The following is a 72,089-nucleotide window of genomic DNA, read 5'->3' as shown; positions in this document are numbered from 1 at the left end:
GGTTGTGCATTTCTAAGATTCAGGGTAACTCCATGCAAAAGAAAAAGTATGCAACTCATTACTCCATCATTACTTCAAAAGTCCTACACTACACTACTTGTGAACCATAGTTTTTATAATTCAAATATACTAAAAAAGGGCGACAGGTGCATAAAGTATCCTGCATTCACGCATGGTTCGAGAAGGATCGCATATGACGCAAACAGTCTACTCTAATGTAAGCATTATTGGCTGTTTTCATGATTCGAACTCGTGACTTATAGGTCACACGGAGACAACTTTAATTTACCGTTGTTTCAATGCGTCACTTCTAATTCAAATACACTAACATTGTAAAAACAAATCTGCACTTATATATCTAAGTATTTTTACAGGTTGTTTCAGGTAGTAACAGATTCAGAAAATATATCGAGGATATACAAAAAAAAAATATAGAAACTGTCACACTCAAGGGAGGATCTATGTATATGATTCGGGGTGGTACGCCACCCGTAAGTTTCAGCGAAAACTCTATGTATATATGTAAATATGCATAAGAAATAGTATATATATTTAAAGTACCAGAACAAAAGTCGCCAAGGTGCCAGTGGCAAAGGTCCATCTTTTCCTTCTGCTTGGCACCCGGAACCCCCAAATTATGGGATTTGTCTCTGATCACACTCTATTCCCCGAAGCAACTATTGAACTACCTTTACCATTAGATTAAAAGCTTCTCCAACCCGATCCAATAATATATATATATATATATATATATATATATATATATATATATATATATATATATATTAGCATAATCCAAGTACAACTAATGGGATTCAATTGAACCCACGCTATTACATATAGCTCCACTACTGGTTGCAGTTAATTACAGGTTACTTATCTAATTTTTCTATAAACTATTACCTATAATAATCTTTTAAGTATTTTAAAAGTTTAAAAGTTTTCTTGAAGTGTCAGTATATAAAAGTTAAACGCGTCAAACGTTAAGCCCCATTTAAATAACATATATAGGACGTTCACTAAAGTTTTAAGTAGTGTTATATATGAGGCCTATACCTTGAGGAATTACTCCAAAGAGTAGGATTTGCAGTAGAAGGGTAATCGGATTCGGGTTGTACTGATCCATCGGATGCTCCTCTCTGATCCGTAAACCGGCATAAACCAGTCCGGTCACCGGTGCCGGTGCTTCCTATTGTTGTGAGATCATCTTCTCCTGACCCATCTGATTGCCCTAAAAGATAATAACAAATAAAAAATATCAAAAATAAAAAACTTATATATATAGTTTAACTTTTATGCGCTCAGAGTTTTAAAAAAAAATTAAATACTATCATATTAGATAACTATAAGTAATTGTTTTTAAAATGTATGATTAGTAACAAACAAAAAAATAAATGTAGGTTACCTACTATAGTAGGTTAAAGTACACGTGTAAAAATTATTTACATTAATGAAACATGTTACTTTCCTGCGTCTCATTTCATTTCTTGACAAAGAACACATTAACTCCCATGGAACGAGCTCATATGCTATACATAGTCATTTCAATTAGCTATCTATTTTGGTACAACAGAAAAAATATGTATAACTATGGTCAGTATAGGGAGATCATCAGAGGCGAATCTATGTGTAATATTGAGTGGTTATCGGACCCCGTTAATTTTGACAAAAATCATATATATGTATATCTTTATACCGAAAAAATTGTTGATTAAAATCATTTAGCACCAGAAACACTAAAAGTTTTTAGGAACATGCATTGGTTGAGCAGAAAAGTGTGCCCATCGCGTTAAATGGTGGATCCGTCTTTGTGTAACATTAGTCAAGACTTTACGCCTATCGTCGTATAAAAATTGTTAAATGCTAGTGTATAATGCATGTACTCGAAATAGAAAAAATTACCAATTTGTTAATGCCATTTTATGCTGTAAAATGTGTTTAATAACACTGATTATTAGGAAGAAAATAAAAAGGAAGAAAGTAAGTAAGCAGAAGACTTAAAGCAAGACAACTTACCAGAGGAAGCTGCAGGTTTGTCAGTGGTTTTAACAGTGCGATACATCTGCATTGGGAAAGGAATTTTTTTTCAAATGTTAAGACAACAAACAATATTTCAAGAAATTCAAAAAAAATAAGTACTACTACTACACATTACACTTACCTCTCGTGAAATGACGTTGAAACAAAGAGAAAAACAAAACAAAACACAAAAAATAAAGTGGTAGAGTTTCTAGGGAGGGAAATATTTTCAGAGTCAAATGCTTCTTTCTTGGAATTGATTCACTAATCACGAGGTGAATTATTGAATAATGATGACTTACTTTTGTCTGTAACAGAACCCCAGTACCCACCCACCCCCAACCCTATTATTCTTACCATAGTAGGACTAGTATATTTACCTAAGTATATTTTTCTCTCTTTGTTTTTCTTCTTTCTCTCTGATACTATCAGAAAGATCAGACTTGTTTCTTTAATTCATTCACTCAGTCATTCACTGTATTTTTATCGGCTAATGTGCCGGAGGAATTCATCCTGAGCTAGGGACCTTTGACAGAGAGAAAAAGAGAAGAAGAAAAAAAAAAGTATTTAAAAACAAAACAGATTCTCCTTGTTCTATTTAATATTCTAAATTTTTTTCTAAGTACCTGTAAATGGCTTTTGACATGAGCTAGAGTAAGATCTTTCACATCCATTAGCTCCAATACTGACTTTGGTGTTGCCCCTAAAAATCAAGAACACAAAAACAAAAATAGAAGATTAGACCTTTTACATCATTTCCCACCTCAAAAATATGAAATTATAACATACAGAGGACAGATGCAGCAGGTTCAACTGAACTACTTAATGTTTTAGAACGAAAAATTTCATACGTGTACGCAGACCTTACCCCTACCACAAAGGGATAGAGAGGTTCTTTTCAAGATACCCTCACGTCAGGAATACGAAAATAGACAATAGAATCCGTGACAATCACAAAAATCAATATTTTAGAACGAAACATCGATAGTAATTTTGAACTGATGTACAATGTGTTCAAGCTAAGAATATCAAAGGTTTGAAACCAACCAGAATAAATTCTGGATCCGTCTCTGATAATATAAAATAAGCAAAGAAATCATACTTTCATGGCCACCAAGAAGCTCCACAGCATGAACAAACCGGGCATGAAGAGTACTAGTCCATCTCATTCTAGGTGCTCTCATACTTCTTTTAGCTGGAAGTTTTGGTAGAAATCTTGATCTCATCAAACTATGATGAGAAGTTGCAGTTTCATGAGAAGAATGCCCTAATCCTACACCATATTGACTATGATGTAAGTGATGATGTGGCACTTGATAAGAAGATGATATCCCATTAAACCTAGTATTAATATAAGGAGATGAAGATGTAGGAGAAAAAAGTGGTGAAGATGATGAAGCCATTGGGTAAAAACACATCTTTGGATCTTTCTCTTTGTCTAAATTAGCCAAGAAAGGAAATGAACGGTTGTGATTATACACTGGAATACCTTTGATAGGTCTTAAACCGTCCGAGACATCTAAAGAAGAAACCCCATGATTTATTTGATTCATTGGTTGCACCATATGGTTATAATTTTGACTATGGTGGTTGTTGTAATAAGGGTTTCTTGGTAAGTCTAAAAAACCCCTTCTTGTTTCGTCATTGACGGCGCCGGTGGTGGTGGTGGTGGTAGTGGTGGTTGGGTGAGCTAACGAGAGCTCAGTAAGGCAATTTCCTGCCTTACTAAACTTTAATCTCCTATGATTTTCACCCACTTCATTAGCACAACGATTCGAGAGATCGAAACTAGAAGTTGCTAGCAATTCATTGATGTTGTTACAAGATGGAGAAGAGGAACTATTTGGAGGGCTAATGTTGAGAGAAAGATCAGGGATTGGCTTTGAATTAGTTGATTGAGGTTCAATGAAAACCCCTTCTAAGGGCATCTTTATGGATTATAACTACTAAAGAAAATCTAACAAAAAACAAGAATTCAAGAATGTTTCTTTAATTTTCTAATAGTGGCTTTTTTTGCTTTAGGAGGACTTTAGCTTTTCCTTTTTCTGTTAGCTCCAAAAACCCAAAATTTATGATAATATGCCCTGGAGAATAGAGTAAAAGTTGCACAAAAACACAAACAAGACACACACAAAGAGATGTAGAAAAAGGGAAAAAGGAAAAGATGGACAAACTTCAAGTTTGATTTTGCTAATAGATTTAGAAAGAAAAGTGAGAAAAGAGAGTTTATTCTTTATGTAAAGCTAATAGAGGAACTCAAAAGAAACTCTTTTATCTTCTTTTAATAGTAAACATATATGCAGAAGGAGAGAACAAGAAGAAGAAGAAGATATGAAGTGATGTGAAGAAATTAAAGAAAAATGAAAAGAAAGAAAAGGCAAAGGAATGGAAAGATAGAGAAGAAGGGGGGATTTTGGATTTGGGAGTGGTGTTAATTCCTCGAGAGTATATCTTGGAAAATGACACTAGAACAAGGAGAGGCTATTTTCTTCTCTCTCTGTCTCTCTCTAGTCAAAACAAGCAAAGCATCAAAAGAAAAAACAAAAGTACATAAATTTCAGAAATACAAACAAAAGAAACAAGACACTTATTTAATTTTTTTTTTTTAAATATAGGATTATATAAAGAGAAAAAAAAAGAAAAAAAAATGAGTGTAAACAATATAAACTGATAGAGTATTATAAAGACCTTATTATCTAATAAAAGATTAGCATAGGTTGCTAATTAATTATCTTCTTCATCAGATTATGAATGAAGTTTACCATAGTCAATTACATGTAATTAACTTGTACAATTTTTTTACCATCACATAAAATTGACATACAACAATAGTTAATATTTCGTGTTAAAAACTTGCAAAATAGAGGGATAGCTTGTTATATGCAGTTAAACGCAGTGTAAACTTTGTCTCTGTGTGATTTATAGATCACGAGTTCGAGCCGTAAAAGCAGAAACAGATGATTGTATCAGGGTAGACTCTCTGCATCACTTCTCTTAGGGTGCGCCCTTTCCCGAAACCCTACGTGAATGCGGGATGCTTCGTGCACCGAACTACTTTCTTAAATACAGTGTAAAATTTCTTTTACCTACAAAACTTAAATCTAGAAAGAAATATGATACTGTAAACATTTGCATATAGTTGATTTTTAAGGAAATAATGTAAAATTTATTTAATTAATATAAAGCTTAATTGTTTTTTTGAACCCAAAAAAGATAAATAGTCACTTTTTGATCAATTTTCTTTCCCGCAGATAACTCTACTCTGTGATTCTTTTTCCCCCACTCTCTCCGCTTCTACTTCTTGTCTTTTCTGTTTTCATTCTCTCTCTCAGATTTCTCTGTTTCTTATTAGTATCTTTTTCTCCTTTTTTCTATATATATATATATATTTAATATCACTTTTCTAAATTAATTAGAAATACCAATCGATACCAACATGGACAGAAACGTATTCAAGATAATTTCATCTACAGCTTCTACGTAGATTTTTGTAGTATTCTTTAACACACCCCAACCCCAACACTGGATTCTTGAAACTAGGTGTGGGTGGGGGTGGGGGTGGTGGGGTTGTGATCACATATGTACTTATTTATACGCTGATTATAAGGTAGATCAAGTCGCTAATAATTACAGATAATCTATATAATAAGCATCAACAGATAATTCGGTAAAGATGATAACTATCCTACCACATCAAATTACAATAAAAATATAAAGAATAATTATACTATCAATATATATATATAAAGTTAAATACTTATAATATACGTACACGAATACATATGTATTATCATAAAAGTACAAGAGAGGCATTGACTTGAGAGAGAGAGAGAGAGAGAGCCACACAAAAGGGGTATTTGTTTGTTAGTAGGCATAAATGGTTAACATGTGCATAAACCTAAATAAAAACACACACATTACCTTCTAATTCCCTTTCATACTCCCAAATATTCTCTTCTAATCTTTCAACAACTTTGTCTGGCATCTTGGATTTTATTATGTCTTCCTTCACATGACATGGTCCATCAAAATATGAATAGTATCCATCTCCCATCTCCCTCTCATTCCCGTCCCCATAAAAATTTATTCAAACATATCAAATCAATAAATATAAAATATTTGTATTCAAACACACATTTATCGTTTAATGGGTTATTAATATGTAATTTTACTTTAATTTTTAACTGTTAAAATTTATTACTTAATTTGATATAAATGCGTGATGCGGATAAATATTTATTCTTGCTCATGTAGGTTACATGAAAAGTTTTCCAAAACCAAGGCTAAATCAAAGGGTTTAGTACTGTTCTTAGTATTTATTTATTGATGATATTAATTGTCTTGAAAGCATATTGGGAAGTAGTAACTTCTCCAGCGCTTTTAATGCTTTTACTGGAGATTAACAAAACTAGGCCTAGAAGTTGCAAATATCTTTGTATCATATTTTATAAATTGATTTATTTTATAATTTTAATGACACCCTCTCCAATGGCACACTAAATGACACAAGTCCATAGGTGGTGTTTGGCTGGAGCATTAAATGCTATGGATATGGTTTTGCTCTCTATGCTTTGTATTGTTGTACATTTTTAGGTTTCCTATTTTTTATGACAGCTTTGGGCAAAAATTACTCTATTGAAATTGTTGAAGACAAACTCTCATAAGTTTTAAAAGTTTTAGGTCAGTATAGCTACATAAACCAATATACAATGACGTAAATTTGAACGAATCGTACATTAAGCATTAGAGGTAGATTTAGAATGGATTACGTGTTCAACTAAATTTATTACTTTCGACCTCATATTTTATATATATATATATATATATATATATATATATATATATATTATAAAATACTATCTATTCTGAACCGACTAACTCTAGATCCTGTCAAACATATATATAGTTAGGCTTTTTTCCTTTTTAAAAAAAAATGAAAGCTCAAAAGAGATAAAAAAATTTCACGCATTTGCAAATGAGCTAAGATTATTTATCAGGTTACACTGTAAAGTTAATTATTATTAATAATAATAATAATAATAATAATAATAATAATAATAATAATAATAATAATAATAATAATAATAATAATAATAATAATAATAATAATTTCTTTATCATTCTAGTTTTTTTGACAATTTCCTTCAACTTTTTAAAATTGCCAAAAGGAAACGAGAAAAAATAATACTTATAACTTATAGTCGTTAAATTAATATTGAGAGGAAAGATTTTGCCACGTGCATTCAATTAAATGGGGTTGAGTTTGAACAGAATGTAACATAGAGGATATGGAATACATTTGGTACTTTCATAGTTTTAATATTTCGTTATAATAATTCTATATACCATTCAAAATATGCTCATTCCCAATCAATCAGAACCATTAGATAATTAAATGGGTCCCATGTAATTAAAACTTTAGGAATGAAAGAAAAAAAGAAAGACCAATAATCTCTTATCAATAATAATTTCATGGGGCAAGAAGAAACGGAGTTGAAGAAAATTATATTCATTACTCATGAGTGTGGAGTAAATTATATTCATTACTCACTCATGTTAAATGATAATTATTTAATATAAATATAGATTTTTAATAAGTATTCAATTATATAATTTAATAATTCGAGTTGAAAATGGTTGGTTCATTTACACCCGTTGCTAACTAGTTATATTTGTACCAACAAGGATTGTGGTGGAGTGACAACTACTCATTAATTTTTAACTAAATATCTCGTGTTCGAGCCTTGGGTATGAAGAGGTAGCGGTTTACCCCAATATTCACTGAATTTTTTATGATAAATACAGGGTTCGAACCAAAGTTACTAAGTTGGGCCAAACCTGCTCTCATCACTATAGCTCCGCCCCTAAATATAGGACTTTTCAACTCCATAATTGATTGTTATAATTTCTTTTTCTTATTATTCTTTCTTGTATGCCAATGGCTTTATATTATTTTCTCCCGACAAGAGCAGGGAATGGTAGGAACATTTTTAACGAAAAAAGAAAAGCTATTTAATGACTAAGATTATACTACCATGAGGCTGGATATTGCTGTGCTATTTATTCTACATGTCGGTCCATAAGAAATATTTTTTTTTCTTTTTATTAATTATGTATTTTTCATGTGTCTAGATCAAAGAGAAGCTGGTAATCTAATTATTGGGTTCATTATTGAGATGTGTTTTTCGCAGGATTAGGTGAAATTTGAGATATTGGCAGATTAACGACTTACCTAAGCTCAATTAGAATTTACCAGTCGAAAAAGGCTGTCATTTTTTATTACTAGTAGTCAATAAATACAGGGGGGAAAAAGACTCTAATTGTGTTAGGTTGGTTTTATTATTGAGCTAATATGACACGACTTAATTAGTGGATCGAGACCGAATCAAGCGGCGAAATTAAGAATTTTGTTAAAAATGTTTAAAATTTAATATGTAGGTATAAAAAGTAATATTTGTCTGTCATATATTCAACCATAGACACATATTGTCCGCTTTGGTCTAACAGACTTTATGGATTTATTTTTTTGCTACGCCATCATCGAGCCCAAAAAATACGTATACCATGTGAAATTGTTCTTTTATGTTATATAACACTTCACTTTTCTCTCTCTTTCCAATATGAGATTTGTCTGAGGTGTCAATGATTTCTTCTTCGGAAGCTTGCCAGCTCAGAAATCTATTAATCCTTCTCTTTTACCCGTCCTCCGTCAAACTCAAAGGCATCACATACACCCTTTTAGTGATTCAACATCCTCGTCGAGGCTTGCCCCATTATTGTACTGCAGGAATCAAGCTCTAATACTATATTTATCACATGCCACGTGCATGACACGTATTGTCCGTTTTGACCCAACATGCATCACGGATTTGTCTCTAGACTACACTATTATCGAACCCAAAAGTGTGAATACCATGTGCATGTGCTATGTCTTGTATATTTCAATGTTAGATTTGGCCTAGAGATCATATATGTACCCTTTCTTTGGAAGCTTACTAAACTTAAAACATGCCGTCCCTTCTCTTTGACCCGCTATCGTCAACTTGCCTAATGTCAAGTGCGACACATTGACCTATATATGTATAAATGGTATGGTCGTTTTGATTGTATTAGCCTTGATCCCCTGTTTACTACTTTTCCATACCTTTTTCTGCTTATGTGACTTCGCGGGAGGTTGTTGTGGTAGTTTCAGAGTGAATTGGGACACTTAGTTCCTAAAACGAAAGCTTATGTCTTAGGATTTTGACCGTAGTTAGAACTGTATGAAGACGACTCTGGAATGGAGTTTCGTTCCGTTAGCTCCGTTGGGTGATTTTGGACTTAGGAGCGTATCCGGAATATGAATTGGAGGTATGTAGCTAAATTACGCTTGAAATGACGAAAGTTGAATTTTTTGGAAGTTTGTCCGGTAGTGGACTTTTTGATATCAGGGTCAGATTCCGATTTCGGAAGTTGGAGTAGGTCTGTAATGTCGAATATGACTTATGTGCAAAATTTGAGGTCAATCGGACGTAGATTGATAGGTTTCGACATTGGTTGTGGAAGTTTGAAACTTTGAAGTTCATTTGTCTTGAATCAAAGTGTAATTTGTATTTTTAGCGTTGTCTGATGTGATTTAAAGGCTCGACTAAGTTCATATGGTGTTTTAGGACTTATTGGTATGTATGATTGAGGTCTCGGGGGCCTCGGATGAGTTTCGGATGCTTAACGGAACCAAATTTGGACTTGTGTAATTGCTGAAGCTTTCAAGCTTCTAGTGTAATCGCGCCTGCGATGGGGTGGCCACAGGTGCGGACACGCATGTGCAAGAGGCCAAGCGCAGAAGCGAGATTGAGGAGATGGCCAGGGGTCGTAGGTGCAAGGGAATTTTTGCATCTGCGAGCCCGCAGATGCGCTCGAAGTTCCGCAGATGCGGAGAGTGAGCTGGAAGGGGAGACCGCAGTAGTGGACCACCATCCGCAGGTGCGACCACCTGATCGCAGAAGAGGTCCCAGTCATCTTGAGCCATTTCCACGCCTGCCATGAAAATTCAGCAGGTTCGGCGTCGCAGGTGCGACTGGTGGTCCGCATGTGCGAGATCATGGGCAGAAAAAAGGAAATTTTGAGGGTTTGATCTCATTTCCAATTTTGGGACTTTGAGAGCTCGGATTGGGCGATTATTTGAGGAATTTTCAGAGAAAGTTGTTGGGTAACGATTCTTAACTCTTTTATGGTTATACTCCATTAATCTATGGGTGATTTCATCATTTAATTTCGGATTTGGGTTTTAATTATGGGGAAAATGGGAAGAAGTTCTTCAACTAAGATTTTGGGTTTTGATTGAGATTTTGACATCGGATTTGGATAATTTTGGTACGAGTGAACTCATGAGGGAATGGGTGTTCATATTTTGTGACTTTTACCCAATTCCGAGACATGGACCCGGGAAGACCTTTTAGGGCAATTTTTCTAATTTCTTGCTCTAGCTTTGATTTCATTAATTAGATTAAATTCTTATAGTTATATATATGGTATGTAATTGATTTTTGGTTAGATTTGGGCCATTCGGAGTCGAATATTCATGGAAAAGTCATTATTACTGATTGATTGAGCTTAGTTCGAGGTAAGTGGCTTGCCTAACCTTGTGTGGGAGAAATTCCCTTAGGATTCGGTACTGTTGTGATATGTGAGCGCCGTATACATGAGGTGACGAGTACGTACACGGGCTATTTGTTGTAAAACCCGATTTATTTTACTGAGTAGCAACCTATTTTCCTTAAATTTGAGTTATACCGTTTAAATGAGTATTCGTCTATTTTCATTCTTGATTGAGCTATACCAATAAGTGTAGTTATCCTGTTTAGTCTAATATCACATGTCTACGTACTTTAACTGTTCATTTGAACTCTGTGAAGCATGCCTAATTGATTTCCTATTTTTCCTTGTTCTTTATCACTATAACTGTAGAAATCTTATTGTTAACTATTGTATTTATCGGTTTGAACTGTGTGTTACTTTTGAGACTACGAGGCGGTTCCTCGGGAGTTCTCCCTGAACATTTACTTTTGAGACTATGAGGAGGTTCCTCGGGAGTTCTCCCAGTATATTTACTTTTGCGACTACGAGGCGGTTCCTCGAGAGTTTTCCTTGCACATTTACTTTTAAGAATACGAGGCGGTTCCTCGGGAGTTCTCCCTATATATTTACTTTTGAGACTACAAGGCGGTACCTCGGGAGTTCTCCCTGCATATTTATTTTGGGACTACGAGACGGTATATAGGGAGATCCCCTGTTGTTTCCCCCTGTGTGTTGTACTATTGCCTTGCTGTGTTTTCTTTTGTTAAATTCCAGTCTCTTATTATACTATATATTCTCATGCCTTATTTATTATTTACCAGTGGGTCTGACCTGACTTCGTCACTACTCGACCGCGGTTAGGCTTGGCACTTACTGGGTACCGTTGTGGCGTACTCATACTACTCTTCTGCACATGTTTTGTGTGCAGATCCAGGTACTTCTTATTAACCCCGCTACTAGATGAGAGTGTTTGCTGTTGTACGGAGACTTCAAGGTATATCTACTATATCCGCGGACCTCGGAGTCGCTCTCCATTCCCACCTATGTCATTTACCTTCCTTACTTCTTTTATTAGACTTTGGTATATAGAGATACTAGTTTCCTCCCGTAGCTTGTGACTTATGATGTTCCAGGTTTTGGGAATACTGTATATTATTAGAGTGTTGGTTATTGTAAATGCCGAGCGACATTGTTATCAGTTATTTAGTTATCTGTTACAGTTAGTTGTTAAGTTTTGTTTCCATTTTTGTTATTTCCGTATCTTTGTTAGGCTTACCTAGTCGTAGAGACTAGGTGCCGTCACGATATCTTACGGAGGGAAAATTGGGTCGTGACAAGTTGGTATCAGAGCTCTAGGTTCATAGGTGTCGTGAGTCATAAGCAAGTTTAGTAGAGTCTCGCGGATCGGTACAGAGACGTCTGTATTTATCTTCGGGAGGCTATGGAACTGTAGGAAAATTTCACTTCTTTGATTCCTTGTCGTGCGAAATTGTTGACTTCCAAATTCTAAACTTCTGTATTCTATTCTCTCATAGATGGTGAGGACACGTATAGGTGGATATGATGACTAGGCACCCGCGCCCACTGCTATTGCCGCGAGAGGCCGGGGCAGGGTTAGAGCCCAAATACGTCCATGCGGTGCAGCCAGAGCACTCGTACGAGCTGCTATAGAGGAGCCCCTAGTAGTTCCAGCTGAAGGGCAGACACCTGAGATACCTGTTGCTGCACCAGCCCTCCAAGAGACTCTATCCCAGTTTTTGAGCATGTTCATCACCTTAGCTCAGGCTGGATTGATTTCACTTGCTCCTTCCACATCTCAGGCTGGGGGAGGAGCACAGACTCCCGTCACCGGTAACCCGAAGCAGCGAGTTCAGGTAGACCAGGATCTAGAGATCATTCCAGTACAGCCGGTAGCCCCAGTTCAACCTGAGGTTATGGCAGTAGTTTCTGAGGCAGAGCAGCTTAGACTTGAGAGGTACAAGAAGTACCACCCTCCTACCTTCAACGTATTGGCGTCAGAGGATGCCCATGGTTTTCTGGAGGAGTGTCACCCCATTCTCCGTACTATGGGTGTAGCGGAGTCGAGTAGGGTTTCTTTTATTGCATTCTATCTTATAGGAGCAACCTATCAGTGGTGGCGTGCTTATGACTTGGGTAGTCCGGTTGAGGCAGCTTCACTGACATAGACTCAGTTCTCGAATATTTTTCTGAGAGAGTATGTCCCTCAGAGCTTCAAAGACGCATGGCGTGCGGAATTAAGCAGTTGCGCCAGGGTGCTATGACTGTGTCAGAGTAAGCAGTTTGCTTCACTGATTTGGCCCGACATGCACCGGCCTTGGTTGCCACAGTTTGATAGAGGGTTCGTTGGTTTATTGAGGGACTCCACCCTAGTATCAGGCTTAGCATGACCCGAGAGTTGGAGATGGATATTTCTTACCAGTAGGTTATGAGTATTGCTAGGAGATTGGAGGGTATGCTTGCTCGGGAGAGAGATGAGAGGGAGGCCAAGAGGTATCGGGAGTCTGGCACTTATACTGGTACTCGTGCCCCAACTGCAGTTCACCATGATAGGGGATATGGGAGTCACCCCGTTCATTCAGCTCTTCCAGCCGCCAATGGTATTCTAGTCCCTTTTAGGCCCCAGGAGCCTTATTATGCACCGCCGGTATCTAGTGCACCTCCTGCACGGGGTGCTTTTAGCGGTCAGTCCAGCAGACCTGGCCCGAGCTAGTCACATCAGCCATGCTCTCTGAGAGCTTGTTTTGAGTGTGGCGACACTCGCCATCTGGTGAGGGATTCCCCCAAACTTAGGAGCGGTGCACCTCCACAGACTTCTCAGGCACAACATGCTCCACTGGGTCCTCAGGCTATGATTCCAGCACCAGCTACCGCCCCACCTGCTCAGCCAACTCGAGGTGGAGGTCGGAAAGGTCGAGGTTGCTCTAGAGGGGGAGGTCAGGCCAGATATTATTCTCTTCTTGCTCGTACAGAGGCAGTTGCTTCCGACACTATCATTACAAGTATTGTTCCGGTCTGTCATAGAGATGCATCGGTCTTATTTGATCCAGGCTCCACTTATTCCTATGTGACCTCTTATTTTGCCCCGTATTTGGGCGTATCTCGGGATTCTTTGAGTTCCCTTGTTTATGTGTCTACTCTTGTGGGAGATTCTCTTATTGTGGACCACGTGTACCAGTCGTGTTTGATTGCTCTTAGTGGTTTTGAGACCAGAGCCAATTTATTATTGCTCAGTATGGTAGACTTTGATGTTATCTTGGGTATGGACTGGTTGTCACTCCATTATGCTATTCTTGATTGTCACGCTAAGACTGTGACGCTAGCTATACCAGGATTACCACGATTAGAGTGGAGAAGTACCTTAGAGTACACTCCCAACAGAGTTATTTCATTTCTTAAAGCTCAACGAATGGTTGAGAAGGGGTGTGACGCATATCTAGCTTATGTAAGAGATGTTAGTATTAATACCCCTATATTTGAGTCAGTTCCAGTAGTGAGGGACTTTTCAGATGTGTTACCGGCTGATCTTCCGGGCATGCCGCCTGAGACAGATATTGATTTTAGCATTGATTTGTTGCCGGGCACTCAGCCCATCTCTATTCCTCTATATCGTATGGCTCCTCCTGAGTTAAAGGAGCAGTTACAGGAGTTGCTTGATAAGGGATTCATTCAGCCCAGTATGTCACCTTAGGGTGCTCCTGTCTTGTTTGTAAAAAAGAAGGATGGCTCTATGCGTATATGCATTGATTATCGCCAGCTGAACAAAGTTACAGTGAAGAACACGTATCCATTGCCTCATATTGATGATTTATTTGATTAGTTACAAGGTACCAGAGTGGTTTCCAAGATTGACTTACGTTCATGCTATCATCAATTGAAGATTCGGGAGCCAGATATCCCGAAAACTGCTTTCAGGACTCGGTATGGTCACTACGAGTTTCTTGTGATGTCATTTGGGCTGACCAATGCCACAGCAGCATTTATGCACTTGATGCACAGTGTGTTTCGACCCTATCTTAACTCATTCATCATTGTGTTTATTGACGACATTCTGGTGTATTCCCGGACTCGGGAGGATCATGAGCAGCACCTGATGACTGTGCTTCAGACCCTCAGAGAAAAGGGGTTTTATGCAAAATTCTCAAAGTGTGAGTTTTGGCTAGACTTAGTGGCATTCTTGGGTCATGTAGTATCGAGTGATGGGATCCAGGTGGATCCAAAGAAGATTGAAGTAGTGTAGAGTTGGCCCAGACCGTCCTCAGCTACGGAGATCCTCAATTTTCTTGGTTTGGCGGGGTATTACCGTTGATTTGTAGAGGGTTTCTCATCTATTGCACCACCTATAACCAGGCTGGCCCAGAAGGGTGCTCCGTTCAGGTGGACAGAGGAGTGTGGGGAGAGCTTTCAGAAGCTCAAGACAGCTTTGACTACAGCCTCAGTATTGATATTGCCTTCAGGTTCGGGTTCTTATACGGTATACTGTGATACGTCGCAGATTGGTCTCGGCACAGTGTTGATACAGGAAGGTAGGGTGATTGCCTACGCGTCCAGACAACTGAAGGTGCATGAAAAGAACTATCTTATCCACGACCTTAAGCTAGCATCTATTGTTCATGCCTTGAAAATATGGCGGCACTATTTGTACGGTGTCCCTTGTGAGATTTACACCGATCACCGGAGTTTGCAGCATCTATTTAAACAGAAGAATCTTAACTTGCGTCAGCGAAGGTGGTTGGAGATGCTTAAGGATTATGATATCACCATTCTGTACTATCCAGGGAAGGCCAATGTGGTGGCCGATGCTTTGAGTCATCGGGTATAGAGTTTGGGGAGTTTAGCATATATACCAGTAGTAGAGAGACCATTGGCGTTGGATGTTCAGGCCTTAGCCAGCCAGTTTGTTAGATTGGATATTTCTGAGCCGAGTCGAGTATTGGCTTGTGTGGTCTCTTGGTCTTCTCTTTATGATCGTATTAGGGAGCGTCAGTATGATGACCTTCATCTACTTGTCCTTAAGGACATGGTCCAGCACGGTGACGCTAAGGAGGTCACCATTGGGGATGATGGTGCATTGAGGTTACAGGACAGGCTATGTGTGTCCAATATAGATGTTTTGCGTGAGCTGATTCTCCAGAAGGCTCACAGCTCGTGGTACTCCATTCATTCGGGGTGCCACAAAGATGTATCAGGACTTGAGGTAGTGTTACTAGTGGAGAAGAATGAAAAAGGACATAGTGGAATATGTATCTCGGTGTCTAAATTGGCAGTAGGTAAAGTATGATTATCAGCGGCCAGGTGGATTTCTTCAAAAGTTAGAGATTCCGAAGTGGAAATTAGAGCGAATCACTATGGATTTCGTTGTTGGACTCTCACGGACTCAGCGAAGGTTTGATGCAGTTTGGGTGATTGTGGATAGGATGACCAAGTCAGCTCATTTCCTTCCTCTGATGACTACCTATTCTTCCGAGCAGTTGGATCGAATTAATATCCGCGAGGTATTCAAGCTTCTTGGAGTACCAGTATCTATCATCTCTAACCGGGGTACACAGCTTACATCACAGTTCTGGAGGTCCGTACATCATGAGTTGGGTACTCGAGTGGAGCTGAGCACATTATTTCACCCTCAGACGGACGGACAGTCCGAGCGCACTATTCAAATATTATAGGATATGCTCCGTGCGTGTGTGATATATTTTGGAGGTTCTTGGGATTAGTTCTTGTCACTTGCGGAGTTTGCTTACAACAACAGTTATCAATCGAGCATTCAAATGGAACCATATGAGGCTCTGTATGGTAGGCGGTATCGGTCTCGAGTGGTTTGGTTTGAGCCGGGCGAGGATTGATTATTATGTACAGACTTGGTTCAGGATGCCCTGGATAAGGTGAAGGTAATTCGGGACTGACTTCGCACAGCTCAGTCCAGACAGAAGATATATGCGGATCGAAAGATTCGCAATTTTGCATTCATGGTTGGAGAGTGGGTCTTGCTCAGGGTTTTGCCTATGAAGGGCATTATGAGATTCGGGAAGAAGGGCAAGCTGAGCCCAAGGTTTAATGGCCCATTCGAGGTGTTGGGGTGTGTTGGGGAGATTGCTTATGAGCTTGCTTTACCTCCCAGTCTAGCAGAAGTTTATCCGGTATTCCATGTTTCTATGCTCCGGAAGTATCACGGTGATCAGTCTAATGTGTTAGATTTCAGCTCAGTCCAATTGGACAAGGATCTATCTTATGTTGAGGAGCCAGTGGCTATTTTGGACAGGCAGGTTCAAAAGTTGAGGTCAAAGAATATTGCTTCCGTGAAGGTTCAGTGGAGGGGTCAGCCGGTCGAGGAGGCGACTTGGGAGACCGAGCATGATATGCGTAGCCGCTATTCTCATATTTTCACCACTTCAGGTATGTCTCTATGCTCGTTCGAGGGCAAACGATTGTTTTAAGAGGAAGAAGATGTAACGACCCGGCTGGTCATTTTGAGTGTATTAGCCCCGATCCCTTGTTTACTGCTTTTCTTGTACCTTTTTCTGCTTATGTGACTTGCCGGGAGGTTGTTGTTGTGGTTTCGAAGTGAATTGGGACACTTAGTCCCTAAAACGGAAGCTTAAATCTTAGATTTTGACCGTAGTTAGAACTGTGTGAAGACGACTCCGGAATGGAGTTTCGTCGATTCCATTAGCTCCGTTGGGTGATTTTGGACTTAGGAGCATGTCCGGAATATAAATTAGAGGTCTGTAGCTAAATTAGGCTTGAAATGACGAAAGTTGAATTTTTGGGAAGTTTGACCGGTAGTGGACTTTTTGATATCGGGGTCGAATTCCAATTCCAAAAGTTGGAGTAGATCCGTAATGTTGAATATGACTTATGTGCAAAATTTCAGGTCAATCGGACGTGGTTTGATAGGTTTCGGCATCGGTTGTGGAAGTTTGAAACTTTGAAGTTCATTAGGCTTGAATCGAGGTGTAATTCATGTTTTTAGCATTGTTTGATGTGATTTGAAGGCTCTAATAAGTATGTAGGGTGTTCCAGGACTTGTTGGTATGTTTGGTTAAGGTCCCGGGGGCCTCGGGTGAGTTTCAGATGCTTAACGGATCGAAATTTTTACTTGTGTAATTGCTGAAGCTTTCAAGCTTCTGGTGTAATCGCACCTGCGGTGGGGTGGCCGCAGGTGCGGACATGCACATGCGATAGGCAAAGCGCAGAAGGGGGATTGAGGAGATGGCTAGGGGTCGCAGGTGCGAGAGAATTTCAGCATCTGCGAGCCTGCAGATGCGCTTGAAGTTCAGCAGATGCGGAGAGTGAGCTGGAGGGGGAGACCGCAGAGGCGGACCACTGTCCACAGGTGCGACCACCTGATCGTAGAAGCGGTCCCAGTCAGCTTGAGCCATTTCCGCACCTGCGATGGAAATTCCGCAGTTGCGGCATCGCAGGTGCGCCTGGTGGTCTGCAGGTGCGAGATCACAGGGCACAAAAGAGGAAATTTCGAGGGTTTAGTCTCATTTCCAATTTTGTGACTTTGAGAGCTCGGATTGGGCGATTATTTGAGGGATTTTCAGAGAAAGTTGTTGGGTAACGATTCTTAACTTCTTTATGGTTGTTCTCCACTAATCTATCATTGATTTCATCATTTAATTTCGGATTTGGGTTGAAATTTTGGAGAAAATGGGAAGAAGTTCTTCAACTAAGATTTTGGGTTTTGATTGAGATTTTGACATCGGATTTGGATAATTTTGGTACGAGTGAACTCATGAGAGAATGGCTATTCATAATTTGTGACTTACCCGATTCCGAGACGTGGGCCCGGGGAGACTTTTTGGGGCGATTTTTCTAATTTTTTGCTTTAGCTTTGATTTTATTAATTAGATTAATTTCTTATAGTTGTATTTATGGTATGTAATTGATTTTTGGCTAGATTTGGGCCATTCAGAGTTGGATATTCATGAAAAAGGCATTGTTACCGATTGATTGAGCTTGGTTCGAAGTAAGTGGCTTGTCTAACCTTGTGTGGGGGAAATCCCCTTAGGATTTGGTACTGTTATGATATGTGAGCGCCGTGTACATAAGGTGACGAGTACGTACGCGGGCTATTTGTTGTAAAACTAGATTTATTTAACTTAGTAGCAACCTGTTTTTCTTTAAATTTGAGTTATATCGTTTAAATGAGTATTATACTGTTTTCATTCTTAATTGAGCTATACCAATGTGTGTAGTTATCCTGTTTAGTCTAATATCGTATGTCTACGTGCTTTAACTGCTCATTTGAACTCTGTGAAGCATGCCTAGTTGATTTCCTATTTTTTCTTGTTCTTTATCAGTATAACTGTAGAAATCTTATTGTTAACTATTGTATTTATCGGTTTGAGCTGTGTGTTTACTTTTGAGACTACGAAGTGGTTCCTCGGGAGTTCTCCCTACACATTTACTTTTGAGACTATGAGGCGGTTCCTCGGGAGTTCTCTCTGTATATTTACTTTTGAGACTACGAGGCGGTTCCTCGGGAGTTCTCCATGCACATTTACTTTTAAGACTACGAGGCGGTTCCTCGGGAGTTCTCCCTGTATATTTACTTTTGAGACTAGAAGGCACCTCGGGAGTTCTCCCTGCTTATTTATTTTGGGACTACGAGACGGTATCTCGGGAGATCCCCTACTGTTTACCCTTGTGTGTTGTATTGTTGCCTTATTGTGTTTCCTTTTGTTAAATTTCAGTCTCTTATTATACTGTATATTCTCTTGCCTTATTTATTATTTACCAGTGGGCTTGACCTGACCTCGTCACTACTCGACTGAGGTTAGGCTTGGCACTTACTGGGTACCATTGTAGTGTACTCATGCTACTCTTCTGCACATATTTTGTGCAGATCCAGGTACTTCTTATCAGCCCCGCTACTAGCTGAGAGTGCTTGCTGGTGTAAGGAGACTTCAAGGTATATCTGCCGCGTCCGCAGACCTCGGAGTCCCCCTCCATTCCCTCATATGTCATTTACCTTCCTTACTTCTTTTATTAGACTCTGGTGTATAGAGATACTAGTTTCCCTCTGTAGTTTGTGACTTATGATGTTTTGGATTTTAGGAATATTGTGTATTATTAGAGTTTTGGTTATTGTAAATGCCGAGCGACATTGTTATTAGTTATTTAGTTATATGTTACAGTTAGTTGTTAAGTTTTGTTTCCATTTTTGTTATTTCCGCTTCTTGGTTAGGCTTACCTAGTCGTAGAGACTAAGTGCCGTTACGACATCTTATGGAGGAAGAATTGGGTCATGATAATATATAAATGGTATAATATTTTGGTGAAGGTTATTCAACTGATATAATTGTAGCTTCGTCCCTGATTACAGCAACGTACTTAATCAAATCAAGTACGCATTTGAGACGCAATGTGTCATAATTTCACTCTCTCACCTAATCGGGTTGTATCAAATAGAATTGACCCACCCGATATGAGGTAGATGCAACATGTAATGTCTTGTAATGGTGACAATTCAAAATGAAAATGAACAAAAGAATGAACTCAATTTTCAAAGCAACATAAATATGTACATTGAGTAGTCATTACACACTTATATGCCAACATATAAATGGTGATGTTATAGTAAAATGGTCTAGAGGGAAAGATATATCACCACATTTATATATAACTTGGTCAAGAGGGAAAGATATCACCACATTTACACAAAACTTCTTGCCTTAAGAGCTTATTCTTGGCAGACCAAATCACTTGTTACAACTACTAATTGAGGAAAGAAACTTCTTATAATGTAAAGTTTTCTAGAAGAGAATTTTAATAACATTTTTACTATCTGCCTTTGTATGTATTCTGGCTTACTAAAATTGTTAAACTTTGAGAGGGAATAATGATAAGACATTTCCTATATGATAAAGGTTGATGGTAACATGTGTTTGGAAGAGTTTGAAGAACTTGAAGTTCTTTTGCTTTATATTTGGAATACGGAAAAAATGGAAAAAGAAGTCGAAACGAAAAAGACAATACTATTGTCATAAATAAATTGGTATAGTTTGATGTTAATATTCTAAAAACTTACTCATATTATGATATTACCTAAATTTTGGTAGTTGAGATTTCCTACACACCTTTTCTTAAGCAACATCGCTTCGTTAATATTTTTTACTAAATATGCAAAAACAAATATCAGTAACCCCTTATCTAAACTCGATAAATATTCTTTATCAAAATATTTTCTGTTTGTTTATTCAGCTGATCTAATGGGTTGTTTTTTTTGACACTTTTTAACATACCCTAAGTATTGCCCTTTTAATGAAGACATCTAAGTATTACCCTTTTAATGAAGACATACGTTAGGTAACATTTAAATATTTGCATAAGCTAATTAGCTGTATCTTGTTGTTTTAAAATTTAGCATTGGTGGTTTTCATGACCAGAAAAACCTAATTTTCTGCTTATCGGCTTTATAATTTTCCTTGTTTAATTTCTTGAATTTCCTCTATTACCTTTAATATATAAATGTAAAAAAGAAAAATGCCCCTTATTTGGATTCAATAAAAATAGATTTTCTTTGTTATATAACAAAGAAAAATACCCTCTTTGAAAATCAATGGGTAATACAGTTTGAAAAGTTGGCTAAAAATCGTTATATTACTTAATAATATCTCAAGAACAATGCTCGCCACTTTTTCTTTCAAGTAAATGCAAGTTTTGAAAAGTCAACTCTATGGACCATTTTGAATTTTTTGAAAATTTTCAGGACTCTTATCGACGAATGCTCCCCGTTTGTGTCGAAATGGCTTCAAATATATCCACCAACGAGATCAAGCTCGCCAAGGAACCATAAAAATCCATATACTTTTAACCAGAGGTCTCACGTTCGACTATTGGAATAGAATTATCTTTTATTAAAGAACGATAAAAATTTCTGTAGCTTTCTATGGCGTGAATTCGAATTAATCAATTAGTGTATACAGGATATTCAGTGGTCGTTAAACAATAAAGAATAATAATTTAAGATCATACACGAGGTTGGAGTATTATAGTAAGAGATATAGTGGAATAGTAAAGATTTCTCTTTGGTAGAGAGCGCAAAGAAATTTCATAGTTAGTTTGTTGTGGCGTAGATTCGAACTGGTTGGAATATTGGGTTCAGGACAATGGATGATCGTTAAACCGAAAGAAAAAAAACTATACACACGAGATCGAAGTATTACATCTAATTATTACTCACCCCTCCCCCTCCCCCTTAACCCTCTTTTACAAAACGGCCTATGTGGCAAAAAGCGGCTAGAGATGCAAGTTTCGACAAGGAAAGACCTTAAAGTAAAGAGACACCTAATCGTGGATTCAAGATTCTCCAGACAATTAATTGAAGAAGGGTTATACTAATTCCCCATCTTAGGGGGCCAAGGGAGATTGTGCCATTTCCTAAATGATCCGTCATTGATATTCCTGTGAAATGATGGTGAAATCTCAAAAGAAATGTTAAAATACCTCTCAAAAAGACAATTCTGAATTATATGAAACTTACATTGATTGATATGTGAAAACTAAACTTGTGATCATCAACAAATAAGAATATGAAAGGGACTTCAAATCAATAAAGTGAGAAAAAAACTCCTTTTTGCTTTTCCTTAAAGTCAATTTCATCAAATAATGTTGTGTGGAAATGATTGATTTTGAGAGCCCAAATAAGGCGATTAACTCATCTTCAATTTTCGAAATTGGACATGCAAAGAAATTTCTTATAGAACTACGTACTTTCTTAAAAACTAATATACCTAAATTTCAAGAAATCATCTCTTCTGCCGAGGCATTCACCGAGGAAGTAGAAGCCCTTCCAAAAGTAGTTATTCAAAAATAAATTGATCGTTTTATACTTCAGGAATAAGCATAAAAAATATAGATCATTTTTAACTGATTAAAAATTTAAAAAAATAGACAAAAGAAATCAAGTGTCTTCAATTCGAATATTCAAAAAAAAAAAGAATTTGGCTATCGAAATTAAAAAAGAAATATATGAAAATAAATTGTGACGTGAAATAGGATTTTTACCTATACCAAAAGGTTTAGAAATATTAGTCAACTGTTTAATTAATTCGAGCACAGTTATAATTTTAAATTTCTGAGGAGAATATTCTAAGGAGTACAATGAACTATAAAGAAGACCTGTTCACAGAAAATACTCCTGGAGATAAACAGAAAATTGACATTCTATCATTAGACAACTTTGTTCTTGTTTGGCTATTTTTATATAGGTGCCTAGGTCTCCAGTTTCTGTGGCCACTTTGGTTTACTCCAACACAAACTTCTGTCAATTTTTTCTTTTCAATATTTTAAACTTTGTCATATTAAATCAAATATTTTTAAAGTCACTTGCGTGATTAACCTTTTTAATATTTTTTTTTTCTGTAGAAGCTATAAAGTTCTTGTAATTACAAGCAAGAGAATTACAACAACAATAAGAGTTGTCGTTGTGTGATTAGGAGATCATAATTCATGAGTTTAAGCGATGCAAAAATTGCCTTTTTCAAATTCGTTTAAGCAAAAAAGCATAAAATAAAAATATATTTTTTTCTGCAAAAACAATTCATGTTAACTACTGTATTGTCTATAATATACAACAGCATTGGTTCCCTAGTATGAGGCATAAAATGTAAGTTTACAAAGCACGTTTGACACAAGAAAAAAGTTATAAGCTTTCGATCTATTTTTATTGAATAGAACATCAAATCATGTCACCTGTAAAGAACTAAAATAATAATAACAAATGGAGGAAAGAAGATATCAAAACTCTCATAATTACAAAGAAAAGGGCATTCATACATGAAACTATGGTACTACTAGGAAATTGTGTAAAAAGGGATTGTATTGGCCAAAGGGAAAAAGCCTATGAAAACAAGGAAAAAGAGAAGAATTTGAATTCTATGTAACAAAAGCTAGTGCTTATCCTCATAGCCCCTATATAATTTTTTTTGACGTTCGAAACGTACTGGTCCGTTTAATTTAAATTTGTGGAGTAGAAAATTCATTATTGAGGGTTTTAGCGAGAGATTTTATTATTATTCTCAGGGATTGGGATTGAACTCGAAATTTTGTATTAAAGGTAAAAGAACCTTTACCAATTTGCCACACTTCTTCTTGATAAACTTTACTTCGGTTGTTAGTGCAATGATGTTGTCCATAGACACAAAAAGAAAAGAAAAGGTTGGGGACATTATTGCTTCTTCTTATAATGTTGATCTCCTTCAACTTTTCCCTATAAGAAGATATAAGTTATGATTCTTAGTCACCTTTATATTGACTCAAATTACCAACTTTTGATGTGATCCAAACCTCAAATTCATAAGTAGCGGTTTGAATTTTATCTGAACTGTGACAATATTGACTAAGATGGTATTTGGATTGGCTTTTAAGCTGGACAAATAAGTTTTTAAGCTTCTTTTTTTTGTTTTTTCAGTGTTTGACAAAGTTAAAAAGTGTTTTAAATAAGTTAAAAAACTGCTTAAAACAAGACAAAACAATAAGCTGGACAACCCCAACTTATTATTTTATGGCTTAAAAACTATTTCTGCTAAAAAATTATTATTTTTAAGTCAATCCAAACTGGTTGTAAGTCAGTGTCATAAGGAAGTAGATAAGCTTATCGCTTTATTTATCTCTATTCTTATGTTTATATGTTTTGCTTATTTTTTAGTAGAGATAACTCTATAAATCTATATGCGGTGTAACTTTTCATCTTCAAAATTAGCATACTTACAAAAAAATGTTTGTGGTTGACTGTTTTCAACGTACATATAACTTTGAATATTTTAAATATGTCACTCCTCTTCTTAATATAATATAAGTTGTCTATCATAGAGATTATCAAATTGATTTAAGGGTTTTCAAAGCATGCTAGATTCCCGGATGTCACGTGAGGAAAGATATTGTCACATGACCCATTATTTTTGTTCCCACTATCTAATCTTTCTCTTAAATTAAATGCAGTCCAATTATAAACTAAACATTCACCATATCATTATGTTATTTTTCTAGCATGCATGCATGGGATATCCACTCCCCTCCATCCACCTACCTCATCCCACTAATTAAATCGTCCATTTAACACTGGTTTTGCGAGTTCAATTATTATTTTTTTGTTCGAACTATATATACATGAGCGATAAAAATTAGAATCAACTATCTCTAAGTTCAAGATTTGCCTTCGGTGTACAAATATACTCATATATATATATATATATATATATATATATATATATATATATATATATATATATATATATATATAGGGCCAGACAGCTATTTTACTATATTGAGAGAGTTGAGTCAGTATAATTAAAGGTTACGAGCAATATAGGTCTAAAAACTATGCTCTTCCAAAATACGTCATGAAATATACTAAATATTTTCCTAAAATATATAACCAAAGTGAAAGAATATATTTGAGATTGAAAGTTTCCTATGATTCTGCCCAATCTTTTGACTCTCATGCATCCACTTCTTCTCTATCAAAAAACACATTGCAACATTCTCAATGGGACCTTCCCAATATTTACGGTCTCACCAGCTGTTCCCCTCAATTTAGTCCTTATTATTTTTAGCTTTATATTTTGACCCCACATCTTTCTTGTTTCTTTTTTCCACAAAGGAAACATATAGATATTCACCCCTTGTATATATTTATTTTATAATGCGAAATCAGAATTTAAAATTTATAGGTTGGAGATTGTAGTTCTTTTAAGTTATTACTTTTCCCGTTTTAATTTATGTGAATCTGTTTGGTTGTGCACGGAGTTTAAGAAAAAATGAAGACTTTTGGAATTTGTGGTCCTAAACAAGTCAAAAAGGGTCCCAGAATATTTGTGTGGTTATAAAAGCTTCACATTAAGGGTAGAATTGTAAGTTTAAGCAAAATTATTTCCAAATTTAGAAAGGGGTCATTCTTTTTGGAACGGACCAAAGAGGAAATAGGTTCACATAAACTGGAATAGAGGGAATATGTTCCAACTTAATAATTTTTTATATATTCAATGAGTTTTCTAAGACAAATATCGTATTTGGATCAAAGTTACTGAATTCGACCAAGCTCATAAGCCTTGAGGGGAGTCTTGGATCAACGGTAAAGTTGTCTATGTGTGACATATAGGTTACGGGTTCGAACCGTGGAAGCAAACATTAGTGATCGCATTAGGGTAGTCTGTCTACGTCATTACCCCTTAGGGTGCGACCTAACGGTAAAGTTATCTATATGTGACCTATAGGTCACATGTTCGAACCATGGAAGCAACCATTAGTGATTGAATTAGGGTAGTCTGTCTATATCATTGCCCTTTAGGGTGCGACCCTTTTCGGATCTTACGTGAATATGAAATGCTTTATGTACCGTGTGACTTTTATAAACGTCTTTTATAAACGTAAACTGTGGCTTCACTCCTGATTCCTATAGTTCTAGGGTGGGTAGTTTAAGGGGGTGGGTAAGTACGTAAATGAAATGAGCAAATCAACTTTCGTGATTCCCAAAATCCAAGAGGTACTTTTTGGAAGGTCCGTGTTCCTCTCCCTTTGGTAACATATAATGCTTTCATTTTTCATTAAAGGGTGACCACAAAAAAGAATTTTCTAAGTATATAATTGTGCCCCTCAAAAAGCAAAGTTATAATTATCACTTTCTGTAAAGTGAGATAGGAAAAATATTATTCATCTCTTTTTGATTGATAGTATTGGCTTTGGCCCTCACTTTTCTAAGTTTTCTATCTATCTTTCCTTTGCTACCTTTCTTTCTTTGCTTTCCTTTTTGCTTTTTGCATGGAGGAATATTTTTTATATCTGTCTTTTCTTAATAATCAGACTCATACTGGATATAGTATAACATAAGTATCCCCCTCCCTCCAACCCCAACATCCACCAACTTTTTTTTGATAAATTTTCTTAAATTTAACTTATATGCACTAACAACTAACAGATAATTTGTACTTATTTTCTAGTATAATAATCATAATCTTTTATACTGTTTGTTACTAGTTTATATACACTATTATTGTATAAAAGTTAAACCAATCATATTATAACAATTTTCCACAAGCCTTATTATTCCTCTTATATATATATATATATATATATATATATATATATATATATATATATATATATATATATATATATATATGGAATCACTTCTCTTTTTTTGGTTTAACCATTTGATATCTGAAATTTATACTCATATAATCTAAGTTCAAATTACATAAGCCTATTTGAAAGTTAAAGCGCTCCCTATTAAGAAGTTTTTCATTCCCGAGCTCGACTCGAGATCTCATGAGTTAAGAGTGAAGGATTCTCAATAATTCCACCACACACTCGGTGGTATATAACATTTTTTTCCCTTTCTTTTTTCCCCCAAAAAATATGTTAATTATATATCATCCAACGTTGGAAGGACGATGGTTAGAAGTCAACATCCCCAAATTCATATTATATATATGGTACAACTCTATGTCAAAGAGTCCCACATAAAACACTTCATATCATAATTAATAGACCATAGAGTGGTAGTATAAACAATACATGACCTGTGATGGGAAGGTAGTCCTTCCTTTTGCAGCCATCTTTTTGATCTTCACGTTACTAATGAAAAACAAAATAATGAAATATAAAGGGAAAAAACAAGAAAATATTAATCTTTTCTTACAAAAATATGACGCTCATGATCGAGAGCGGTTCAATAAGGAGAGTGTAAAAAAAACGATTGGTAAGCTTCTATGCTGCAAGCTTTTAAAGAGAGGATACACATGGAACTTTAGGCAAATCCCAAATCAAAAAGAAATAGATAATTGAAGTGTTATATTAAGACACAATACAAGTTTACGTGCAATTTCATGTTCGATGATGACGTAATCTAAAGGATAAATTCGATAGGTCTGATGGAGCAAAGCGAACGATATGTGTCTTGAGCTGTGACAACAAACATTTTAGTACTAAGAAAATTTTAATTTGTACCTAGCTAGCTTGAGATTTAGGTATAGTCGTTATTGATTGATTAAATGTCATTCGACATTATATAATAACAATTTAAAAGTATTAAATTGTAGGATTTTTATTACATTAAATAGGTGGCTTGACAAAATGGTATAAGTAGTAGCAAGTTGGACCTATACACTATGCTATATATACTCTATTGCCATTAAGTGATATAGCTAGTATTTCTTGACTTTACTTGACATAAATCCTCACTGTAAAGAAGAATAATTGACGTTTTCTGCACATACTCTTATGCTTTGACTATTACATTTACAGCTTCACCGTCAAATCAATATAATTCTAGCTTATTTTTCTTTTTCATTATTTCATTTTTATATTTTTCTTTCATTTTCCAATTTTTTCTGTGCTTAAATTATCTGTTTATCTTCTTTCTTGTTTTAATATTATTTTCTATTTTTCCTCTCATCGAAAATATCATGTTTATTGGTTGTTTTTTTTTTGAAATTTTTTCTTTTGATTTCTTTGACCCTAATCATTTTACATTTTCGATGTTCTTTTATGCATATAACTAAAATCAAGATTTGAATTCGGGAGATGGGGAAATACCTAATTAATATTTGATATTTTAAGGGGAAGAAAACCAAATTTGTACTTTCTTCATCATATATGATACAGTTTAAGATTTTTACAAATTATATAATCACACACTGAAGCTCGATAATTAAAATTAAATCAAAGAGTATATTTATATAAATATTAAATTTCGTATTCATAATGTAATAAGTATTAATTAATTAATTTCTTTTAATGGGTGGTGGGGTTGGAGATGAAGGATGTTTTGCTTTCATGGTGGAAGGAAGGATAACAGTATTAAGGCAGAGGATGTTTCAAATCCTCAGACAATAATTCAGATTTTCACGTGAATTTTTTTTGTATTTTTTCTCTTTGCTTACTGTTAATAATCAGAAAATTTTAAAGTATATATTTGTTTTTTTGACAATTTTATATGCAGACAAATAGACCAATATCAAGCTCCAATCACTGCAGTTAGGTATGTTTGACATTGTTTGTTTGTCTCAGGAAAATAAAATAGAGACAAATTTAGACTACTGGAGATTTTTTTTCCAACTTGTTTATAATATACTCCATGATTTTTAAGTGTGTTGAACTAATAATGTTGAAGGAGAAAATATTAAATAATGACATTATGGCATTATACCCAAGTAAATGAATACTGCAACACAGCGTTGTTCTTTTTTTTTTTTTTCATTTATTCTTTCCTTAATTGTAGAGATATAAATTAGTTGAAATTTAGTTTTAAAAAATCTTAAAAGATCTCAAATATGGCCCAAAAGATTTGGACAGAAGGCTGGGGAAAAAAGGACAAACATTTGGTATTCATATTTAAAATGAAAAAAAGTTCTTTTTTTGGAAAACGGAGAGTGGAAACTAACTCTACTTTAGATATTCATATTTCTTTAACCATCTAATGAAAACTATAAAAAGATGCTTTTTGGAAACTAATTGTGCTCCCTCCGTCCAAATTTATTTGTCCACAATACTAAAAATAGATGTCCACTTTTACTTGTCCAGTTGGAAAAACCAATGGATAATTTTTCATTTTATACCTATTTTACCCTTGTCATTTTCTAAACATTTTGAATTTATAATAGTTAAAGTTAGTTTTTCAATAATAATAATAATTATTAGTGAAATGGTAAAATTGTCATGTTAATTATTATTTCTTAAGGAGTGTGCTAAGTTCAATAACAGATAAATAAACTTGGACTGAGGATGTATTTTATGGCCCGCTTCGCCATTAAAAAAATTCACTTTTTTCGATTTTTATTTTATTTTTTTCGAAGTCATTGTTTGACCATAAAAATTTTAAATTTTACTTGAAGTTGAATTTTGGAATTTTTTAATAATTTGAAAAACTCCAAAAAGCTATTGTTTAAAATTTTCATTTCAAATCACTTACAAAAATTCAAAATAATTCTAAATTATATTCCTGTCCAAATATAATTCTAATTTTTTCAAATATTATCTTCACTTGAATTGTTTTTCAAAATTTCACAATTCTTATGTCGCCCTCTTCTATATTCAAGAACCTAATCTTGCATCCACCACGAGCTAATATTTATTACTTTGGCTAAACATATTTGCAAGAAGCAAGTGTTCTTTGTTGGAAAAATCATAGGAATTGGAAAAAAATTAGTTTCTAGGTCAAAGAAAAATCAATGAGACCTAGCTATCTATATAGTATTAATATAGGGTATAGTACTATAGGTATATATACACACACTTTTACGATATGCTTCATTAAACACATCTACAAGTTAGTAGAGAAAGTTGGTTGTCTCATAAATGAACCTTTATTTACTTCCTCTAGGAAAAAACAGCCTCGAGATGGGGAGGGAAGAGTCCACATCCTTTATAAGATTGAGACTACACTTTCAACTTTGAAAAGGCTACAATTTGGGTTGGTGGTGGGGTCAGGAGCGGAAGTAGAAGTTCAGATACGAGTTCCATTGAATTTAGAAGTATTTATTCAAATATTATATTTGTATTAAAAAATTTATTAAATATACGTATATTATATTTAGAATCCATTTATTAATACTTGAAATCGTCGTTCTTATATTTAGAATTCAACAACAACAATAATAACAACAACAACAACCTAATAGAATTTCACTAGTGGGATTTGGGAAGGATAGAGTATACGCAGACTTTACCCCTACCCTTGGGGATAAAGAAGTTGTTTTCCGGGAGACTTTCGGCTCAAAAAAATTAGATACAATAAATCCGTAACTCTTATATTTAGACTTCAAAAAGTTAAAATTTTGGCTGCGAAATTAGGTAGGTTTAGCTTTGGGGGTGGTGGGAGACATATTAGGACTATGTAGGGTTAATAGAGTTGAAATGAAAGACTCAGCTAAGTATTTATTTTTCTTTATTCAAAATCCCTTTTGACAAGAGAATATATTGAGGTTGAAAGAATACCACATTTGATTGTTGTACAATATATTCCTTTATTCTTAATATTTCCCAACTGAAAAAATAAAAATAAAAATAAAAAAAGAACTGATTTATGTTTACCCAATATGCCCTCAAAACCCGTAACCACGTGTTCATCGCAATTATTTCATTTTAATTCTCTTGATCATGTTTTAATATGTCCATTATTGACTGAGTCATACATTATTCAATTTTCTCTTTTTGCTTTTACCTTAATTTGGATTACTACGAAGTACGAAATCATCATTTGGTTAAAAACTTAAAATAATATGAGTTCTAAAAGGGAGTCCCTAGCTATATTTGCACTTCTTTGCAATATTTGCAACTCAACATTCTATATAATACTAATGTTTAAATTGCAATGATGTAACCCTTCAATGGCAAATGGTTAAAACCGGTCCATATCTGCAATTCAGTGACCATTTTTTAAAATCTGATGGACAAACTCTATCAATATGATATATGAAGATCATGTTTTGCTAAATTAAAGACATCTTAGGTTTAATCCCGTTCCCTAGAAAAAAATGGTTAAAAGAGCCTAATTTACCATTTAAATGAAAGTCTTATCTGTTAGTCCCGCCAATATTGTTATATTTGTAAATAATAATTCTGTGAAATATAAGTTATCGTAATGAAACAGTAATTAATTCGAGCCCACTGAATTCACAGTGTTTCCTTAAAGAATTTAATCCCCTCCTAGTACCCAAGGTTATGGATTATTTCCTCCCAGGATAGAACGAATCACACACTGGTGTAGCGGTAATTCAAACCCCAGTGTTTCAGCGAACATAAAGTTCGGTAGCAAATCACACTTACAGTTGCTTTGTTTGAAGTTAAAACAATGCAGAACAAAGGAGTAGAAACTCAGAAAATCGTATGGAAATGCTGAGAGGAAGGAGTGCAATGTATAGCCAAAGTTGAGCGTTTTCAATTTTTGTGTTGTGTGTCTTTCTTCAACAGCTGCTGCACATATTTATAGCAGTCAGCTTTGAAGATGAACGACCCTCTACCCTCCATGTAGAGCATGCACTACCTTGTTTGTGGAGCAAGCACTTGACCATGGTGGGAAGAGCATTAGGCGGCTGCTATTGCAACTGGTGGTCAATACATGGATTGGAACATATCCGTTATAAATGCGAATAATCTTACGTTAATATTTACTATTAATAAATTAATTTGGTCCAAAAAATTAGTCAATCAATCGATCATTTGTAACGGATATCCGAATCCGAATCCGAAGCCGAAGCCGAAGCCGAAGCCGAAGCCGAGCAGAGCGAGCGACGACGACGACGGCGCGAGGCTTGCTTTCTTCTTAACTCTTTAAGAGCTACAAGAAGAGCAATTATATATATACCCACAAAAAATCTTTTCCTCTTCCAATATGGGACAATGTCTCATTGTCAAGAGGGAAAAACTTAAAATTTTACTCAAAAATTTCATTTTTCCTCCATTTCCCATTCACCCTCATTTTAAGACTATTTCATCTTAAATAACAAAAACCTCAACAATCCCCCACATGAATGGGGAGTGGCTATATCACGGAAGTATGCATGGAAAAACTGTGTGATTTGCAAGCAAGGATGAATCGCATCTGGATAAGTAGGTTTCCCTTTGAACTTTCCGTAGTGAACTTATGTCGGATATACTCGGTCAATCAGTAGATTTGATATCTTTGAACCGTCGATCTTTGGTGTATACCTAGACAAACATAAGTCACACAATCAACCCTTAACCGTCTTTGGTTCTCATTGTTGTGTTCGTTTCAGCCATGAACACCGTCTGGTTTCATAAGTGTGTAGAGAACTGGCCTTATAAAGTTCTCCTTGAAGCGGCTAACACTTCACACTTACATAGGTGATTTCTAAACGTGTCATCCTGTAGATACACTATTTAATATACCCCGTATCAAATTTAGAAATCATTAAAAAACCTTAATACTTTATCCTTGGTACTGAACATTGTCTCATCATGAGAACGGACTAAAATTTTATTTAACAATGTTGAACCGTCATTAATGACTTTGTTTGATCTCCTTGAACCTAGATCTTGGGATCTCCAGTCTTCTAGGTAGAGTTACCGCCACAATGACTTGTTCTCGGCCATAGCCCCATTCCCTTGATGATTTCTCAACTACCTCTCTAGTTAGGCCTTTTGTAAGTGGATCTGACACATTATCACTTGACTTTACATAGTCAATCGTGATAATTCCTCTAGAGAGTAATTGCCTAACGGTTTTATGTCTTCATCGTATATGACGAGATTTACCGTTATACATAACGCTCCCATCCCTTCCAATTGCCGCTTGACTATCACAATGTATGCATATTGGTGCCAACGATTTGGGCCAAAATGGAATGTCTTCCAAGAAATTCCGGAGCCATTCAACTTCTTCACCGGCTTTATCTAAGGCTATGAATTCAGCCTCCATTGTAGAGCAGGCAATACATGTTTGTTTGGATGACTTCCAAGATACCGCTCCTCCACCAATAGTGAATGCATATCCACTCGTGGACTTAGAATCAGTTGAACCGGTGATCCAATTTGCATCACAGTATCCCTCAATCACCGCAGGGAATTTACTGTAGTGCAAGTCAAAGTTCTGGGTATGTTCTAAATATCTCAAAACTCGTTTCATTGCCATCCAATGAGATTGGCCTGGATTGCTCGTATATCGACTCAGTTTACTTATAGCACAAGCTATATCTGGTCGTGTACAATTCATGATATACATTAAGCATCCCAACACACGAGCATAATCTAATTGTGATATGCTTTGGCCTTTATTCTTTACTAATGCAAGATTCACGTCAATTGGAGTCTTTGCAACTTTAAAGTCCAAGTGCTTGAATTTTTCAAGTACTGTCTTAATATAATGAGATTGTGACAATGCCAGACCTTGAGGATTCTTATGGATCTTAATTCCCAGAATTAAATAAGCAACTCCCAAGTCTTTCATATCAAACTTGCTATTGAGCATACGCTTAGTAGCATTTATGTTGGCAATGTCATTACTCATTATCAGCATATCATCCACATATAGGCAAACAATGACTATGTGATTTAGAATATTTTTAATGTACACACATTTATCACATTCATTTATCTTAAAACCATTTGACAACATTGTTTGGTCAAAATTCGCATGCCATTGTTTGGGTGCTTGTTTTAGTCCGTAAAGAGACTTAACAAGTCTACATACCTTCTTTTCTTTACCTGGAACCACAAACCCTTCAGGTTGTTCCATGTAAATTTCTTCCTCCAACTCTCCATTTAAGAAGGCCGTCTTAACATCCATTTGATGAATTTCAAGACCATACACTGCAGCTAATGCTACTAACATCCGTATGGACGTAATTCTTGTAACTGAAGAGTATGTATCAAAGTAGTCTAGACCTTCTCGTTGTCTATACCCTTTGACTACGAGTCTTGCCTTGAATTTATCAATAGTGCCATCATTTTTGATTTTTCTCTTAAAAATCCATTTAGAACCCAAAAGTTTATTTTCAGGAGGAAGATCAACCAATTCCCATGTATGGTTGTTCAATATAGATTCTATTTCACTATTAACTGCCTCTTTCCAAAACAATAATTCCGAAGAAGTCATAGCTTCTTTAAATGTTTGAGGCTCATTCTCCAATAAGAAAGTCACAAAATCTGGTCCAAATGAAGTAGAAGTTCTTTGACGTTTACTACGTCTTGGATCCTCCTGATTACATGTACTTTCTTTTGTTTCTTCCCGAGGTCGTTTAGATCCTTCACCAAACGACTCACATTCCTTTTTATACGGATATATATTTTCAAAGAACTCAGCATTATCTGATTCTATAACCGTATTATTATGAATGTCGGGATTTTCTGATTTATGAACCAGAAATCGATATGCTTTACTATTTATCGCATATCCTATGAAAATACAATCAACGGTTTTCGGTCCTATCTTTACCCTTTTGGGTTTAGGAACTTGCACTTTTGCCAAACACCCCCACACTTTAAAATAATTCAAGTTGGGCTTCCTTCCTTTTCATTTTTCATATGGAATGGATTGTGTTTTGCTATGGGGCACTCGATTTAATATTCGATTAGCCGTAAGAATGGCTTCCCCCAACAAGTTCTGTGGCAAACCAGAACTTATCAACAACGCGTTCATCATCTCCTTTAATGTGCGATTCTTTCTTTCCGCAATCCCATTAGATTGGGGCGTGTAAGGGCTGTTGTTTGATGAATAATTCCATATTCTAAACATATTTCTTCAAAAGGAGATTCATATTCACCACCCCTATCACTTCTTATCATTTTTACTTTCTTGTTAAGTTGTGTTTCAACTTCATTTTTGTATTGCCTGAATGCGTCTATTGCTTCATCTTTACTATTCAGTAAGTAAATATAGCAATATCGAGTACCATCGTCAATAAAAGTTATGAAATACTTCTTTCCACCGCGAGATGGTATTGACTTCATGTCACAAATATCTGTGTGAATTAAATCTAAAGGATTTGAATTCCTTTCAATTGACTTATAAGGATGTTTAACATACTTAGATTCTACACATGTTTGATATTTTGATTTTTTGCATTCAAACTTAGGCAGTACTTCCAAGTTAATCATTTTTCGCAAGGTTTTATAATTGACATGACCCAAACGTACATGCCATAAATCATTTGACTCAAGTAAGTAAGAAGAAGCTGAAATATTATTATTGTTTTCCACAACCATTACATTCAGATTGAAAAGGCCCTCGGTGAGGTAGCCTTTTCCTACAAATATTTCATTCTTACTTATGACAACCTTGTCGGACACAAAAACTCACTTAAAACCGTGCTTAACAAGAAGCCCAGTAGAGACTAAATTCTTTCTCATTTCGGGAACATGAAGGACATTGTTCAAAGTCATGACCTTGCCAGAAGTCATTTTCAGAAATATCTTCCCATATCCTTCAACTTTTGCTGTTGAAGCATTTCCCACCAAGTTACATTCAGAAAGCATGACACACAAGTTATCAACATCATCATGCTTTACTACCATGTTTGCTTGACCCCTTTTCTTGTCTTTCTTCGGAGCACGACACTCCGTAGATTTGTGTCCGATTTTCCCACAGTTGTAGCAGTTTCCACTGAACCGCTTCTTGCTTGGGTTGTATTTCGGAACAGAAGCCTTCTTCCTCTTTTTGTTATCTTCAACAATATTTGCTCCCATTATTGTTGAATTTCCACGGCCTCTCCTTTCAGCAGCTTTATTGTCCTCTTCGATTCTCAACCGAACAATGAGATCTTCAAGGGACATTTCCTTTCGTTTGTGTTTCAAATAATTTTTGAAATCCTTCCACAACGGAGGCAACTTCTCAATCATTACTCCCTCGATCTGTCTCAAATTATTTGTCGTGTTTCTGTTTTACACGTTCCTTAAGAAAATATTAAATAGGATAGGTTTTGACTGTTTTACTCTTATTTATATTTTAAGATGTAATATCTCTTCATTTAATATTTAGTCATAGTCATAGTTGAGATGTTTGTAATCTTCAAGGATAATTATTACTAAGGGTAAAAAAGAAAAAAAAATAACCAATTTTGTCTTGAGCTTCTAAAATGACAAACAATTTGAGATAGCTATTTTTAGCAACCACGACTAATAATATGAGACGGGGGGAGTAATCGTGTAACTATAAATAACTACACTATTTATAATTTCTTTTAACTGATCAAATCACGTAAACTTCTTCGCACTTTTCTTATAAAAAAGGACAATCCGATGTATAAAGTATCACGCGTTCAGGGTTCGAGGAAGGACCGCACTCCAAGAATATGATATAGACAGTCAACCCTAACGCAAATATCAATGACAGTTTTAACGACTCGAACTCGTAACCTATAGGTTACACGGAGACGATTTTCCTCGTAACAAAGTTAAACAAAATTATATCCACTAGAAGTTGACATATGAGAGAAGAGTGTGGTGGTAGTGGTGTGTGTATGGGGGTGAGATATGTAATCGGGTGGTGGGGAGGGGGGTAAGGAAAGTAGAACCCTAGATGGCCCATTCCTCGAAAAGAGGGGTTGAATAATGTATGAATGAAGACAGGAGAAGGTAATAAATGCAAAGGGAAGCAGAAGAGTACAGAGCTTTTTTGGGCCAGAGAGCAGAAAGGATAGATGGATGTGAGAGGAAAGAAAGTAAAATCATTTTGTAATCGATTGCTTTATGATTGAAGAGAAAGAAAATAAATACACTTACTCCTACTGCACACTGCACTCATGCTAGAGTACAGAATAGAAAAGTGATTGTGACTTCCTATTTTCCCTTGGTAAACATTTATTCCTACCTAATATTTATACTAAATTAATAAAATATTTAAGATATATATATATATATATATATATATATATATATATATATATATATATATATATATATATATATATATATATATATATATTGTTAATATCAAAAACATTACACTATTAGGTAAAAACAAAAATAAGTTTCCTTAAAATATGAGATTTGTCTTGAGCCGAAGGTCTATGGAAATAACATCTCTACCTGTATAAATTAACTCGGGATAAAGTTTGCGTACACACTATCCTCTCCGGATACCATTTGTGGAATTTCACTAGATATATTTATTATTAAAATATAAGATTTATAATTTTAAAAATAATTATATATTAGTTGCTATAACAGATAAATATGACCTGATTGTAATAAAAATTACTTATGATTGACAACTACTCCATAACTTAAAATTTATCAGTAAAGCAAGAAATATTTAAGTATACTCCTTTCTCTCACTCTCTAACTAAAGAAAGGAAAGGAAAAGAAAAGTAAGAAGGAAAGGAAAGAAAAGGCTTTAATTACTAAGCTTTTTCATTATCACTTTACTTTTTCTATGACTAAAAGTTAAAGCACAATGCTATGATGGCAATATGATGAGAGAATAGAATTGTGGTTTCTCTGCAGTTGAGTTTATTGACAATTTACTGGCTTAGGGTCCCCTTACCTTTGATTGTGACTTGAGATAAATAAAATAGTAGAAAATATCCCTATTATGTATACATGTAGTATACCATGTACTGAAATTCACTTTGCCTCTTTTGACCAAGAATCTTTTTTTCCCCCTAAAATTTTAGACAATTTTTAATCCGTGTTAGAAATTATTTATATTCGGTAGTTAAAAAATGTATAAAATTTGTATATATATATATATATATATGTCATGGGCTGCTTTAATCCCCGGCAACGACGCCAAAATTTGACGAGCGCAAAACATACACTTAAATTGTGCTCGCTAGTCAAAGATAGTATAGTATAATATTGTGTCCACATGGATTGGATTTAAATAGTATTCTCATTGTTTCTAACTTGATTGCTATCCAGGAGGATCAACAGTTGAGATTTATATGATTAATAACAAAATTTAACTAAGAATCTAAAATCTACAGCTATTGACTAGTGACTATCGAAACGAGGAATAAACAAGGAATAAGCAATTAAGCTCTTGACATGATAGGTGCAAGATATTTGTTCGGGATCTAACTCTAGGTAATTCACTTCCAATGTTCAAGTGAGTCTCTCGAATTCACTCTATTATTAGTTCAAACGTTCAGCAGAAACTCCTCTCTCGATTAAGTCTTAACCTCACGAGATGAACCAATTTAAGCACTGTGAAGATATGCAAAGAATGCATAGTGGATTGTCTTTAGGAAAACCTCTTTCGATTATTCTCCTAACTAGGTTTAATCAATGATTCAACTAGTCTTTTTCGATTACTTTGAAGAATCTATGAACTCAACCAACAATATAATGCAAAGATATCACAAGTTATGCCTCTCTCGATTACATGAACTAGTAAATATAGATACAATAATTAAATCTTTCAAAACAATTCAAATACACAAAAAATAGAGTTATAATCCATAAACAATCATCAATACACCAAATCCATCAAAACCCAAAAGGAACTACTCCATAGACATGGAGAAGTTCTTCACAAATGTAACTTTAAGTATAGAAAAACATAAATTCAATCCAAACTCGGATCTTGAGTGAGGAAAGAATGATGCAATTTTTGTGCTTGTGTTCTTCCCAAGCCTCCTTAGGTCGAAAATCTGTCAAAAGTCCCCGAACATGTAATATATACGCTATACTCAGTATTTGCAGCAATAATAATTGACTGCACAGCGCATCAATTATAGCGCATATAATTGATGCATTATGCGGTCAATTATTATGGTTGCAAATACTGAGTATAATACATATATTACATGCGCTATATCTTAACGGGGTAACTGACCATTGAGATATAACACATATTTTAAATGCATTATACATAATATGATACTTAATATTTTTTTTCATCTATTTTTGTCTCTCGAGTCAAATTTATAATATTTTTGTTCCGGACTCTAAATTTTTTACCGTGGGTAAGGACTAGCAAAGGGGTGTGTAAAGAGACTGACAATGTCCTTCAGTAGTATTGTCTGCCCCGCATTCAAAGCGCGCCCATTGAGTATTTGCTTTACTGTTATTACTATTCTCCTAAATAATGCCAATCTCATGCACTGTCACATTCTATTGTTGTAATACAGTTTACCCTCTGTTTCTGCACTTTTTTAACTCTTTATACCATTTCATGTTTAGCTAAGTACTTTTTGTCCACTTTTCAAACCCCAATCTACCCTCTTCACTCATCATCCCGAAGAGTCAATATAATTATAAAAAATAAAAATAAAAACAGTCTAATACACAAGGTACAGTCAAACCTCTCTATAGCATACTCGTTTGTTCCTATATATTTTGGCCACTATAGTGAAGTGTTGTTATAGAGGACATAGAGTCAAACCTCTTTATAACAGTTTCGTTTGCTCCTATATTTTTTGGCTACTATAGTAAAATGTTGTTATAGAGGATATATATTATAACATAACATAATAATCGATTCCGAAAAATCTTGGCTTTTATAGTGAATGGTTGTTATATGGGAATGATGTTATAGAGATGTCTGACTGTATATTATAACATAACATAATAATCGTTTTCGAAAAAAACTTGGCTTTTATAGTGAATGACTGTTATATGGGGATGCTGTTATAGAGAAGTTGTACTATATCTCGTATTCACATAAGGTTCGGGGTAGGACCACATTTCAAGTGGTAGGATGTACGTAGACATCCTACCCTAATACAATTATTAGTGGCTGCTTCCACAGATCGAACTCATGACCTATATGTCATACAGAGACAACTTTATCGTTACTCCAAGACTCCTCTTCACTATGAAGAGTCAATATATCGTCCAATAAAAAAGTTAGGCTGAATAGCTTAATACACATCTCTATTTGTCCTGTTTTTACATCTCAACCTCCCTAATCCACGTGGTTTCGATCCGAACATATATTTTCGATATACATTCAAATTTTCTATAACATTCCTCCTTTATAACTTTATTTTATTATAATGACCAATTTTTTTTTTTTAAATCGATTTTTCTTGTTATGTTATTTTATATACTCTTTATAATATCATTTTGCTGCAGAAGCCAAAAAATGTCCAGACACATGAAATAGTGGATGCACTTCAAACCAGTAAATAGTGCTGCACCTGCCACTGTACGTACTACTAAAAAATAAAAATTAGCGACGTACAAATTCTGTAATTAATTAGAAAAATTTATCACTAATCATATTTAGTAATATATTATCAAGAAATTACGTCACCTACAAGCAATTTATTGACATACTGGCGACGAACTTTGTAACTAATTTCAGTTTTTGTTTTTTAGAGTGCTGTGAAGAGAGGTAAATGTATGCCAGAAGGAAAGTCTTTTGTGAAATTTGAACGTTTAAGTGTTGAGTTATGTTAGAAACTATTAGATTGTAACTCCAATCTCGAGAATTTCTATTTTTGTTGTCCTTTTTTTCTTCTTCTAATTTTTCATCCTTTCTTTTATTTTTGCAGTCCGTGAGTCTTTAAACAGTGGACCCAAAATTTCAAAATTTAGGCATATGTCATAGCCTATATTTATGTCACATTGTAAAGGGGAGTAGGGGATGTTTTGTAAAATCAGGAAAGTGTCTTTTTAGAAGCAAAGAAGACTGAATTTGAAGCCCTTTTTATAAAATTTACTATTGACTTTTTTGTAGATTTGAAATCAATTATTTTACTTTGTTTATTTTCAGTAATTTCAACCATATCTTTCTTTTCTAAATATAGGGGGTTTTAGTACAGTAGGCTACAGAAGGAGTTGCTAAGTAGAGAAGGTTTCCAACATTCCTTTTGGGTTCAAAATTTGTTCATTTTGTATATCTGTTTAGGCTTTGATTTTTGCAAAAAGCCCAAATTCTAGGGGTCCTTCTTAGACTTTGAATTGAATTGTCAGATGGTCATTAACCCAACAAGTTGACCATCTGTTGGAGAGCCCCCCCCACCCCCATCCCCCCCCCAAAAAAAGAGTCCGAAATCAAAATGTGGTTCTTTTTGACTTAAACGATCGAAATATGTGGGAAAAAAAAATAGTGACCAAAATATGTATAACGCCCTTTCAAAGGGTGCTATACCTTAACGGCCGTTTGCCCGTTAAGGTATAGCGCCCTTTAAAAGGGCGTTATACGTGGACGGGACGTATAGCGCCGTTTATTAAGGCGTTATACATATTTTATGGGCCCACCAATAATTCTTATGGGCTTAACTGACATAACAATAATTCAAATGGATATGACGCCCTTATTTAAGGCGCTATACATAAAAATATTGTACCCTCGGACTGGTTTTTGCCCTATTTAAGAAGGTTAAGAATTTTCTAAAAATACATTCATAAATATTCTCAAGTCTTCTGAAATATTTCTTCGTTAAGTTGTTTTGCATTTTGTCATAATGTCTGAAGAGCGAAAAGTAAGGGTTTCATTATACTGGAGGGAGGGGGTGAGGTTGTGGTGGCGAATAACTCAGTAACCTATAGTTTATCTCCACAGTATCATGTTAAGTTGCCATTTACAATGGAGTACGATACATTGGTATCGTTGTTATGTAAAAAAAATGAGTGTGAACAAACATTTAGTGAACCTTAAAGTAACCGAAAGATATCCGTATTTTGTCACTCCGTAAGGGGTTGCTTGTTATGCTGAGTTTAACATCGAGGACGATGAAACTCTAAGAGATTTTTTGAAGACTCCGGATGAATACCGAAAATTTCTTGTGATAAAAATATTGGAAATGTATGTCAAGGTTGAAGATGTTCGCAATAATGAGGTTTCGCAAAGCAGGGATATCCCTTAGCCATCGAGTGGTTATTTTGGAGCAGTTTTAGCCGAACAAGTTCCAGCTGAAAGAGTTTGGCCTGATCTAAACTTATCTCCACGGGCGAATGAGGAGCGAGGAAATAATTTCTCTCCTGCTTTACATAATCCACAAGACGAGTGGTAAACTTCAATTTTGCTTTGTGTTACGATATTTATTTTAACTGTATTGAATTTGAATTAACACTCATATATTCCACAGGGGGTACTGGCCAGATATGAATTTTACAAGTTATGAACCAACGCCCGGTTGGAATATGCATAGTTCTGATGTGTTGGATCATGGTGGTCCATCCGTGAGTCATCACCAACAGGATAATGTCCATCATGGGATATCAACACATTACGATTTATAAGTGAAGTGATATAGCTATATGTAAAGTATTTATCAATTTGAGTAACTCATTATTTTGTTGGTTGTGCAATGAAAATGAGCATCCTGAAGGTCCTGTCCTTACTCAATTGCCCAAGACGACATATTTAATCGGGATCTAGCAGATGCACAGAGTCAGAAAGAGAATAGTGATTATGACAACAATGCCGATGAGTCTGGAGATGACACACCCTTCCCTGATAAGGGTCATGATGAGGAGGAAGAGAATGTTGGACCTGATTTGACGAGGGAGCATGCTCCACCTCCCGTTAGACCAAGAGTGTACGAGTCCCACGTGTCGTTTCATTCAAGGGAGATTCCCTACCTTGATTATTTTCCAAGTATGCCGGATGTGGATGCCCTCACAAGGGATATTAACGAAATTCGGACAACAATGTAGGATGAATCTAGAGCAATGGTGCTGTCAAAGGGCATGCTTTTTCTTGATAAAACGCGCCTAACCAGGGAGGTGCTAATGTACATCGTAAAAGAGTATCGTAAAATCACGGTATGAGAGTCATCTCTAGATGTATACAAGGTAGTCTACCGTAGATGGTTTACGGGTTGTAATTGGATGCTGCGTGCGAGGAAAAAGAAAACAAATATGTGGGTTGTGGGTAAATACATTGGCACCCACAATTGTGAAATAGACACATTCAGTGGGAATCATTTTAACTTGAATGCTGACTTGATTTCTCTTGTCTTGATTCCACACATTGAAGCGTCCATAAGATACAAGATCAAAGAGTGTATAACATCCGTCCACCAGGAATATGGGTGCACCATTACCAAAAGAAAGGCATTTCTCGAGCTCAAACATGCGTTTGAAATTATTTATGATAACTGGGATAAGTCCTTTGCATCTCTACCCAGGTACATGGCTGCATTGCAATACTTTAACCCCGGGACTGTTGTTGAATGAAAGCTTGAGCGGAGTCCAGGAATACCAGAATATATATTTAAATATGTGTTCTGGGCATTTAAACCAGCAATTGATGGTTTTCTGCATTGCCAGCCGGTAATATCTATAGACGGCACTCATGTCTATGGAAAGTATGATATTAGGTTGTTGATCGATGTTGCAGTAGATGCTAATGGAAGTATATTTCCCTTAGCTTATACTATTTGTGCCAATGAAAGCCAAGAGACATGGACACTATTTTTGAACCACTTGAAAGAGCATGTTATCAAACAGCGTTCAGGTATTTGTCTAATATCTGATCAGCTTGGTGGTATAACGTACAAAATTTGCATGCATGGCAGGAACTGTATGCCTACCACCGTTACTCTGTGAGGCACCTGAAGGCCAATTTCCAGAAGGCATATCCCAATAAGGATTTGCATGATTTAATGTGGATGGCTGCAACAGATCACCAAGAGTGTAAATTCAGGAGGCGCATGGAATCTATCTGGCAGGAAGACGAGGGAGCCTATTGTTAGTTGATGCGACATGAGCTTGACAAGTGGACTCTGCATGCGGATGGTGGCAGAAGATGGGGAATTCTGACTACAAATGTGTCAGAGTCTTTCAACGGGTTATTGAAGTCTATATAAGGATTGCCTATCACTGCCATAGTGCGGATATCATTCAAGCAGATGTCAGAGAGGTTTGTTGAAAGGGCTAGAGGTGCATCATCATTGATGGAAATGGGTGTTGAATTTATGCCAATACCAATGAAAAGATTTGAGAAATACAGGAAGCAAGCACATTGGCATTCATTTTTGCAGTATTGCAACAAGCGAAATATTTTTGACGTTCGCACCGCTATCCATCATAACCGAGGGAATAATACACACACCGTAAATGAAGCCAGAAGGTTATACTCTTGTTGGAAATGGTCCATCTACCACATGTCGTGCTCACATGCCATCAAGTGCTTTTAACATACAGGTTTTGGGGCAACCTTCAGCTGGTTTGAGTGGCGGTGGTAATCCAGCTCCTGGTGTAAGTTCATCTAATGTGCCCAACTATCAAAGATACACGTAGTATTTTATTTCCGTAATGTGATTATAATAAGTGTATGTACTTGTTTATCTTGCAGAATGTATGAAATAAAATTATGTTTTCATTGCTGTTAAATCTTATTGATATTTAACATTAATACTTCAGTACAACAATCTAACATAAACCCATTTAAAAAAAAATTATCATGTATTTTCATTAGTTTTACTGAATTTAAATTATGTTAAGTTGCTATGTTTGTGTTTGTGTTGTAGTATTAAAATAACGAAGAACCGAAGAAATAAAAACATAATGCTCATATAATATAAACAATAAAAATTATTGCTATTATTTACTGAATGTCATATGTACATAAAATAAAATAAAAAATCAATGTGTCCCACATTCTGTATGCTTTAAAGCAGCCGTTGTCCTGAGGCGCATCCCATCCCGCCCGGCTACACTATCAGGATCATCCTCATCACGTCGCCTCTTTATCGGAGGATGCGCTGCAGTATGATCGTCAGTAGGGCTGGCAGGCTCGGTAGAAGAGGCCGTCGGTCCAGCAGTAACCTACAGAATAATAAGATATTTTAATATATGAAATATATATTAGTAATGTACGTGTTTAGTCACAATAATTTAAATTGTCTTACCATGGTCTTGTCGGGCTCCTGAATATAATCATCCGTCGCAGCCAGGTCAGTATAGCACAAAGTGGCCTCCGTGACGGGCGAGGATGAAGCCTTAATTAAAAAAAATATAAAGATATTTATGGCTAATCAATGAGATAAAAATAAATTTAAATTTAATAGTAATACAAACATACCTGCACCTGTAAAAGATCCCCAGTATCCCTCGATGATGAGCCACAACTCAGTCGGCGCCCACTATCCACATCTCGTGTCGGCCGATCATCAGCAACGGTCGATAAGCCTGGAAGATAGGAAAATACTGATCCCAATCCTCTCGTGTAATGGCCGTGCCCGCGATCAACAATGGAGCGGATGGGGTCACCTGCGAAGTCCCTCGAGTGAGCTGAAGCTAAAGGCTGAATGACGGCATACTGCTGTGAGAGTGGTCTGGCTCATGGAGGTCACCCGGCTGATCAACTCCAACATCCTCAACAGGTACCTCAACGCCCCCTTGCTGGGGACTACCTCCTCGCTGACCCCCACGACCTGCGTGGGACACCCTTACCTTGTGGGGCACGCCTGCCACGTCGACCACGTTCCAGCCCCACTGGTGGCCCACGATAGTACTGCTCTGGCGCCACATACTCAGCCTCGTATCCTAATCGCTCATCATCCCGGGCTCGCCTCAATGTCCGGGAAGCCAGATCGGTAACCTGGCGGCCATACTCGTGCAAAGCGGCTGCTCCATCGCCGGTATGCTGCTGCATCTGCAGTCCCAACTGGTGGAACAGATGTAGGCCAATATCCTGCACAACATGTAAAATATAAATTACGGAACGCTAGGTTAACGTTATAAGTAAGTATATCAAATAACATACCGGTGCCTCGTGCCTCCCGGCCTATGGAACGTACCGACTGCCAGCGCGATAAATGGGATTCCCGACAAAAAGTCGAGTAACGCTGCGGTACCAGCCCATATATTTATGCTCAGTCTCCGTCCGGTCAGGTGGAGGGGAGGCGGAATCAGGTCATATCGCTGGTCCCAAGTAATGATCTGCGCGTCTAGCCATGCTATATATATGTCTGGTCCACCCTGGAACGGTCATCCTACTGGTAATGTGTGATATGCCAGGCGGGCGGTGGCGGTACAAGCTGCGGGCGGCCAAACTGGCGAAGTACTCACTCGGTGGCATGATGCTCCACAATATCAAGGCACATCAACAGGACAGAAGAGCTCCACATAATTTGGTCGGCCGAGCAATAATCAGGAAAACCAGCTATTAACTCGTCGCTTTATGGCCTCCAAATGAACTATTAAGTAACAACAGAAAATGTGAGTATATGCAACACATATGAAGCAAGGCCACGTAAACTTAGGTATACATTTACTACTGTGCCCTCCAGCAAATCCAACAAATCCCTGCACAAGGGGAGATTATATCGAGCCTTGTACTCTCGTCCATATCCTCGCCTATCAACCCACATCCTAGCTAGAGGTAGAAACAGAGGTGGTGCACCCGGAGCTAAGGGTGGTAGAGGTGGCTGCAACTGCAGGAACCGCTCTCAGGCCCAAACCTAATATACAAAGTGGACGTAAAATTTAAGGTATATTTTTATTGGGTATGCTATAATGAATAGAGTATTCGACTATGTTTTCACCTGTAGCAGCGGTAAAAATCTAACAACGTCATGCTGGGTGCCCATGCTTGCCCGACACATTTGCCTGTACAAGTAACCGAGAACAGCAGCACCCCAGCTGTACTGGGGTAAATCATCTAGCCACTCAAGATGATGAAGAAATCTCAAGCTGACTAGGTTCCCCGAAGTGTTCGGGAACAAAACCCTCCAAACATAAGGAGCAACAGCAACCTCGTGTACCGATGAATATGAAACTCCGGTGTATCATATGTGATGTCAGTGTGCAATGCCTCCAAATGCTGCCGGACGGGCGTCAACTGCAGACGACTGGCCCCAACCAGTGCAGTCTCATCCGGTAGCTGGAAACCGGTGAGCCGCTGCAGCATCTCCATGTAGTGCAAACCCGTATACTCTCTGATGGCATTCGACAAAGCAATAGGGTGTCCATCAACTGGCAACCGATACAGGACCTCCACGTCCTGAAGTGTGATAATGGCCTCGCCAATGGGCAAATGGAATATGTGCGTCTCCGGTCGCCACCGCTCTATCAGGGCCGTGATCAACGACCAATCCAGCTGCAGCCGGCCGATCTCCACAATCCTATAAAAGCCCGTATCCTGGAGGCATTTGACTATACAGGGATGGAGAGAGTGGTCCCTGAGAAAGCCCTACATATCATCTACTCTCCTGGAACAGAACGCCTGGGCCAGTAACTGTCCCTTCCTAATGTGCGGTGACCTATGATTGCCATGTAACAACAGTAGCTCCAGACTGGCAGGTCCGTGTGTTAGTTTGTTATTTATATGTTAGTTTAATATTGTATATGTTAGTTTTATTAATTTATATGTTAGTTTTATTATTTTATATGTTAGTTTTATTATTATATATTTTTGTTTATGACTCACTTATTTTTTACTATAATAAAATTAAATAATTAATTTTTATAATTATACAAGATTTAATTATTAAATATTCACATATGGGTTCCGGGCTCGATATTTGAGGCCCAGCAGCACCAAGATATCCTGAATTCTTGTGTTCATGATGAGAAAAGTTTCTCGATTTATCACTCAATATGTCTGTTATTTTAAATGTTAGTTTATTATTTATATGTTAGTTTAATATTGTATATGTTAGTTTTATTAATTTATATGTTAGTTTTATTATTATATATTTTTGTTTATGACTCACTTATTTTTTACTATAATAAAATTAAATAATTAATTTTCATAATTATACAAGATTTAATTATTAAATATTCACATATGGGTTCCGGGCTCGATATTTGAGGCCAGTAGCACCAAGGTATCCTGAAAATATTGTTGTTTTCTCATACTTAGTCCAGAAAATATTGTTGTTTTCTCATGTTATTTTCTTACGATTGTTGACTAGAATTGGACAGAGTTTGTGTTTGAACTATCAACTTTTTTGACGTATTTTTGGGTATAATAGATACTTAAATGATTAATTTCAATAACTACAAGGATACTACGCTAAAGGGCACTACACTTTACTATGCTAAAATGGTACTACATTACAAATACAAGCACTACATTAGGCCACAAGATACCACTAGAGGAAACTAAAGTAACAATTTATCTTTTTTACTAGTTTTTAAGCGAATAAATAATCTAAATCGGATAAAAATAACAAATAAATTTAATCACAAAACATTCACGAAAATACATATACCACTGTAAAAAGTAACTAATTAACATTTTTTGAAACTAACTAATAATACTTTCTCTATTTTTACTAATTATTTTAGCACACTAATATCATAGTCCGGATAAAAATAACAAATTAGTTAAATCATAAAACAACATAGAACACATTAAAAATAATTAATATGCATTTTTTATACGAGTTTTAACAAAAACTAAGTCGGAATACCTCGATTTAAGGTTTTTGAAAAGTTGAAGATTTGGTGATTTGGAGCCGAAACGAGCAATCCATACAATTACAAAACAACATAGAACACATTAAAAATAACTAATATGTGGGACGGGTGGGCTCCACTCAAGCTTTTTTGGTCGTTAATGGGGGACCGCCTGGTTGGTTTTTTAAAGGGAATGGGACGATTTATTATGTAGGTATAGCGTCGTTTATTAAGGCGATATACTATAGCGCCTTAATAAACGACGCTATACTTGTCCGTCTTTTCAAATTCACGTATAACGCCCTTTTAAAGGGCGCTATACCTTAACGGGCAAACAGCCATTAAGATATAGCGCCCTTTAAAAAGGCGTTATACATATTTTGGTTACTATATTTTTTTTTCACACATTTCGATCGTTTGAGTCCAAAAGAACCACATTTTGGTTCCAGATTCCAAAAAAAAATCCCAAAAAAGCACACACACATTTAGATAAAACTTTTTTATTTTGGACGAAGTTTGTGATTTCGACTAAACTCATTATTTTCAATTGGATGTGCTGATTCTATATTTCGAATTCGCCTATGTAAAATCTAACACGAGATTAGGATCGTCCTTTTCGTTCCATTCAATCAACTTATCTTGAAAATGCTACAAGTCACTCGAAATTTCATTGTTATTTATATTGTCTACGTCAAGTTATAGATGTAGTGAAAACTTGATCATCTCATGCTAGCTTTTCAATAATTATGCTTCAGTCTCAAATTAAACATGAACGAATGATTGGTGCATTCTTTTAGTTCTTTTTTTTTTTTTAATTTGTTTTTAATTTTTGATTCATTTCAACTTGGTAATGTTCCTTTCCTTGACATTTAAGCCCATTTGAAATGACTAGAGTCCAAAAATGCTTGCAATAACTTTCAATGCTTTGGTTTATTACTTTGTTCAAAGGGATTTTTACATAAATAACTGGCAGTTTTAGTGTTACTTTTCTTAACCGATATACATAAATTATACACTGTTTATACACATAATATATATAGATTATATTATATATTCACGGCTATTTTTAATTTTTAACTAAAAGTTAATTCTTTTTGTTAAAATCTTGTTTGACTAAATGGGTCTTGTCACATCATATTGTAAACAATAACTTGGCCTTTTCTGTTGGTCCAAGGAAGCAGACAATAGAAGACTTGACAATTCAGAAAATAGGCTTTGATCCATTTATGTACTGTCTATTTTTTTTACCCATTTGGATTCAAATTTCCATATTTTAATGTCGAATTTTAATATAGTGGATCATTTTAAGAGAAATTTTTATTTCTATCTTTCCTAATCCACGTTATTAACTTGAAATCGTAGTAGGATAATCTCCTCGCAAAGATAAACTTGTCTCTGGTCTTTTTAGGAAAATTATAGTTTCTTTAATACTTGCTTGAAATGGGAAAAGACACACACTTAATCCTTAAATCAAGCTATAAATTTTTTTCTTTCTAAAATTGCAAGCATCCATTATTTATAGTTGTGATCATGGAATTTATGTTTAATTTTTTCCCAAGTGAGCAATAGTTTAGTATATTTGGGCTTTCTCACACATTGGTCAAGCAAGATATGAGTTTGGGCTCCTAATAGCAAGAATCCATAAAAAGTGGACTTCATATAGGCCCACTTTACTAAATCCATTGGGGCAAGTGCACATATAGCCATTTTCAACGATACTATTTAGAGATTAGCCAATACTTATTTTGTTCTAAAATTCTAAATTAAAAAGGACAATTCAAGGTATTTTTGTCTCGAAAATTTAAACTCAAAAACTAAAATTCAGGACGCACTGACTAATTCTTAAATAGTAACCCTTTAGAGTGGCTACCTGAGTCATTTCTATAAATAAATCCATTTGCATACACCGGTCCTGTGGTTCTATATATTGCAAACGAATACACACACACACACACAAGATACTTGTTACCTTCTTGTAAATTTAAGCAAAAATTATTGCACTCATGGTTTAATTCTAACAACAATAATAACAACCCAGTATAATCCCATTAGTGGGGTCTGAGAAGGGTATTTTGTACGCAGACCTTACCCCTACCCTAGGATAGAGAGGCTGTTTTCGATAGACACTCGGCTCCCTCCCTCCAAGAACTCTCCACCTTGCTCTTGGGGTGACTCAAACTCACAACCTTTTGGTTGGAAGTGGAGGGTGCTCACCACTAGAGCAACCCACTCTTGTCTCATGGTTTAATTCTAAGCATATTTAAAATAATTTCCAATTGAGTCCTCAAATTTCCTCATTATGTAGAAATTAGCATTGTCAATTTTATTCTCTTTCGAATCATGGCCTTACCACTCGGGTTTGCGGTGCACGTTCCCGCTGGATTGGACACATGTTAGCTGCAGGAAATATTTGTTCCGAAAGTGACTTCGATTTGACAGTTCAGGTTCAACTCCTCACTTAACGTTAATGGACCTACAGGTCGGGCCAAATAAGTTATCGTTGCAATTTTATTTAGAAATGACACTAGGTAGCCACTTTATAGGCATGCTATTTAGAAATTAGCAGCGCGTCCTGAATTTTAAATTTTCAGGACAAGAATGTCTTAAATTGTCCTGAAGTTAAGATTTTTAGTTTAAAATTTCAGGACAAAATAAGTCTTTGCGAATCTCTAAATAGCATCCATGAGAATGGGTATCCGTGCACTTGCTCCCAATTTTATTACTTTTGGGTCGAATTTATGTAGTTGAGCTAAATAAAATTGTGAATGTACTAATTTATTTGACATGTATAATTGAATTGATGATTTAATACCAGGGGAAGACCAAGTAGTATGCAGTGACGCCACTCTCTTCCTAAAGTCGGTTAAATTCGTTTATTTTTAAGGTCCAAAGTAATAACAAACGCCAAGAAAAAAATATTAACTCCACATATTTCTTCCTTAATATTACCAACTTCAATTTTTTATCATTCAGTTTTCTCTCTTCTCCAATTCCAGGTATATTAATCTCTCAATTCAGTTTCTCAAATTGAAAAACTTTATTTCTATTTTCTTTTCTTTTCCTTTTTTTTTTCCAATCAATTTCATGTCTTTATTTGGTACAAGGTTAAAAGAGTGCTCTTTTTTTCTGTTTTAATAGTAATCTCAAATTTGTAAAAGGGCAGGAGAAGAACTTAGGATACGATTTTTATATGTGTTACCCCCCCCCCCCCCCACAACAAAAAAAGTTAGAGGAAAGCGGAATATGAATCAAATTATTTAAATTTTTTTAAATGTAAATTGGACATCAATCTCTTAATTTTAGTTAAAATAAAATTTACATAATTAGAAATGATCTAAGAAGTTGTATGAGTTTTGACTTATTATAGTTGGAAATACTTTAAAGAAATGATAGTTAAGAAACTGTTTAGACAGAGGGAGTGCTTGTTATTTTAGAGAAATTATTCAGTTTCAGTTTGTTTCTTGTTTATTACAAACAAAGGATAATTGAAAATTAAAATATATGTAACTTACTGCTTGTTATCTGCCATGGAAAGCTATGTCTAATTGGTTGATTGTTTTATGTATGCAAAATGTATTTTTATTCTTTTTTTAAAAAAAAAAACTAACCCAAGTAGCCGCTCACCTAATCTCTTAAACTAAAAATAGCCACCGGCGGATGTATAAAATATATATAATTATATAATATGTATATATACTCGGAGCCGAGATTAATGGGTGCTCGAGCACCCAAATTCAGTGACTAGATCCGCCCCTGACTGTAGGGTCTGGGGAGGATAGTGTACACGCAGACTTTACCCCTACCTTGTGAGGATAGAGAGATTGTTTCCAATAGACTCTCGGCTCAGGAAAGTATAAGTACCACATTAATGAAAATATAGACAAGAAGGGACAGTACCAAAAAGCCATATAAAAGCAGAATAAAAACGACAAGACAGTAAGGTGATCAACAATAAAAGAAAACAACGGTTAGTCATAAAAACCTACTACCAACAGAAAGCGAGACTGTGTGCCAATACTACTGTTATGAACACTCTAGACTACCTACTCTACTACCCTAATTCTCGGCCTGCATATCTTCCTATCAAGGGTCATGTCCTCGATCAGCTGAAGTTGTGCCATGTCTTGCTTAATCACTTCTCCCCACCTCTTCTTTGGCCTACCTCTACCTCTCCTTTGGCCCTCTAATTCTTCAATAATGATTTAAATTCAAAAACAAACATTCTACTTAACATAATCTGGATTAGACCTCTACGATATAAGCAAGACACATGCTGAAGACAAAGTCATCAGAAAATATCCAAAATTTTAATTTTTGTGAGTATTTTTACTTGCATTAAGGATTTTAATAGTTTGGATTATTTCCTTAAGTCATATTAGAGAGGAGAAGCTAGAAACCTGAGGTAGAGACTAGAGATGTTAAGCGTAGGCTGAGTGGTGGAGCAGAGCACTTGAAAAAATAATATTTGGATACATAAAAACACAAGAAGAGAAGAAATTTGCCCGAATTTTCGTTATTATTTTTACTTTGGTATTAAAGAGTTAGCTAATAATCAACTCTTCTATACAACATATTATTTTAAAGACTAATGATGTAACATGAAAAATGATCAGTAACAAGGTTCAATTAAAATGTTGAATAGAAAATATATTATCCCCTATAAATTTCCATTATTTTTAAATTATTCATGTCGTACCGAAATATAAATCCAATTCTCAACAATTAATATTGTACAAAGTTGAGGCTTGGAGACCATACCCTGGGAAGTCTTGCTATTTGCCTTTTTTTGGAGGTCTTGTTTATTTAGTTATTTATTTTATTTTTATAATTACGTCACGTGACTGGCATATGTGTATGCACAATTATCAATTTTAATCCAAAATTATAGCATGTTCGGCTAAGCTTTTAAAATCAGCTTATTTTGAAAAGCGATTAAAAAAATGCTTTTGATGATAAGCACTTTGTGCCTGCCCATTAGGGTTTTTGCGGGAAAGGTGGAACAAATTCACTATATATAAGCCAAAATTATGTAAATGTAGAGATTTGTAAAATGACCATTAATTTGACTTATTTTCAAGTGGGGGATACCTTAAAAAAAGAGAATATATGAAATGGAGGATACCTTAGTAGATATATGGAACTGTACATTGTTTGTGATAGGTTAAGTTAACTGTAACCGCCTTTCATAAAGCCTATATTAATCGGGTATAGTTAACTAATAGTGTGGCAATATTTTAGAATAAAGGGTACAGGAAAAGGACAATTCAAGGTATTTTTGTCCCGAAAATTTAAACTCAAAAACTAAAATTTAGGACGCACTGATTAATTCTTAAATAGCAGCCCTTTAGAGTAGCTACCTGGTGTTATTTCTACAAATAAATCCATTTGCATACCCGGTCCTGTGGTTCTATATATTGCAAATTAATACACACACACAAGATACTTGTTACCTTCTTGTAAATTTAAGCAAAAGTTGTTGCACTCATGGTTAAATTCTAAGCATATTTAGAATAATTTCCAATTGAGTCCTCAAATTTCCTCATTATGTAGACATTAGCATTGTCAATTTTATTCTCTTTCGAATCATGGCCTTACCACTCGGGTTTACAGTGCACGATCCCGCTGGATTAGACACATGTTAGCTGTAGGAAATATTTGTTCCGAAAGTGACTTCGATTCGACAGTTCAGGCTCAACTCCTCACTTAACGTTAATGGATCTACAAGTCGAGCCAAATAAGTTATCGTTGCAATTTTATGTAGAAATGACACCAGATAGCCACTTTATAAGCATGCTATTTAGGAATTAGCCAGTGCGTCCTGAATTTTAATTTTTCAGGATTGTCTTGAAATTAAGATATTTAGTTTAAAATTTCAGGACAAATAAGTACTTGCTAATCTCTAAACAACATTCATAAGAAGAATGAGTATCCGTGCACTTGCCCCAATTTTATTACTTTTGGGTCAAATTTATGTAGTTGAGCTAAATAGAATTGTGAATGTACTACTTTATTTGACATGTATAATTGAATTGATGATTCAATACCGGGGGAAGACCAAGTAGTAAGCAGTGATGCCACTCTCTTCCTAAAGTCGGTTAAATTCGTTTATTTTTAAGGTCCAAAATAATAACAAACGCCAAGAAAAAAACATTAACTCCACATATTTCTTCCTTAATATTACCAACTTCAATATTTTATCATTCAGTTTTCTCTCTTCTCCAATTCCAGGTATATTAATCTCTCAATTCAGTTTCTCAAATTGAAAAACTCTATTTCTATTTTCTTTTCTTTTCAATCAATTTCATGCCTTTATTTGTTTGCGATCATCCAATCCATGTTCATTTGGTACAAGGAAGAAAAGGGTGCTCTTTTTTTCTGTTTTAATAGTAATCTCAAATTTGTAAAAGGGCAGGAGAAGAACTTGGGATACGATTTTTTATAGTATTATGTCCTAAAACTAATAGGATGACAAAGCTAATGTCTAAAATTATGATTATGTCCTTTTATTGTGAGTTATTATGCTTAATATTAAAATGTTATTTTTGTAATCCAACATTTTATTCATGTTTTTATAACAATATATAGATAGATATAGATATAGATATAGAGAACAGAAATATATAGTTCTGTTCACATCATATGAAAAAAAGTTATAGTTCTGTTCACATTGAGAGCTGGGGTTCGCTGGTTGTCACGGCATAATTTTACCAATAGGTCGTGATGGCGCCCAACACTATAGCTAGGCAAATCAACTTAATAAATTAAGCATATATTGACAAAATTTAAAACCAAGAAAATAATAAAACAACAAATTCTACCAATGTATGTGCAAAGAGCTGGTGTCACAAGTGTATGAGCATCTAGTAAATTATACAAAACCTCAACTATTGTCTGAAATAAAAATAGACAGAATAAAAAATACAAGGAGAGACACTAGTAGTTGCAGAACGGCTCAGAAAGGCAGCTTACCACTATGCCCCTAGATAACGTGGGTGTAAGACGATAGGTCCCCCACTAGTACTTGCCTCAGGTCCTGCACAAAAAGTGCAGCAAGTGAGTGCTTGTTATTTTGGGGAAATTATTCAGTTTCAGTTTGTTTCTTGTTTAGTACAAACAAAGGATAATTGAAAATTAAAATATATGTAACTTACTGCTTGTTATCTGCCATGGAAAGCTATGTCTAATTGGTTGATTTTTTTATGTATGCAAAATGTATTTTTATTCTTTTAAAAAAAAAAAAAAGAACTAACCCAAGTAGCCGCCCACCTAATCTCTTAAACTAAAAATAGCCGCCGGCGGATGTATAAAATATATATAATTATATATTATGTATACCGGCTAGAAAAAGTAAACATTGATTCTGGCCAGCTATTTGTGTAACAATCCTTTTTTTTTTTAATAAGTATGGCAGAAGTATCATGTATGTTTACAGTACAACAAACAATAGGCAGTGTATTATGTTGCAAATGCGGAATCTTGATGCAACCAAATGCTGCCAATATGTGTGCTAAATGCTTGCGATCCGAGGTTGATATAACAGAAGGCTTACAAAAACATGTTGTGATTATCCACTGCCCCGAATGCGATAGCTATTTGCAGCCTCCAAGGAGTTGGATCAAAGCACAGCTCGAATCGAAGGAGTTACTCACCTTCTGTATCAAGAGGTTGAAGAATTTAAATAAAGTTAAGTTGATGAATGCCGAGTTTATTTGGACTGAACCTCATTCCAAAAGGATCAAAGTTAGGCTTAGAGTCCAAAAAGAGGTACTAAATGGAGCAGTTCTCGAACAAACATATGCCGTTGAGTATGTTGTTCAAGACCAAATGTGTGAATCTTGTTCAAAGGTGCAAGCTAACCCTGATCAATGGGTGGCGGCTGTGCAGCTTAGACAGCACGTTTCTCATCGAAGAACTTTCTTCTATTTGGAGCAGCTCATTCTAAAGCACGAGGCTGCTAATCGTGCCATAAAAATTCAACAGTTGGTTCAGGGAATTGATTTCTTCTTTGCACATAGAAGTCATGCTTTAAAGTTTGTGGACTTTGTGAGTAGGGTGGTACCTGTTAGGAGCCGAAATGACAATCAACTTGTATCTCATGATCACAAGAGCAATAACTTCAATTATAAGTATACATTCTCTGTAGAAATCAGCCCGATTTGTCGTGAGGATTTGATATGTCTCCCTCCAAAGGTAGCAGCTAGTTTGGGAAATATCGGTCCTCTTGTGATCTGCACCAAAGTGAGCAACAATATCGCTTTATTAGACCCGTTTACTCTGAGGCATTGTTTCTTGGATGCTGATCAGTACTGGAGGGCGTCGTTTAAGCCTTTGTTGTCTAGTAGACAGCTTGTTGAGTATGTAGTTTTAGACGTCGATGTGGTTTCTGAAGAAGTTAATATTGGGGGCTCGACGTATGTTTTAGCTGATACTCAAGTGGCTCGTGTATCTGATTTTGGGAAAAATGATACTATGTTCTCTGTAAGAACACATCTAGGCCATCTTCTAAATTCCGGAGACTACGCCCTCGGTTATGATTTATATGGAGCCAATAGTAATGATATTGAGCTAGACAAATACAAAGGTCTTGTCCTTCCGGAGGTGATATTAATTAAGAAAAGCTATGAAGAGAAGCGCCAAAAGAAACGTGGGAAGCCTCGATCTTGGAAGCTTAAGTCTCTTAATATGGAAGTCGATAACTCTGGCAAGGGAAGAGATCAGGAACAAAAGTTGAACTCAGAATATGAACAATTCTTGAGAGATTTAGAGGAGAATCCTGATCTGAGGTTCAACATATCATTGTATCGTAATAAAGAATATCAACGGTCGGAAGTCCTTCTATTCCTTTGGAGGAGTTACTTGCTGATCTTGATCTGAGTGATATTGATGTTGAAGAAGATTGCATACTGGAGTGAAATGCAGACTCGTGAATTGGAAGCGGAACTTGAAGTTTGATCCTGAAGCTCGTCTTATTTACGTCGTGCAAGTCAGTGGCTTCATAAATTTTGGGTTCTAGTACTAGGACAACTAGTTCTTGTTATTTCAATATAATGATGATCTGATGGCTATTTCTATCTTACGCCATTTGTTTGTTCCCTCTGAACGTTGCCTTACTAATGTTCGTGTCTGTTATGGAGCCTCACTACCTCTAAATGCCTGTTTTATTTCAGTTGGCTTCATGTGATTTAGCTGTATTATATTATGCGAACAAATTATGGTTACTCCAATTTTATAGACCAATTTTCTTTAAAACCAAATCCGAGGAAACAATAGCCTCAGTATTGAATTTTGGGAGTGTTTTCTCATTATCTGTACCTTGTTCAGTATGACAGTTCATACTCCATATGTGCCAACAAAGTTGAGGAATAAAGACCCAAAAAATACTTGAGATGATTTGATATCGTATGCTTCTACTATGGTTACAGCCGTATTTGATGCAGTTGGGCAACTGAATTTCTATTCTTTAGTTGGTTGATATGAGAGTGATTTTTCTATGTACTTCACAATGAATTGAGAATTGGGAGATGAATGCCTTATGCGGAAAGGAAAAGAACTGAAGCAGAAACTGGAAGTTTCTTGTTCTTCTGAAACAAGAGATGCTCTCTTTCCAAACAAGTACACACAAGCTACAACGGTGGACGCGACCTCAGTGCCACATGATCAACAGGTAATTTGAAGAAAAATAAGCTCATTGAAGTTGGATTTATGCAATTTCACAAATCTGTCTTAACTTTTGCTTTTTCTTTTTTCGTTCCAATTTTATCGAAAGTCTCCCATGGGACGACTTTTTCCATTTTTTTGTCTCATGGAGAAGAAAACCTAGTGTGTGTGTGTGTTTCAAATTTGACATGATAATAAATAGCAATGTCTAATGTCCCCAAATCCACAGAAATCCACCTCTTATGCACTTCACAGATCACATCTTTTGTTCCTTTTCACTTTAGAATTTTTCTAGCTTTTGCCAAAATTAATGGATAGTGAAACTAAGAATGGAAACTAAAAACAAAGGACTTATAGGGTCAACTTGGCTTCTTACCATGAATGATTAAATAAAGGAGGTCAATCTAAATTGCAATCCAAAGTTAATACATGACAGAAAATCACCTCAAATATAACACAAGATAGAGCAGAAAGAATTGTAAATTCCTTTCAAATACAAAAATCTCCTACTTCATCCGTTGTATACAATCGCGCTCTTTACAGTAATAGGAGGAACCTTCCTCTGTCTATACAAGTTTTGAGTCTGCTACTTTTCCTGTTAGCTACTTCTGTGTTCTATACATGTATCTACTAAACGAATACACAAACAAATTATATGGTTGACAAGACAGTGCGCAACATGCTTTGATGTGGTAAAGGTAATGTTGCATATATGTTGGACAGGACAGAAGGCTGATGTTCCCTTTGGAACTTGTTCAATAGATTGATCATTCGCCTGATAGTTTCTTCTGTTGCTAAATTTTTCCCTGCCCATAAAACCTAAAAAAGAGAATATATGAAATGGAGGATACCTTAGTAGATATTTGGAACTGTACATTCTTTGTAATAGGTTAAGTTAACTGTAACCGCCTTTCATAAAGCCTATATTGACTGGGTATGTTAACTAATAGTGTGGCAATATTTAGGATAAAGGGTACAGGAAAAGGAAATACTACCTCAGCAAAATCAACATTTCTCAAACTATCTTTGTGAAATTATGTTGGTACCATTGTCTGAGTCACTAAAATAAGCAACTTACGTGAAATGCACAACCATCTACATGCACACCTAGTACTAATACATATGACATGCATTATCAGTGAAATTTTGCCCGAGTGTTTTAAGAAGATTCAACCTTTCATCATCAGAATCCTCTGTATCTGAATTGTTGGAAACACTCAAATAATTCTTTAGCTGAGCAGATTTTAGTACAACGGGCATGGAAACACTCAGATAAGGAAGGAAATCTGCCCCCAAGCATTTGCATAGTCTACCCCATGCCTGCAACATAATCAAGTGGAAAAAACAATAATTTTCTCTGGTATAAATTAGCCAAAAACAGAAAAGCAAAATTCTAAGTGTTTCAACATACTTGTAACAAAAGGCTCCTCATTGGATCTTCTACCTCCATGTGAGTTTCTTGCTGTGAAGTGAGCGCAGAAGTGACCTAAAATGACACATCGTTGGTATAAATGTATTTTTTTTTTCCAGGTTTCTCTATAAGAACTATATCTACAAGATTTGCTGTAGGAATGAAGATGGTCCATGCTCGAGTTTACAACAGGGTACACCTATTCCATTTGTAAATTCAAATTCTTATTAGTACTTCCCGCATTTTCTAGTCAAATATGACTTCATTTGCCCTGATTTTAATGGTTTAAATGTTGCTTTACTGCTATGTGATTCTAACTTTAAATCTTAAATGTTCACAGCATTGATTTATTTGTTAGTTCCAGGAAACACAGTCAACATTTATATAATGCCTGCAACAAGGGAATAGAAAGATATAAACTGTATTCACCTTCTCAACATAATCAAGGATTGCTAGATTCCCAACAGCCATTGCCGTCATGGTAATACATTCCAATGATTTGGTAAGGAGCATGCGACTTGTATCTTTATTAGTAGTTACCAAGATAACTTTCAGATATGGCATTATTGAATCATATATGTACGCAGAGTCTTCCTACAATATCCCAGGCAAACGAGGTTTAGAAAACCGGAACATTGAAAGAAAACAACAGTTGGACCCTTGATAACAAAAGTGCCTGTGATGAATTAGCTAAAGAAGCTAAAGTTACCAGAGCCGCTTCCTTCATCGTCGTCATTCCTCTCTGGAATTCAGCAAGTCACTTGGAATAAATGACATACCTGTAGAAACACAACTAATTTACTCACTATTCTCTGCAGGTAAGGTTTCAAGACATCTGAACTGCAATTGCGAGTGAACAACAGTATTCCTGAAGTTGCACGTATCTATATATAAATGAGATAGCATTAGTATGCAATGATATGTATTTTCAATGGACAAGTGTGAAAAGTTAGGAGTTCACAGTGTTCAAAACCTGAATGTAAATTATACTATCTGTAAAATTAGGCCAACCTTAAAACGTGGTAGCTAAAAAAGGATACAGAGAAGAAGATGTGAAGTACCTGCAACCTCGGATTGTCAAAATCATCTAAAACTTCTAGCAAAGCAGGGAGGATCTGTTGATGATAGTGCTCTTGAAAATGTGGGCTCAGATACTTTGAAAGCTGACCAATTGAATGAATTGATGCCCAGCGCACTCGGGGATACGTGTCATGGATTAGCATCACAACAGTCTCTACAAGCTGCCCCATCTCCTGCAACAATGCCTGGAATTTCCACACCAGAAATCACACACAAAAACTAGTTAAGCCCATATTTCACTTCTCCAATAGCCTTCTAAAGAATAAAGTTGAACTACTCCCTCAGTTTTATCTTATCTAACGGTGTTTTACTTTGGACACATACCAAAAGTATCCTAAGAATTTGTATTCTAAACGTGCTACAACATTTCTATGGTTATATGAACATGTCATTAAGGATAAAATGGAAAGTTCAAAGTTAAAAGAGATCTTATTTGACTGTGTTTTACTTCTGACACATACCAAAAGTACCCTTAGCACTTGTAATCCAAACATGCTACAAATTTATATGGCTATATGAACAATGTCAATAAGGTTAAAATGAAAAGTTCAAAGTCAAGGAGATCTTATTTGACAGTAGTACCCTTAGACCTTGTAGTCTAAACATGCTAGTATAACATTTCAACGGCAATAAGAACATGCTACTAAGGGTAAGACGGAAAGTTGAAAGTTAAACAGTTTCCTAATACAGAATATAACATTCTTTTAAGAACATACTTACTAAAAAGGAAAAAGCGCTACATAAAATGGAATGAAGAGAGTATTACCTTCGAGCAACCCTCAGAAATCAGACCAATTGCAGTAACAGCAGCATGGCGAATTCTCCAATTTTCATCATACAAGAAGCTGAACAAATACTCAAGGCAACTAGGCAAAATCACATTTCCTCCCAATGCAATTGCTAACCTACCCAAACTTTCCATAGCATAACTACACATACTCAACTCCCCTGCATTTTCATCATCACTAATTGCATTTCCCCAATTAGGATCATCTTCAATATGTACTAACATCACAATTAGCTGACTAAGCAACTTAGAAACAACATCCTCGGCAACTATTAAAACAAACTCTATAGCAAGTTGCCATGTCCTCTCTTTTAACTCCAAGTTCTCTACTACTTTCACCATAGAATCTATTACAACATCAATCTGAACCTTAAAAAACTCAGTTTCCGCCCCAGCCAAAATTATCAAATCCTCAAGAAGACTACACACAAGAACTTCCTCACCTAGTGCCATAAACAAAGTCATCATTACATACCCCATAAGATCATAAAACTTGCTATAATTCGCGGTGTTTCCCAAATACAAAACCAATTTTACAGATGCCTTAGCAGCAACAACACCACACCGATGATCTTCTAATATAGTAGGCTTAAGATCTTTAAAACCCTCAATCAAGATATCAATATAAGGCATAAAAACCTCAGGACAAATAGGAATCAAATCATTCCATAACAACAAAAGGCTCCTCATTGGATCTTCTAGCTCGATATGAGTTTCTTGCAGTGAAATGAGCGCAGAAATGACCTAAAATGACACATCATTAGTAAATGCAGTTTTGGATCTTAACTAATGTTGGTAGTTTTACTTTTGACACATACTCAAAGTACCCTTAGCACTTATAATCTAAACATGCAACAAATTTACTACGGCAATATGTGAACAATGTCATTAAGGTTAAAATGAAAAGTTCAAAGTTAAGGAGATCTTATTTGACTATGTTTTACTTTTGACACATACCGAAAAGTACCCTTAGACTATGTAGTCTAAACATGCTAATATAACATATCAACGACAATAAGAACATGCTACTAAGGGTAAGACGGAAAGTTGAAAGTTAAAGGGTTTCCTAATACAGAAATATAACATTCTTTTCAAAACATACTTGCTAAAAAGGAAAAAGCGCTACATAAAATGGAACGAAGAGAGTATTACCTTCGAGCAACCCTCAAAAATCAGACCAATTGCATTTCCCCAATTAGGATCATCTTCAATATGTACTAACATCACAATTAGCTGACTAAGCAACTTAGAAACAACATCCTCAGCAACTGTTAAAACAAACTCTATAACAAGTTGCCATGTCCTCTCTTTTAACTCCAAATTCTCTACTACTTTCACCATAGAATCTATTACAACATCAATCTGAACCTTAAAAAACTCAGTTTCCGCCCTGGCCAAAATTATCAAATCCTCAAGAAGACTACACACAAGAACTTCCTCACCTAATGCCATAAACAAAGTCATCATTACATACCCCATAAGATCATAAAACTTGCTATAATTCGCGGTGTTTCCCAAATACAAAACCAATTTTACATATGCCTTAGCAGCGACAACACCACACCGATGATCTTCTAATACAGTAGGCTTAAGATCTTTAAAACCCTCAATCAAGATATCAATATAAGGCATAAAAACCTCAGGACAAATAGGAATCAAATCATTCCATAATAACAAAAGGCTCCTCATTGGATCTTCTACCTCGATATGAGTTTCTTGCAGTGAAATGAGCGCAGAAATGACCTAAAATGACACATCATTAGTAAATGCAGTTTTGGATCTTAACTAATGTTGGTAGTTTTACTTTTGACACATACTCAAAGTACCCTTAGCACTTATAATCTAAACATGCAACAAATTTACTACGGCAATATGTGAACAATATCATTAAGGTTAAAATGAAAAGTTCAAAGTTAAGGAGATCTTATTTGACTGTGTTTTACTTTTGACACATACCGAAAAGTACCCTTAGACTATGTAGTCTAAACATGCTAGTATAACATTTCAACGACAATAAGAACATGCTACTAAGGGTAAGACGGAAAGTTGAAAGTTAAAGGGTTTCCTAATACAGAAATATAACATTCTTTTCAGAACATACTTGCTAAAAAGGAAAAAGCGCTACATAAAATGGAACGAAGAGAGTATTACCTTCGAGCAACCCTCAAAAATCAGACCAATTGCATTTCCCCAATTAGGATCATCTTCAATATGTACTAACATCACAATTAGCTGACTAAGCAACTTAGAAACAACATCCTCAGCAACTGTTAAAACAAACTCTATAGCAAGTTGCCTTGTCCTCTCTTTTAACTCCAAATTCTCTACTACTTTCACCATAGAATCTATTACAACATCAATCTGAACCTTAAAAAACTCAGCCCCGGCCAAAATTATCAAATCCTCAAGAAGACTACACACAAGAACTTCCTCACCTAATGCCATAAACAAAGTCATCATTACATACCCCATAAGATCATAAAACTTGCTATAATTCGCGGTGTTTCCCAAATACAAAACCAATTTTACAGATGTCTTAGCAGCAGCAACACCACACCGATGATCTTCTGTTACTGTAGGCATAAGATCTTTAAAACCCTCAATCAAGAAATCAATATAAGGCATAAAAACCTCAGGACAAATAGGAATCAAATCATTCCATTATAACAAAGCACCCAATTTTCTATACAAAGAACTCGAACCCAAGTATCGAAACATGAAGTAAAACAGATTATCCCATTCATTTTTAGGAAATAACAAACCGGCTAAACTTGATACGCAAGAAACACAAGCTTTAAGCGTTTCATAATCCTTTTCAAGCCATAAACGATAGTTTAAGCCATATTTTAAGTCTTTACTCGTAAATGGAGGAAGACGGAGCCAAAGAGAAGGCAGAAGATCGCGAAGAAGATTATAACAGCGAATACCTGTGATCGAAAAAGGGTTACGTTGAATCATTTCGAAGAGTTTGAGAATTAGAGCAGTTGGGTAATGGTTTTTGGTGTAATTGAACAGAGTTTTTGCTGGTTGATAAAGATGATCGTCGTTGCAATGGAGATGTAATAGAAGGTTGATCATTGGGTACGGGTCGGAGCCGAATAGTTTTTTTGCGGATTCGGGTGACGCCATTGGAAAGCATTCAAGTTGACATTGAACATTCAAATCAATCCTTTTTTAATGGAAAAATTCATAAAAAGTTAACCAAAAGAGATCATGCTAGAGGCTAGTGTATATACGTACTCAAACCGTTTTATAACAGTATTGTTAGTTCTAATATTATTTGGCTGCTATAGTAAAGTGTTGTTATAGAAAACATATATTATAATAACATAATATTAAAAATGATTCCAAAAAAAACTTGATTGTTATAGCGAAGAGGTATATGTATATAATATATATAGTAGATGCATAAACGTTTAGAGTTTTCAACTTCAGTTTTCTTTTCTGACAAATAATACAAAAATAAATTAAACAAGAAAAAGTAAAGGAGAAGGGAAAGAAGAGAGGTGATATATATACCCGAGAATGAAACAAGCAAGAAAGAAAAAATCATGAAAAGGCATCGTTCAACATTAATGCTCCTCATTGTCATTTAGTTGAATTCTTCAAAGTGAAACTGCAAATAAGAAGAAAGAAAAAACCTTAGGTTTGAGGGTACGAAACTATTAGAGCATTGGGGATATTTATAGTGTCTATGCACGGACCAGCATTAATTGGTAACATTATAAAATTGGAAATTATTTTAATAGGTCAAAATCTACTGATACTATATATAAGCAAATTCTTATTAATGCGTACAAACTTTAATTGGTAATATTAAAATGGAAAACAATCTTCTATAAAAGGTCAAAATATATTGTAAAATACTAGTAGTTCACGCATGGGCAAGTCAAACTCCTTAATTAATAATATCACAAGGAACATCATTAATTAGCGAAGAAGCTCAATTAACCTTAAGTTGGCACTTCTTTTTTACCTAGTTTCCTTCTTCTTTTTTCAAATGCACTTCCTTTTAATTTAATCATTCGAAATTAGAACCCTATTGGGTCCAACTATTTAATTTCGTGTCTTGTAAGACCCCATTAGGGCTTGCAGGAAAAAGAATGGAAAACAATCTTTTATATATAGAAGGTCGAAATATTCTTAGTGTAAGGAAAAATTTAATGCAACTACATATGGTGCTCTATAGAAACATTAATGGGTAAGCTTTGAAAAATGGAAAACAATCTTCTATAATATGTAAAACTAGTGTAAGAAAATCTTTATACGGTAAACATACATAACTAAATTGTAAACTACTAGTATCTATAAACGTGCGTTGCACGTTAATAATGACACATGGTGATTGAAATATTTATTTATATGAATGAACAATAAAATTTACTCCCACCGTTTACTTTTAGTTGTCAAATATTCTAAAATTAAATTTTCATTTTTACTTGTCACTTTTCGCATATCGAGAGAAAAATAATTTATTTTTTCTGCTTTGCCCTTAGCATTAATTACTCATTTCAAATCATTTTCTAAATTCATTAAGACTATACACCAATTAATATGGGTATCATGGTAAATTATGCACTTTATTTATTATTTCTTAAGGGATATGGAAAGTCAATAGTGGACATGTAAAAGTGAACGGAGGTAGTAATTAATGAGAAAAAATTTATATATAATACTACAACAATCATCTAAATGCCGAAAAATATTGTTATATTAGCATAATACATGAATTTAAATGAAAGGACATCATCATAACTTACATAAATTATCAATTTTAGTCATGTTAAGTTGATAATTATGTATTGTAGTTTAAAGGTATCTAATATGATGGTATCTTAGGGAACACTTCTTTATAGACGATATTTTTTTTGTATATGTTTCCTTATAATGCTTTGGTTACTCTGCCGTAACCAAAACTCTTATTGTCAATATTGATATCTCTCTTGAAAGTGCAACACATAGTTATTCGTGTAAGAAAATATATTGTGATAAATATAGTCTAATATTTAGGATGTTTGTCCTTGTGCTTTATTTATTATAACTACAAAACATAAACATACTGAAAATTATTTTTACACAAATTTGAAAGGATATTCTTTAGTTTCGGAAGATGAAAGTTGAATTCGGTGATAAACACATACTTAGAAGCACATTGACCGGTATCATAAGTTATGCATGTATGATGTTATTGTAAAAACTTCTATATACCATATGTGTAGTATTACATAAGCTATTCAGCGGATCTATATTTTCAGTAGCATGACGAGGCATATTTTTCTTCAAAATCAACATTTATGCAATGAAAGATCAATTTTAACTTAGTCTATTATATATATAGTGACACTAACATACGTAAGAAATAATGAACTTGATAACAAATATGTACGGTAGAAGATCATTTGGTATTAAAGTATTTAAATATTCTTCTTAGTAGTAATTGTTGGTATCATCTTCTGCTGAGTCAACACTGAAAAATATTTTATTTTTACCATAAAACTTAGCAATCAACCTTTTATTTAGTTGATCAACATATTCATTTCTGCTAGCTAAGATAGATCTTTAATTTCTATCATGTAATTTGCACAAATATTTTTCTTATTAAATACACTACTATTAGTATTGGGGTTGATAATCAAGTGTTTTAGAAGAACCAAATCATCGTTTATTAGATGCTCTTCTTCGTTTCCGACAGGAAGCAAGAAATCACTGAATGTTGGATTTGTTCTTACTTTTATTTTTCTTGTCATTTGAATATTTTTCATTTGAGGTCATAAATATAATTTTGACAAGCTACCTTTTACAATTTCTGCTTTAGTCAATTTTGGAACTACTGATCGTACTTGACACAAATCACCTCCCAAACTATTACTTTTCCGCCAAATAGTTCATCGATATCCAATATATCTCTAAAACTCTGGCGATGGTTTCGATTGTTTGACATTTAGCTAAAAGCGCTTCATCCTATATTATCACTTTTTTTTGGTAAAATAGTGAAGTATTACCATTGACAACCAAATGTTTACACCTAATGAGCACTTCAGAGAGATCTCCAAAGCTTCGAACAAAGAAAAACATCACTCACTCAACTACTTACATAGCTATTACCTCAAATAACTATATCTACTTGCTTTCATAGAGTATTTCAAGTGTTTTACCCTCTCTACAATCTCTTTCTTTATCTGCATAAACACAACCTCAGTATTTACATTTATCCCTCTAAAATTTTCCTATTTTGAGCCTTCCATTTGTGGTAGAGCTTTGCACCCCATATTGCTGCTGCTAATTCCTTCTTGAACTGCTTCCAATGTCTGGTTTAGATCCATTTCATGCATTGAGTTGTCCCTTTCCTCTGTATTCTGATACTCGACCACATTTTCAGTTCATCTTGCAATTTCACTGTCCAACTACACTCAGTAAAGAGGTGTAACTGGCTTTCAGCCATGTTTTCATCACATAAGCAGCACATTCCATCATCTACTGGTATATGGAGTCGGATCAACCTCTCTTTTGTTAACAACTTCTCTTGATTAGCCAACCATACTATAAACCTATGTCTAGGTAGCATAATGTTGTTCCATACTAAATCAGCTTCTAACATTTTCTCCATGCTTCCTAGTAAGCTAATATAGCTTTTACTGACAGAATATGCACCATTTATTGTTAAACAGTAGGTGCCATTGTTGTACCAATTTGTCATAGCTGCTTTAATGGAATTAAGCTTCCTCCAGTACCAGCTGCTGTCAACAGGTGGAGTGTGAATCCAGATTTCCTGCGTAGGACAAGATTTTAGAGTATGCACTTGTTATTCTGGAAGTTATTCTCTCTACCAGCTGATAACACTCCACCTTGCTCCATTTTTTTGAAGAGGGAGAGGAAAACCCGGGTATCTTATTGGCAAAGTACCAAGTGAGAACCCAATCATCTGTACCATTTGATCTCTTAGGTTATTCTCAACCCATGCTATAAAGATACTAGATTTGTCCATGTTAGCTTCCAATCCTGTTATATTACTAAAATGATTTAATGCCTCTATCATCCTCGCAATAGACTTTAGGTCTCCCTTACAGAATAATATTAAATCATCACCAAACACTAAGTGAGTCGGCTTAGTATTCTTACACATTGGATGGAACTTAAAGTCAGGCAGTTCCCCCATCTTTTTCAAAATCCTTGACAAATACTCCATGACTATCACAAATAACATTGGTAACATTGGATCTCCTTGCCTCAACCCTCTTTTCCCTTCAAAGTATCCATATCATTCCCCATTAACCTTGATTGAAAATTTTGTGGAAGTAACACATACCATGACCAGATTAGTAAATGCTTCTGGAAAGCCATACCCAATCAATGCCTCCTTAAGAAATTCACAACTAACCATGTCATATGCCTTCCTTAGATCTATCTTCATCATACACCTAGGCGATGTTTTCCTATTGTAGTGCCTAAGGATATTATGGCATATCAACATATTATGCACTAAGGTTCTTCCCCTGACAAAGACTGCTTGATTCTCCGCAACTATACATCTAATTGCCTCTCTAAATCTCCCACACATCGTCTTTGATATAACCTTATACAAGACATTGCAATATGATATAGGTCGGAACTGCCCTACATTTTGAGATACTGAAACTTTAGGAATTAATGAGATAATTGTTGCATTCAGTTGCTTCAACAAGTTCCCATTGCTAAATAATTCCAGCACTGCTTGAGTTATATCATTATCTATAACCCCCCAAGTTGCTTTGAAAAAGTCACTTCCATATCCATCGGGGCCTGGACTCTTGTTCTTGTCAATGTTGAATATAGCCTTTTTCACATCTTCACTTCTATAGGGCTGAACTAAGGCAACTTGTTGCCCAAGTGTTAATTTAGGACCATTGTGTAAGAAACTCTTGAAAGCTCTTACCCTTTTCAAAGACTTTTTACCAAGTAAAGCTTGATAGAAATGCACCAATATCTGTGCAATATCCTCTGAATCAGTGCATATGATTCCATTCTTGTCTTACAGTTGTGTGATTGCTTGTTGCAATTTCTTATGCTTTATCACCGAGAAAAAATATCTTGTGTTATCATCACCTAGCCTAATACACGCTGCCTTACTTCTTTGTTGTAGGAACATTTCAGCAAGATATGAACTCTTTCTAAATTGCTGATACTTCTCTTTTTCAAGTTGTTATAGTTTCTTATCCCCTGGGTGCTGCTGTAATGCTTCCTGTACTTGTTTTAGTGCATCCCTATCTTCATTAGCATCTATAACTATATTCCTAAAATATTGCTTATTCAAATCTTTATGTCTCTTATTTAAATTCCTCATTTTGGTTATTACTTGGTATGTCATATACCCTTCCACTGGCTGCTTCCACACCTCCTCTACTTTGACCAGAAATTGTGGATGTTGTGACCAAGTATTACCGTATTTAAATGCCTTTTGTCTATTGTTCTTCAAATTTAACAAAGAAATACTCACTGGAATGTGATCACCAATCCCTTCTGGTAAGAAATTAGCTATATAAGATGGCATGTTATCCAGCCAACTCATATTAACAAAAACCCAGTCTAACTTTGAATAAATTTGTGATGACCCAAAATGTCATCTTTAAATTTAATAAGCAATTCTATATTCTAAGACCTCGAAAAGAACCATTTATCATTTCTCAACTTGCGTGCGCAGTCCGAAAAATTTTTCGGAAAGTTTTTATGTGAAAAATGGATTAAAATGGGAAATAGAGCTTTAAAATTTAAGTGAGTTGACCTTAGTCAACATTTTTAGCAAACGGACCCAGATCGGTGTTTTGACAGTTTCGGTAACTCTGTATCATGATTTGGGACTTAGGCATATGCCCGAAATTTAATTTGGAGGTCCCTAACTCAAGTTATGACCGTTTAACGAAACTAGCAATTTAAAGGCTAATTGTTCCAAGTTTGACCACGAGGTTGACTTTTTGATATCGGAGCCGGAATCCGATTCTGGAAATTTGAACTGCTCCGTTATGTCATTTATGACTTGTGTGCCAAATTTGAAGTCATTCCGGATTCATTTAATATGTTTGGCACGATATTTGCAAATTTAAAAGTTTAAAACTCAAAGTTCGAATCGGGGTGTGAATTGTAATTTCAGTGTTCTTTGACGTAATTTTAGACCCCAAGTTAGTTCGTATTATGTTACGGGACTTGTTGGTATATTTGAGCGGGGTCCCGAGTACCCCGAGAGTAAAACAGATTGAAATCGGAACAAGAATTGGACTTAAGCAAAATCTAAAATTTTGAGTTCTGGTGTAATCGCACCTGCGGAATTTTGACCGCAGGTGCGAGCTCGCAGAAGCGAGACTTCTATTGCAGATGCGGTCTTTGCAGGTGCGGCCCTTTTGCGCAGAAGCGGACGTCGCAGGTGCGACATTTTGTCCGCAGGTGCGGAACCTCGCCTGGCAGCCCCACTTTGCAAATGCGAGCTTTGTCTCGCAAATGTGACACCGCAGGTGCGAAAATATAGCCCGCAAATGCGAAAATATTGGGCAATCGGGTCTTAGCCATTTTTACTCATTTTTGAGTTTTAAGTCTCGGATTTGGGCGATTTCAAGGGGAATTTTCACGACTTTGAACTGGGTAAGTGTTCTTTATCATAAAGTGATTATATTTCACAAATCCATGTCTATATTCATCATTTATTTCGGATTTAGATGGAAGAAATTAAAATTTTTGTAAAACTTTTCAAAAACAAAAATTTAGATTTGAAGGTCCATTTGATATCGGAATTGGACAAATTTGGTATAGTTGAACTCGTATCGGAATGGATGTTCGGATTTCGTGAGTTTTTTCAGGATTTGAGATGTGGGTCCCACTGCCGAATATTTTAATGAATTTTAGATTATTATCCGGAAAAATTATAAATTCATATGGAATTAATTCCTATGATTAGTTTTGAATATATTGAATTGTTTGTGAATATATTTGAAGCTTTCGGAGGCAAATTTAAAAGAAAAAGTTGTGGTTGAATAATTGATTGGAATTTGCAAAGCGAGGTAAGTGTCGGGGTTAACCTTGACTTGAGGGAATAGAACCCTTAAATTGTTTGTTATGTGAATTGCATGTAAACGACGTATAGGCGAGGTGACGAGTGTCTATACGTCATCAAATTAATTATTTGCCTGCTTACTTGAAAAATCATAAATTATTTTTAATCATAAATTAATTATTATAATAATTGTTTCTCTCTTATTCTTTGCAAATATAAATTCTTGAATTCCTGCATTAATTGTTACATGCTATTTGAATTATGTGCCTTAATTGTTATTTGACATTTAGCATAATAAATATTAAACTGCCTATTTGCTCCCTGATTTTTATAATAATTTGCTATTTGTCATTGTTTGCTTCATAGTTAAACCATAATTATTGTATGCTTCTTGTCTCGTAATTTTATATTAATTGTTACAATCATTGGGAAAAATTTCTTCTATAAAAATTGGTAAATGAAAATGTTGGAGGAGCGGGTTGTACGCCGCAACATGATTGATTATAATGAATATATTGGAGGATCGGGTTGCACGCCACAACAGACTTATTAAAAGTTAATATTGGAGGATCGGATTGCACGCCGCAACAGACTTATTAAAAGTTAATATTGGAGGATCAGGTTCTACGCCGCAACAGACTTGTTAAAAAGTTAATATTGGAGGATCGGGTTGTATGCCGCAACAGACTAGTTTAAAATGAATATGTTGGAGGAGCGAGTTGCGCGCCGCAACAGAACTGAATGTGGATATATTGTGAGAGCGGGTTGCACGCTGCAACAGAAATAATGGAAATGATAATTGGTTATGACTGCTGAGTTGCCTTCAATTATTA

The 72,089-nt window shown here is 35.4% G+C and overlaps 2 protein-coding genes, 1 long non-coding RNA gene and 1 pseudogene across 8 annotated transcripts in view; 2 read left to right on the top strand and 2 right to left on the bottom strand.

Annotated features, from left to right (window-relative positions):
* The window catches only part of LOC107803073 (transcription repressor KAN1-like), a 7,704-nt gene extending 3,187 nt beyond the window's left edge, over nucleotides 1–4,517 (bottom strand). The window contains exons 1-5 of one of the 3 annotated variants that reach the window (XM_075224669.1): nucleotides 3,509–4,514; nucleotides 3,122–3,292; nucleotides 2,646–2,722; nucleotides 2,017–2,062; nucleotides 1,057–1,231 (exon numbers count right to left, since the gene is read on the bottom strand). In XM_075224669.1, coding sequence (XP_075080770.1) covers nucleotides 1,057–1,231; nucleotides 2,017–2,062; nucleotides 2,646–2,722; nucleotides 3,122–3,292; nucleotides 3,509–3,947 — 908 coding nt within the window. In that variant the 5' untranslated portion in view covers nucleotides 3,948–4,514. Of the gene's footprint in view, nucleotides 1–1,056; nucleotides 1,232–2,016; nucleotides 2,063–2,645; nucleotides 2,723–3,121 lie in introns of all 3 variants that reach the window. The other 2 variants (XM_075224668.1, XM_075224667.1) reach the window with 2 other exon arrangements.
* Nucleotides 4,518–55,702: 51,185 nt separating this feature from the next.
* LOC142166178 (uncharacterized) lies at nucleotides 55,703–57,368 on the top strand (annotated as a pseudogene).
* A 1,056-nt stretch (nucleotides 57,369–58,424) lies between these two features.
* LOC142166176 (uncharacterized) lies at nucleotides 58,425–62,967 on the bottom strand. 4 transcript variants are annotated; one of them, XM_075224663.1, is made up of 7 exons: nucleotides 62,391–62,967; nucleotides 61,218–61,982; nucleotides 60,433–60,636; nucleotides 59,801–60,255; nucleotides 59,372–59,446; nucleotides 59,135–59,280; nucleotides 58,425–58,779 (listed from the first exon to the last, which is right to left on the bottom strand). In XM_075224663.1, the coding sequence occupies exons 1-4, from the start codon at nucleotides 62,925–62,927 to the stop codon at nucleotides 60,121–60,123; spliced, it is 1,641 nt and encodes a 546-aa protein (XP_075080764.1). In that variant the 5' UTR covers nucleotides 62,928–62,967; the 3' UTR covers nucleotides 58,425–58,779; nucleotides 59,135–59,280; nucleotides 59,372–59,446; nucleotides 59,801–60,120. The 4 variants fall into 4 exon arrangements, with proteins under 4 accessions (XP_075080764.1, XP_075080765.1, XP_075080766.1 ...); XM_075224664.1 differs by having other exon boundaries at nucleotides 58,425–59,280; nucleotides 59,801–59,965; nucleotides 60,081–60,255; XM_075224665.1 differs by having other exon boundaries at nucleotides 58,425–59,280; nucleotides 59,801–59,965; nucleotides 60,081–60,150.
* Nucleotides 59,528–60,032, top strand: LOC142166177 (uncharacterized). The gene is made up of 3 exons (XR_012696370.1): nucleotides 59,528–59,581; nucleotides 59,730–59,873; nucleotides 59,959–60,032. It is a non-coding gene; the product is annotated as an uncharacterized LOC142166177 (long non-coding RNA).
* Nucleotides 62,968–72,089: the final 9,122 nt, after the last annotated feature.

The sequence above is a fragment of the Nicotiana tabacum genome, chromosome 11 (genome assembly GCF_000715075.1).
Source record: "Nicotiana tabacum cultivar K326 chromosome 11, ASM71507v2, whole genome shotgun sequence".
Lineage (NCBI taxonomy): Eukaryota > Viridiplantae > Streptophyta > Magnoliopsida > Solanales > Solanaceae > Nicotiana > Nicotiana tabacum.
The sequence above is the reverse complement of the archived record's forward strand: the minus strand, read 5'-3'. Positions and strand labels throughout refer to the sequence as shown.

Coding starts and splice junctions, on each gene's coding strand:
- LOC142166176 (XM_075224662.1), bottom strand. CDS start 62,927: ATGAGGAGCCTTTTGTTATTATGGAATGATTTGATTCCTATTTGTCCT. Junction 61,983..62,390: donor TTTTTGAGGGTTGCTCGAAG/GTAATACTCTCT, acceptor GTGTCATTTTAG/GTCATTTCTGCGCTCATTTC. Junction 60,256..60,432: donor TTGACAATCCGAGGTTGCAG/GTACTTCACATC, acceptor ATTTATATATAG/ATACGTGCAACTTCAGGAAT.